Here is a 60,948-nt window from a genome sequence, read left to right as displayed (position 1 = left end):
AAAGTATCATGCCTGCATGATAAAGTCCAAATGCCAGAGCAAGGCATTCAAGGCCCTTCTGGATCTGGGCCCTGATCACTATCCAGCCTCAGTTCTCAGCATCCTTGCCCTTTACTTTCTGGCTGTTCTGAACTATTGGAGGTTTTCTTGAAGTTTTCCTGCTCTCTCTCCCAACTTTGAGGCCTTAGCCCAGGCCGTTTCTTTCTGGAATGCCCCTTTCTCTCTCCTGCCTACTTCCAACAGTCCTTCGTGTCACCTCTTCCAGGAAGCCCTTACTGCTTGTCTGGGTGAGGCACCCTCCTCTGTGCTTATAATAGCACCCCTAGCTTGGCTCTTAGCTCACTGTATTGATACTGCCTCTAAATGCACAGCTAATCTTTCTCAGAGCCAGTGTACGTTGGGCCCTGTTCTAAACCCCTTATATGATTTACCTCATTGAATCCCTACAACAGCCTCATGTACTGAATCTTAGTTATATCCTCTTTTTATAAACGGAGAAGTGGAGGCTCAGAGAGGTTCAGGTTACGTAGTGTCTTAGCTTCCTACACGGCATAAGGAATTACTACAAACATGGCTTAAAACAACACATGTATGATCTCAGTGTCCATGGCTCAGACCTGGGTACAGCTCAGCTGGGTCCTGTGCTCAGGCTCTCACCAGGTGGCAGTCCAGGTGTTGGCTGGGCTGGGGTCTCATCTGGAGCTGAGGCCCTCTTCCAGGCTGTTCAGGTTGTTGGCAGAATCCGATGCCTTGCCACCATACCATGAGGCCTTCAGCGCCTAGAGGCCACCCTCTCCATGTGGTTCACAACAATATGGCTGTTTGCTTCTTCAAGGCCAGCAGGAGACTATCTCTTCAGGAAGGGCTCAGTCCCTCTTTTAATGGCTCTCACCTGATTAGGTCAGGCCCCCCACCCAGGATAACCTCCTTTTTAATTAACTCAGAATCAACTGATTTGGGACCTTACTTACACCTGCAAAATCCCTTTACTTTTTCCATGAAAGGTCACCTAATTCCGGGAGTGACATCCCCTCACATTCACAGGTCCCCTCCAGACCTTAGGGGAAGGGATGAAACAGGGTGTGTATGCCAGGGGGCAGCAACCTTGGAGTCATACTGGAATTCTGCCCACCGCACATAGCTAGCAAGTGGCAGCTCCAGTAGCCAAACACAGCTGTTCTTACTCTGAAGTCTGTGCTTTTAATCCAGCTGAAGCAAAGGATACAAGAACCAAGAAGTTGGCAGGTCTTAGGAGGACCAACCTGAGTACGGTGTGTACAGTGCCTGGTACAGTGCCTGGCCACCCTAGGTGTTCGTTATCGCAGTTACCACTCCCTAAAGGCCATCTTGGTGGCTTATATGCCTTTCTGCTTCCATACTCAGCAATCGTAGGTACTTGGAAGAGCCTTGGGGTGGGGGAATTGCTGCAGAATTCTTTGACCATCTAGTTTGAACTCTTGCCTGGCTGGAAGAGGGAACTCAACGCAAATGCTTTCTTAAACCCCTCACCCCCAATCACCTCCGGTCAGAATATAAAATAAACTTACCCTTCTTACTCCTTCATCCTTCAGTCCCACCCCCCTGCCCCCAGCCCAACGATGAAGAAAGGCACAAAGTCAGGAATTGATGCTGCATCTTTTTTTTTTTTTACTTATGCCTTCTTAAAGCATGTGCTGAGCTGTTGGGTGAAGCAGTTTGGCAATTAAAAAGGCCCAGTGCTTGGGCAGCGGCAGGAGGAGGCCAGGTGAGGGGTGGGGGGAACCCTCTTTCCTGGGCCAGGGAGCAGCAAAGCCCGCACTAACTTCATAAAATATAAAACAAGGGAGGGGTGCAGGTCGGAGGGAGACTTGTAAAATACAATATCTTAGGGATTGGCAATAATAAAAAATAAGGTTCATTATTTACAAACAATTTCTGTTCTTGGTCTCTGTACAGTGGGGGGAAGGGTGGGGGTGTGTGTCGGTCTGTTGACGTGTGTGTGTGTGTGTGTGTGTGGCTGTGTGTGTGTGTGTGTGTGTGTGTGTGTGGCGGGGCTGGGGCAGGGAGGCAGTGGTCCTGTTGGTCGTTATGAGAAAGGTAACCCAGTGAGTGGTTTATCTGAGAAGGACGGATGGCTGTGGAGAGGTGGTGAGAACAGAGCGGTTGGCCTAAGGGGACAGTCCAAATGTGTGGGGAGAGGAGAGGCCCCAGTCAACATCTGGGGCAAAGGTGGGCTGGGGGAAAGACGGACCCCAGGGGGCAGGGGTACTAGCCGGATCCGGGTTAGTGAGTAAGACAACCCCTCTTCTGAGTGCCAGAGGGTACGTCCTGTGTCCTTGGTCTTGGCACGGCCTAGGAGAGTTTGATGGTGGTGTTGGGGCCCAGATCCCTAGAGAGAGAAGAGAAGTCAGGGGTGACTCTGTCCAGGGACGACCCTCTCACCCCTCTGCAAGCTGGATCTGGACACGGGAGGGACGGGGCCTTGGGAAGGTGTGGCTGAGGACATGGGGACCACGGGCAGGCAGAGGGCGGGGGGAGCCTGGGACCCCAGGAAGGGAAGGGGTCACCCACCCACCTCTCGTGGAACCACTCCTTAGGGTGGGAGAAGTCAGAACTGGTGCTGTTTCCACCGACGTCCTTGGGCCAGGCCTCACTCAGGTACTTGCTGGTCTCGTGGGTGCTGTCCAGGTGGTCATGCTGCAGGTGGTCCTGGGGTTGCTGCTCCGCCGGACCCCCGGGCTTGATCTCCCAGCCATCTGGGGGCTCCACGGGCAGCAGGGCGCTGTGGCCATCCTCCCATGAGCCTGGCCCCTCATCATAGAACAGGAGGCTTCGAGAGGGCACTGGAGAAGGAGCTCAGGGTGAGCCACGGTGCCAAGAGGCTCCCTCCCCATCCAGGCCACATTCAGGGCCTGGCGTTTAAGGACCTGGGCCCTGGAATCTTACGGGCCTGGATCTGAATCCCAGCTCTAGCAATTCTGAGCTGTGTGACTATAGGCAAGTCATGCCTTTGTTTTCACCTTTCTGAGCCTCAGTTTGCTCATCTGTAAAATAGGAATACGGGGGCTAACCTCCTGTTGATGTGAGGTTTAAATGAGATAATAGAGTGATTGAAACTGCACTCAGAGAAAGTTAGATCTTCCTAAGCAGAGGGTACTGGACTGGGGCATCTGAGACCTGGGTTCTGATCCTACTGTACCACTCACTTTCTGTGAAACCTTGAATTAATCCTTTTCCTGTTCTAGGCCCTAAGTCTGCCCTTCAGGGACATGAAAAAAGAAAAAGAAAACACATTTTTTGGATATCTATCACGTGCCAGGCATTGTAGGCATCCTTTAACCTATATCAAATCATTAACAGAAACTCTTGGAATGAGATATTTTTAGCTCCATTCCACAGAACAGGAAATTGAGGCTCCAGGTTGCCAGGCACGCTGTCCCAGGCTAGTCTGCAGTGAAGGTGAGATGTAAACCCAGGTGTGCTTGACTCCAGGACCCACCACCGCCCTTCTCACTCTCAGGGCCCGGATCTCACAGTCTATGTGAGCGGAGCCCCTGGAGCTGTGCGGTGCACTAGCTCTGTAAGCCAGCCTGCTCCAGAGGTCATCTCCTCTTCGCCCTGCGGACACTGGGCCTGAAACTCACTGCGCTCACTCAGAGGGGCTCATTCATTCCCTCGCTCCTCTGGCTCCTCTGACTCTGGTTTTGTCCATCAACACTCCCTCCCTCTCCCCCTAACCCCAGCCCTCCCCCCCCCCCCCCCCCCCCCCCCCCCGCCTCATTTCCATTCCTTCCTCTCCAAGGTTCCCTGTATCTCCCAACACACATAGGCCCCTCAGGCCTTGGGAAAATGGACACGTGGCTCTCAAGACCTTACATCCCTGCCACCCACCTCCCTTAGTAACTGTCCTGTTCTCTCCTTCTCAGGCTGCTCTGGTCCAGGGAGTGGTTTTCACTCCCCACCTCTGCTTCCTCTTCCCCTAACCCTCCCCACGCCGCTTCCTCCCCTCAAGGCCCTGCAGGCTTAGCTCATTCTCCCTGAAGTATCCCTCCTTCTTGAAACTCACCCCTCCCCAGCTTCTCTCTCTCTGACCTCCCATCTGTTTCCTCTTCCTCCTCCTGCCCTGCTGGATAACTCGCTCCTGGTGAATGATGAGGGACTGTCTGGAAGTGCCTCCGCAGGTCTATCTGGAGTATCCTCTGCTTCTGGGAGCCCATACTATTCTTTGCTGCACCCTATGCCAGTTCTCCCCTTGCCACTGTGTGTCGTATCTTTTCTCTCCTCTTGTGAGCTCATCAGAAAGGAAGCGATTGTGTTCATTTAGTAGGTGCCTGCTGTGTCCCAGGCACCGTGCTAATGGCCTTTGTGCACCATGTCATTTAGTCTTCACAACAAATGTGCTCAGGAAGTGTGGAACTTGTAACTCCCGTTTTCAAGATAAAGAAATTGAAATTTAGCGTGAACACACATGCCTGAGGTCACGCAGTTAGTGAGTGGCAGATATGACTGACTCTGAAGCTCTACGCTCTTAACAATCCTCACAGTCCCCTGTGGGATGGTAGCTATCTGAGCTCACACTACCACTACCCCGCCTCTGCCCATGACAGACATTACCAGTGGATCCTGGCACTCCTTCCTGTTGATCCTGAGTGGCGCCTCAGAGTCCTTCTTAACACAATGCTTCAGGCAGCCACCGCCATCTTACGGAAAATGTCCCTGGAGCTGAAACTGATTTCCTATCCCAGTTGTAAAATACTGATGGTGCTTAGCAGATGTCCCTACCAACTGGCACCATAATACATGGGGGCTAGGGTGGAAACATTCCCGTTATTCCCTAAACCTACCCCGCAAGCCACTCCTGGGTGGGCTGGGAATCCGGGGCTCTTCATTGTAGTCCTAATTCTATAACTAACATTGAACACATCATAGACCCTTTGGGGGCCTCAGTTTCCCCAACTGCAAAATGAGGAGGTAGAATGAGACGGCGCCAGCCCCAAACCTGGCTCCTCTCTTGTGTCTGGCTTCTGCTCAGAAGTTGGGGCTGGCGTGGGGGGAAGGCAGCCTGGCTCAGGGCACTCACTCTGACTGGCAGTGTAGACGCTGTCAGTGGCCATGGGGTCTTCCTTCACAGTCTGGGAGCCGGAGGAGAACTCAGGGAGGCAGGGCACGAGGGAGCCCAGCACCAGGACGAAGCACAGGGCTGCCACCTGGTAGTGGAGAGAGAGCGGAGGGGCTGCAACCCTGGCCACCCCTATCCTCCCCACGCCCCCGAGCCAATGGGGACAAAAGGCTCAATATTTTTCCAGGAAAGCTGCTCCCAGAGGAGAAGGTAGAGGCTGTCGGGACATCTCAGCCCATTGTAGGGGGCCGCCCCAGGCAGTGCTAGAAAAGAGGGGGAATTGGCCAATGTGGTTATCACCTATGGGGTGGAGGAATCAGGAAGGGAAGGAAGGGGTAGGTGTGGGAGGAGGCTGAGATTGGGGCAAGGGAGGGGGACGTATCTTCACACCAGATTCCCAGCAGGATTCCCAGGAAGGTGGGCCAGCAGGAGGAGGTTAAGAGTCACAGAGCCCAAACTAACCCCTGCCTCTACTGGGGCTTTGCCACCTGAGAGCTTGAGGATCTCGGAGGGCCTGGGGAGTGATTAGCCAGGAGGCGACAGGCTGTACAGCTCCAGGAAATGTGGAAGAGGGGCTAGCAGAGGCCTGAGCCACAGCCTAGGCACTCACCCTCCATTCCAGAAAGAACCAGGTCCATACTTCCCCTCATCCCCCCAGCCCGTCACTCCACTCCCCTGGGCCTGAAGAAGCTGCCTCCTCACGGGACTTGCCCTGCCATCCTCTAGCTGAGTTCACGTGAGTCACTACACATCCACACTGTGTTAGAACTGGTCAGGGAAGGTCATGTTCTAGAAGGTTCCATGGACTTGGGGAAAAAGGCTGGGGTCTGCTGGACCCACTGCACCAGGTACTAGGATGGTTTACTCTGGTGACACCGCCCACAACATGGCCAGGTCCTTGAAGCTCTGCCCGCCCCCCACCCGTAGAAAGCCAGCCTGGGGAAGACCTGTCTTCCTGTGGCCCTGCGGTGAGGGAACAGCACCTACCATGAGGCAGGTCCCAGTCTGGGTGGCAGCCATCTTGTAAGGTCTGGAGATCTTGTTGGTGACCAGAGTCTGGAGTTTCTGCAGCTGCTGGAGCAGGGTCCTGAGGAGGGCACAGCGGTCACCCGGCAGGTTCTGACCCAGCAGGCATCTCTGCCTCAGGGAGCTCTCCCGGGGAGGAGCTGGGCAGCCTCCAGACATGGCTTCCACGCCAGGTGCCCGTTTCAGTCAAGACAGAAAAGGTCACCTCCCACGTGGCTCCTCTGTGGTGTGGCTGGGTCACCCTATGGAGGCTCAGGGGTGCCCCACGACGCGCTCCTGGCCAAAGGGGGGGGTTGGAGGAGAGCCTGGACCACCTCAGCTGAGGCCACTTTCTTTTTCTTACCCTGCACCAGCCACAGCTAAATTGACCCTCCCTCCTTTGTATCCACGGCACCTTGAGCTGATATGAAGGACACATCTGGCAGCTGCCTGGTATATGGTGAGGAGCAAGTGTCCAGGAAATGGTAGCTACCAGTTTTGTTAATTTTGTTGCTGTTTTTGCTTTTATCACAGCACCTGTAACACTTCGTTTATTTATGAATGTCTATGTCAGTCTCCTTCACTAACTATGGGCTCCCTGAGGGCAAGGACTGGGTCCCTCCCGGCGAGGAATCCTCTGGGTACCCACAGAGGGTGCCCAGCCCACCCTTGGTGAACAAATGTTTAATTCTCTCTTTCCTCCACCCAGCCGGTCGGTGGGGTTGCAGTTCCCAGAATGTACAGCAGGTGGCGAAACAGCTCCAAGGGCCTCGGCCTATTTGGGACTAGGGAGGAATCTGGGCCAGAGGAAGGGGGTGAGGGGTGAGGGCTCCCGCCCCCCATCCCTGAGTCAGGGGGGCATTCTCCAGGTCATTCAGGGGAGTGGCTGGATCCCGCTGGAGAAGCTGGGGGAGAAGGAAGGAAAGAAGGAAAAAGCCTTCTGTTGAGCACCTGCTACATACTAGCTGTTGTCTGTTATTTTAATTACTCCCAGCAAACAATTATTACTCTCACAAACCTACTGTGGGCTCATGGCTGGTCACTATCAAGAATTCAGAATAATAACAAGAAAAAACGAAGAAGAAAAGCTAACATGAATGGAACATTCTCAAATGCCAAGGACAGTGCTGGCCCTTTACTTGCTAGGTCTCATTGCATCGTCACATGAATCCTGGGAGATACTGCTTCTATCATCTCCATTTAGACAGAGAAACTGGGGCCCAGAGAGGTGTACGTAACAGTTTTTCCAGGGTCACAAAAATGGCACCCAGAGTTGTGACTTTACGTGGCTACTGCCTGCCAGGCCCTGTGCGGGTTCCATACTAATGTTTCTCAAGCTTCATTGTGCGTGTGAACCACCCAGGGGTATCGTTGAAATGCAGATTCTGATTCGGTAAGTCTGGGGAGAGTCCTGAGATTCTGCATTTCTTTCTTTTTTTTTTTTAAAGATTTTTTTGATGTGGACCATTTTTAAAGTCTTTATTGAATTTGTTACAATATTGCTTCTGTTTTATGTTTTGGTTTTTTGGCCGCGAGGCATGTGGGATCTTAGCTCCTCGAACAGAGATCGAACCCACACCCCCTACATTGGGAGGTGAAATCTTAACCACTGGACCGCCAGGGATGTCCCCTGAAATTCTGCATTTCTAACAAGCCCCCACGTGATGTTAATGCTGCTGGTCTGAGAAACTCGCTTTGGGTGGCAAGCATGTACACCGGTAGGTTCTAACCTTAAGGTGCATCAGAATTACCTGGAGGGTTTATTAAAACACAGATCATTGAACCCTCCCCCTGGAGTTCCTATTCAATAGGCCTGGCATGAGGCCTGAGAATAAGCATTTCTAACAAGTTCCCAGGGGCTGCTGCTGTGCTGGTCTGTATCACCACATTTAAGCACCTTACCAGCCTTGTCTGGTATCTAGATGGGAAACTGAGGGTCCCAGGCTGCAGAGTCCCTGTTTCTGGGGTTCTGAACTCAGTGACCTCTCCTCTCTCCTGCCTCCCAGAGCTATGCCATAGCCAGGCACTGGCTGCAGGGGCCGGGGGGACGCAGGTGGCACTACCCACCTGTTGGCATTCTCCAGGGTCTCCACCTTCTTCCACAGTTCGTTGTTCTCGGACGTAAAGGTCTCCACCCTGTGGGGGCCAAGCAGGCACAGGCTGGGGGGCAGCCCCCAGACTCACTGCTGCCCCCTTAGCCCTGCCCACCAGCATCCTAGTCCCCGTGCCCCCCCACCCCTGTGAGAGAGGGCTGAGGCGAGCAGGCCAGGCTGGGGAGTAGGGCCCAGGCCACCCAAGCCGCCCACCTGCCCAAGACCTCTTACTTCTTTTCTAGACACTCCACGTACTCCTTCTTCTTACGGCGGCTCTCCTGGGCCGAGATCTAGAGGGGGAAGCCCCCGAGCAGGAGTTACCACAGCACATATCTGCTTCCTGGGGCTCCCCAACTTAAGGGCTGGCATCACCAGGGGAGCAGAGCCCTCCCCCCGAACCAGGGAAGCCCCAGGGCAGGAGCAGGGCCTGGCTCACGCTTTACCTTGTTCTTGATTTTCCTCCGGACCCTCTTTAAGGCCTTCTCCTCAGCTTTGGTGAGGGGGAGTTTCGTGGGGATGGGGTAGCCCTCAGCAATCAGGGTGCGCTTTTCCTCCTCCGTCAGGAGCAGTGGCCCCGACGTCCCCTGTAATTTCTGTGGGAAGGGTGACACGATAGTTAGGAACCAGACAGCCCTGCATTCAAATTCCAGCTCTGCCATTTACTCTTCGCGTGACCTGGGCAAGGCACTCAACTCACTGAGCCTTGGTCTCCTCATCTGAAAAAGGGGCAGATCTGAATTAAATCCAATAACATGTATCAGGTGCTCAGGACGTTGCTGGGAGCCTGGCATGTTTGGCCCTCTGTATATTGCTGGGGGGGGGGGGTGGTCCGGAGATCCCATCCTGGAACCCACAGCCTCAAAGCTTATTTGTCCAGGGCCCCCTAAACAGCACCCACCTCAGACACCCACCACCTCTTGGGAGGTTCCATACCCATCTCAGTGGATTCTGGGCCTCCTGAACATTGTTCTCCAAACAGTGCCCTTTGGGGGCAGCCTGGGCCATCGCCCTGAAGGTGAGGAATGTCAAGTTCTAGTCCTGGCTCTGCAATAGTGTGGGTTCGGCAGGCCTCTTGGACTCTCTACCTGTTTCCTATTTACCCCAAGGCACGATTAAAAGATTGTCACTCCCATCTGCTGGGCAGGCACCTCTCTGAATTCTGATGGGGGTGGGGATCAGGCACTCAATTCCTTGACTCTAGGGTCAATCCACCCCCAGCTGCTTACGTGAGGGGCAGTGAGGAGCGGGGAGGTGGAGATGGCTGTGGAGGAGCGGGCCATGGGCCGGATGGGGCTGGAGGGGGGCAGAGAGCGGGGACTCTGGGAGCCGTCACTGTCGCTGCCATGGCTGCTGGGGGGCGTCGGAGGCATCTGCACCAGGTCCTCTGGGGAGAGCAGGAGAAGCCAGGTTAGCAGGGTGGTGCCCCAGCTCTGGTCGCACAATCGGAGTTCAGCATAGCACGGACCTAAGCCAGCCCGGAATGGCTGTGGGACTGGCTGCTGGGGCCTTGACCACTATAACATCGGAAGCCCCTCTGCCATGTCAGAAAGACGAGCTGATGTCCCAGAAGACAATTCCTGAGTGCCACCCCATCTCTGACTCCACAGAAGCCTGGCTCCTTTAAGCCTGGTTCTTGGTGGGGATATCACAGAGGCTGGATTCTTGGGGTCCCTCCCCTACCCCTGACTTCACAGCGCTCAGGATCTTTGAGCCTCCAACTTGGCAACCCCAGGAGGTGACTGGAATCTGCCCATAGCAAGACCCATGGGGATCAGGCTGGGCAAGCCGCAGCCTCTGTCCCTTTCTTTCCACTGCGAAACCCCAGGGTGTCCATTTTCAACCTCAGCGTAACAGGACAGCAGGCACTGGGCTTTCAGCAGACCCACCAGGAGCGCTACTCTCCCCAGCATGCCTTCTGTGCTGCCTCTCTGAGGCCACAGCATCAGGAAGATCGATGTTCTGCAGGTGGTCAGGAAGAGGCCTGGGCAGAGCCAAGAGGACCAAGAGCCTTGCTGCAGGGAGAGCTCCCAGGCCAGCACAGAATGCCCAGATTTAAGTCCAGGTGCGGGAACCTGGAGCTGACTGCACCGCAGAGCCGGGCTGAGGCTGGCAGGAGGAAGCACGGCATCCTTCCGGGCTCGGCCCATGACTGCCTCCTGCAGGAGTCCCCTCTCCCTTCTTTGGCTCTCATTTGCCTATTATGGATGCCAGACTGTAAAGACCACTGAACTTGGACTCAGAGAGACCTGAGTTCAAGTCTTGACTGTTGCACCCCACAACTGTGTGACCTATAGTTATGTTTACTTAACCTCTCCCAGCCTCGCTTCCCTGCTGAATGGGGGTGAAAGGACTCCTTGCATGGAGCCAGGAGGATGCAGTGGGCTAACGTATGGGAACACGCTTTACGAATTGAAGGGCACTCTACAATGTAAGGTGTTTTCACACTGGTCCCTTTCTACCTCCTGTTAATTCTGTATCTTCCCTCAGAGGCTGGGACCAACTTCAGGGTGAAACTTGGGCGTTATTCATCTTTCTAAACCTTGCGGTACTTAGTCCAGGGCCTGAATAAGCACAGTAGATGCTTAATCAATGTTTGATGAATTAATGAGGTGGGATTGGAAAGATTCAGTTAGCCCTTTCTCTTTCTGGTCAATCCAAGCAGCTTCCTCTGTTCTCTTCTCCCCTGTCAGGTCTGGGGATGTGCTTTCAAGGCTTCCTGGGGGTCTGCCATCTTTAATCCATAAACTGCTGTATAATTGGTGGTTTGTCTGTGGCTCACACTACTCTGTGATCTACTTGGGTACAGGGACTGTCTTCTCTCTCTGCTTCCCCAGCTCCTGGGACTAGGAGATGTCCAGTGAACTCTAGTTGGATGGATGGATAAATGGATAGATGGATGGATGGACAGATAGATGGATAAATAAGTAGATGGATGGGTTGACTGATGGCTATAGAGTGGACTTCAAGTAAAGAATGATGGGAGGGGTGAGAAGGTGTTGATAATAGTGATGACAGCTGTAGATTGTGTAAGAAGGGGACCAGAGGGATGGAGAATGGGCAGGGTGGGGAGGAGAGAATATTCTGGGGAGAGGTGGGAGGTGTCGAGGGAGATGGGTGGGCCGGACCAAGGGAGTAAAGAATGCGGTCTGTCCAAGACTGGAGAGGAAGAGTCCCTCTCTGGACACACTTACCTGGTGTCACTTTGAGGAACTGGTTTACCTCCTGAGGCTCTGCTTTGATCACTGGCAGCTGAGTCATCTCTCCTGGGGCCTGAGGAAGAGACAGGCCCAGCTCCGTCAGCTGCCCCGGGGGGCCCGTCCCCACCATGCCATCCAACCTCCCTCTCTCCCTGGGCCTGGGGGTCTGCCCTGCAGCATTAAGGAAGTATCTGGGACTTCCCTGGTGGTACAGTGGTTGGGAATCTGCCTGCCAATGCAGGGGACACGGGTTCGATCCCTGGTCCGGGAAGATCCCATATGCCATGGAGCAACAAGCCATGGACCACGACTGCTGAAGCCGGCACGCCTAGAGCCCGTGCTCCTCAACAAGAGAAGCCACTGCAACGAGAAGCCCGCGCACCGCATGGAAGAGTAGCCCCCACTCGCCGCAACTGGAGAAAGCCTGCGCGCAGAAACGAAGCCCCAACGCAGCCAAAAAATAAAAAATAAGTGGATAAATTAAAAAAAAAAAAAAGGAAGTATCTGGGCCCAGGGTTCCAGGCACATTCCAGAGGAGCAGAGGTAAGTTCTCGTGCTTAGAGAAGTCAAGTAGACCTAAGAAAAGAGAATGGTGGCCAAGTAGCATCGTTTAGCCTCTAAGCTCAGAGAAAGGAGGGCCTCCTGTGGCCTCTGAGGCCAGGGCCATCTTTTTGGTGGAGGCTGACCCTACACTGACTGTGAGCCCATGTGGGTTGCCATGAGGACGGGAGGTAATGTCTGGCAGGTTGTAGTTGTTCAATGAGCGGTAACAACAGCACAGACGAAGGAGGCATTAACTGGCTGGGGGCGCAGGGAAAGCTCCCTGAGCAGCTGAAGTTTGAGTCCTGATGTATAAATAGGAGTATTCCAGATAAAGGATGGGGCAGTACGTAGATGAGGGGAGAGGCATTCCAAGAAGAGGGAAAAGCATCTGCAAAGGCACAGAGGCCAGACAGAGCACAGCTTAGATCTGGAAACTGCAAGTATTAAGGGTGTCCAGAGTGTAGGGGTGTGTGCCAGAGGTGGAGTGGTGAGAAACAAGACCAGAAGATCTGGGGGGAGGGCGTGGGGAGGAGGTGAGTAGAATCCAGACAAAGAAGTTTGAAACAATGAGGAGCCCCTAATGGGTTTTTAAGCAAGGGACTGATAGAATTAGATTAATGCTTTAAATAAACACGCATTCCTATTTCTTTATGCCATCCCAACTTGCTGTTCCAGAAAGGACATCAACAGGCATGGCTTCCTACACATGAGGACCAACACACATACAAGGGGTGTTCTCTTTGAGAAGGCGCTGTGTTGGGTGTTGGATTTCAGGGCCATCTCTCCCCTACAGGTCTGCAGCCAGCAGAGAGGTCATGATATCGTGGGTGGGACCCAGAATCCCGAATTTAGGCAGGTGAGTAAGAATCCCAGGAGGTTAAGGCTGGCAGGGACCTTGGAGATTCCCTGGTCTACATCCCAGCTCAGGCCTCAAGTGACAGAGGAAGGGACTGCGATGCAGTAGGGCGACAGCTCTCATGTGGGTCCCACGCTCATCATTGTCATACCAACTCCTGGTTCCTGTGCCTTCCACTAGGGGGTCTCGGCCTCACTAGAGCGGAAAGTGTGGGCTCTGGGGTCTGGCGGCTGAGTTTGGAATGCAGTTCCATTGCTTCTGACTGTGCCGTGTGGGGCAAGTTGCTTAACCCCTTCCACCTCAGTTTCCTTCTCTGAGGCATGCGCACAGCTTCCAAGACCCTGGCTGCCGCTGCCGTCATGCCTTCCCTTCCTGCTATGGCGAGGGCTGAGGAGTCGCAGAGCCAGTCCTAGAGGTGGTCCCCAAAGATCCTCCCCATTTGCAGCCAACCCTGAATCCTCAGGTCCCTTGTGGAGTAGGAGGGGCTGACCTTTCTCACTTTTGGTCCCGTACATTTTGATCAGGTGAGCTGCGTGGCCAGCAGGGGGCAGTGCCAGCCAAACCTTGACTCTAGGGATTTCAAGGTAACCCTCATGCTGTAGACTCAGGGGTAGGACCCCCTTAGCAGTAGTTCATGCTCCCATTTTACAGAGAAGGAAGCTGAGGAAAAAACAGGGAAGGCAGCACGCCCAGAGCACAAATGAGAGCAGAGCTGGGACCCAGGCAGGGCGTCTCCCAGGAGCCAGGGGTCTGGGATGTCAACTTTGGATTTACAGCCAACTGCTCTTATCTATACATTCACGGGGGTGAGGGCTGGCATGAGGGTGTGGGTTAAAAATACTCATCTCATGAATATAAACAATTGAAATATGGCATCATTTTTATATTTCCATTTAGGTGTTTCTTCCTTTTTAAAAATCCAGACACTTTGAGAAAATTAAGTGGCCTGGGATGTCTCCTTCCCTGAGACCCTGGACTGGGCCCCTGATACCCAGTCCTGCCTGGGTCCCTGTCATTTTTCTTCTGCACAGTGAGGGCCCCCGCTTATTCCGAGGGTGCTGTGGTTTGAGCCCGTTCTAGGATGGTGAAGGGATGGCTCAAGGGATGGGCAGGGGTCTGGTCTGGGAGTTCCGACTCTCAGTCCTGAGGGTCACATTGCTCCCTGTTCACAGAGACCCTGTGTGCACAGGGCTTTGGATTGCTCTTCCCACAGAGACCCATCATCCCTCCTCCCTCCCTCAGCCCCTACTAACAGTCCCCAGGCTCACCTGGTGGGGGATGGGCAGCCTGGTCAGGGGGCTGAGGCCCAGCAGCGGGGTGGTGGCCATGGCGGCAGCGGCAGCCATGGCTGAGGAGGCAGCCAGAGGGTCCATGGGCAGCTCCGGGCTCTGCTCCTGCTTCACCATGACGGAGCACAGTTTGTGTCCCAGCACCCACGCTCCGTGTTCCATATCTAGGGAAGGGGGCAGGACCCAGGCTCAGGGGACTCCTAGAGCAGAGGGCTCAGCCCCTCTCCTGGCCCCTTGGAGCTGCTCTGGACAGGACTGTGGAGAGATGCTAGGGTATATCGGGAGGCAGGCGGAAAAGGGCAGGGGCCGGCGCTTGTGAGGTAGGAGGGCGAAGTGGGCTGGGGTCAGAAGAGGTGGGGGCATCTTCTTCATTCAGCAGTTTACAGAGTGGGCTTGGACAACAGACCCCTCCTGACTGGCTGTGTGACTTTAGGTAAGTTGCTTAACGTCTCTGAGCCTTAGCTTCCTCATCTGTAAATGTACCTGACAAGAAGTAAATGTTCAATAAATGGCAGCTATTGTGAATACAATTATTGTTATTCAGTAAACATCTGCTGAGCACCGTGCTGGGTGCTGGGGATCTGGTGAGAGTCACGAGCAGTTTAGTGCAGTTAGAACGCAAAGGGAAGGAGATGGGGTCAGAGAGGCCAGCAGGGATGGCATGGCCTTGGAGCTGCGACTTTGTCCTAAAAGTAACGGGGAGGCACTGAAGAGTTTTAAGCATGCTCAGATTTGTAATGTTAAAAAAGATCATTCTGCCTGTGTGTGCAGACTGGCCCGGCAGAGGGAGGCAGGGAGACCCGCAGGAGGCTGTTGAAATTGTCCAGCGAGAGAAGGTGATGCACATGCTAAGGCAGTGGCAGTGGGGATGGAGAGGAAGGAACATACTGGAGACAAATTTAGAAGGAAGAATCCACAGGACCTGGTGCCTGGGGGGACATGTGGGGAGTGAGGGCTGATGCTCAGGTTTCCCAGGGCAGTTTCCACCTCGTGGGCCTCCTGGCCTCACCTGGGTCACAGGGCTGCTGGGCATCCCCCCTTTTCCTGATGGGTGCCACTTGGAGTCAGCCCTGCCCCTGTTGGCCCCAGCACCTGGCTCTGGTGAGGCAGAGGTCTGAGGAGCCAGCATGGGTGGGCTAGAGGGGACTCTAGCCTTTGGAACCCACTGTGGGTGGGGAGAGGGGTCAGCAGCTGCCTGATCCCACCTCAGAGGCTAGGCCCCACCCTGCTGGGAGGCTGAGGGCCTCAGTTCTGGGCTGCAGGCTGCCCCTGGGCTCCAAGAACACCCACAATCTTCCCAAATTACAGGGCCAGCCTGCCGGCCTCCGGGAAGCTCCCCCCTGCAAAGGACCCACAGACAAACTGCTCTAAAAATAGACTTGGGGTGGTGAAGAATTGCCAGGCTGGGAGGCTGTCCACCCCACATGCTACCCTTCCCCAGGCTGGGGCCTGACACCCCATCGAGGTGACCTCCAGAGGCTGGGCTGAGGCCAGGGCACACAGGGAAGTTGAGACCTCCACAGCCACGAGCCCTGGAGCCGCTTAAAGCCCCAGAAGGTGTCCCTGCCCTCAAGCGGCTGGATGGGGGCTGGGTACGAAGTCCCGTCTCTGCCCCTGGGGAATCTCAAAGACCCTCAGAAGCAGCTCACACTTCTTGCACTGAGTCTAATTCTAAGCTCTTGCTGCGTATGAATTTGTGTATTCCTCCCACCAACCCTGGCAGCGGGCACTGCTCGTCTGTCCATTTAATAGTTGAGAAGATTAAAATACTCACTCAAGACCATTGTCCTCCAAAGGGAAAGAGGAATAAGAGCCCTGTTCATGGTTCTAGACACGATAGTTTTAATAGGACTTTTATACACATAAGGAAATAGTCACTAATTATATTTATATATATATATATATATATATATACATACACACACACACACACACACACACACATATATGAAATGTGCTGGGCACTGACTGAGCTGGGTACTTTTCATATATATATTTTTAATCCTGGCCAGAATTCTCAAGATACCTAGTGTCTTCATTTTGTAATTGAGGAAACCGAGGTCCAGAGAGGTTAAGCAACTTGTTAAAGATCACACAGCAGCCGGTTGAGGCGCCGGGATGCACACCAAAGCCAGTACCCTTTAGCGCCCCTTAATGCCGGCAAGTGTGGTGGGTGGCATGGGTGTGAGGTTTAGAATCAGGGGGTCTGCTTGCTCCCAAGTCCCTGCTCTGCATTTACTGTGTGCGTAACCCAAATAACTCAGCTTTCCCGAAGTCTCACTTTCCTTATCAGACAAATGGGGAGTATGATAAAAGTGATTCTGACCTCACCTGTGAGTTGTGAGAGACAAATGAGATAATAACATGAAGGTACTTTGTGAACTGGAGAGTGCTATAGAAATGTTTATTGTTATTCCCATTTGTAGATGAAGAAACTGAGGCTTATCAAGGCTAAGACATATGTCCAAATATGATGGAGCCATATGAGGAAATGCCCAAAGAGACCATTTCTAGGTGGGGCACAGTCTGGAGTTCTCAAATGTTGATCACCTGAGAGGAAAAACTCAAAGGGCCCTTTGCTTAAAAGGGAGGGAGGTGGGGGAGAGGAGAGCTTTAGAGAACCCTACCTTTGGCAATAAAAGTAGGGTGCAGGGGAGTTCCCTGGTGGCCTAGTGGTTAGGATTCCGGGCTTTCACTGCTGGGGCCCGGGTTCGATCCCTGGTCGGGGAACTGAGATCCTGAGATCCGTGTGATGTGGCAAAAAAAAAAAAAAAAAAAAATAGGGTGCAGGTGTTTCGCCCAGGTAACATCTCAGAGGACATCACAGTGTGAGGAGGTGGTAAGGTTCTAGAGTCTTGGTGACTTGTCCACATTTATTGTTTAATCCTCCCCTCCCCGCCAGCTGTTCCATCTAAGGCTGGTTCCCAGACCTAAGCATGCATCAGAATCACCTGGAAGGCTGGATCCTCCCCACAGGGTTTCTGATCCAGCAGGTCTGGGTGGGACCTGAGAATCTGCATTTCTAACAAGTTCCCAGGTGTTGCCCCTGGTCTGGGACCCACCCTTTGCACATCACTGACCTAAGTCAGCCAAAGACCCTCTTGAGAAATGCCCTTCTGGGTCTGACTTGCGGAAGAACAAAAAGGCGAGGGGCTGCTCTGAGAGGCTTTTGTGGGAGCCCCCTCGGGTCTGGTGTCCTTCCTCTGGGTCTGGTGTCCCTCCTCTGGGTCTGGTGTCCCTCCTCGGGTCTGGTACCCTGGGCCCTGCCACCCCTTCTTACCTTGGGTGGTATCCTCCATCTTGATGGGCACAATGGGGCTCTGGGGTGCCGAGTCACCGCTCAGGGAGTAGCTGTGCTCGGCCTGGATGCCCGGTGTGGGGGAGTCCAGTTCCATGTCCAGTAGAGGGCTCTTCTCGTCCAGCACGGGGTCATCAAAGAAACTGCTGAACAGGTCGTTGGAGAAGTCCTCCATGTTCTCTGCAAAGTGGTCCAGGTGCTCAGGGAAGTGCTAGCAAAGGGGGAGGGGAGAGGAGGGAGTCAGCTCACCCTGGAAAGGGGGCGCAGATGCTGCTCTGGTGGTGCCACCAGTCCTGCCACCACCACCACTGTCCCCACAACCTCCGCATTACTCTTCCCTCTATCATTAATACCACCACCACCAACACCAACTTCTCCCCAGCCCACATCATCATACCAACTATTATCATTTCTATCACTACTGTCACCCCATCATCACATTACTGCCACCACCACCTCCACCACCGTCTCTAGCCTCTCCGTCAGTATCCTCAAGGGTGAGTCCTGGATGGTGTGAAAGAATCCAGGTGATAGGACACAGGGCTTTAGTGCTGGCTCTGTGACCTTGGTCAAATCACTTAGATTGCCCAAGTCTGTTTCTCAGTCCACCCTACTTCCTTCATGGGAGGACTAAGTACTAAAGAATAAGTGTATCTATGCCAGCAAGTTTGCATTCCAAAGGCAATATCAGTGACTTTTGTAGTCTCTTTTGCTGGACTGCGAGGTGGTGAGATTATTGAGGACTCTGCCCCCCTCATTAATACAGTCCCCATTTGTCCACATGCCTCCAGTGTCTCCCTTTTCCCAGCCATTCTTTATACCAAGAGATTAGGCTCCAGAGCCATATCATTTGGATTTGAATCCTGGCCCTGATGCTCCTAGCTATGACTCAGTGCTGTTCAAACTGTGGGTGGTGACTCATTAATGGGTTGTGAAATCAATTTAGTAGGTCACGACCAGAATTTAAGAAAAAAGAAAACAGAACAAAATAGAGTAGGAAAATATCAGAGTGCACATAGGGAAGTTAAATACTTGGTAGATTTTTTTAATCTCAGTTGTGTGTGTGTGTGTGTGTGTGTGTGTGTGTGTGTGTGTGTTCTTGGGAAGGATGTCAAATATATTTCTTAGAAACAAAATAGTCTGAAAAATATTGGTCTCCACGATCCTGGGAAAGTTGATTAATGTCTCTATGTTTCATTTCCTCCTTTGTACAGTGGGGATGATAATAGTTCCTATCTGCTAGGGTTATTGTGAAGATTAGACAAGTTAATGCATGTCAAGCATTATAGTCCCTGGTACATAGTAGCTACTCAACAAACCTCTTATTAGTAAAGCATCCAGTGGCTGGCACATAGGAGGCGTTTGTTTTTTCTCTCTAAAGAATTATAAATATGTAAGGAAATGTTGTTCATTCTTTTTTTTTCTGGCCACGCCACACAGCATGTGGGATCTTAGTTCTCTGACCAGGGATTGAACCTGAGCTCCCTGCAGTGGAAGCACAGAGTCTTAACCACTGAACCGCCAGGGGAGCTCCCTGTTCATTCATTTTTTACTGACTGAATGAATTTGCTGGGGCTTTGCTTCTGGCCCTGGGGTCCCACCTGGAGAGTGGGTAAGGACTGACTTCTGGAGTCCGGAGTTGTTGGCTTTCTGGCCTGGAATACTTGGAGGCTGTCCTAGTCTGGAAGGGATGAGCAGAAAAGCCCTCTGTCTGAGAATAAGATTCATAGCTGCATGAGCATCTGTGTGTGGGGGGCAGGGGATGAGCCCAAGCTCTGCAGATAAGCTTGCTTTTGACTCCTAGCTCACTCCTTGCTAAGTTTACTTCACTTCTCTGGGTCTCAGTTTCCTCATCTGTAAGGGGGAAATAATAGTTCCTACCTCACAGTGTTGTAATGAGGATCAAATATGTGTTAGGTGCTTAATGCTACCCTCATAGGATTATGAGGATAAAATGAGGAAATACATATAACACATGTATACAAATAACATACGTATATATCTGTACAGCAAACACAGGTAACACTGAGAACAGGGCCTGGAACGCAATGAGTGCTCAACAACTGTTAGCCATTGTTATTATCAAAAGCCTAACTCTGGGCCTGAGGTGAACGGAGCCTGGAGCCAATGCAGGGAGGTGGCTTGGTCCTCCCCCCAAACCAAGCATGGATCAGAGAATCCATGATAAAATGAGTTCAGAAACCCATCGTCTTAAGTACTCTCTCCTCTCCCCAGCTTGTCAGAACTTACCATCCCTATCCTACACTTTTCTTGTGGTTTTAACTTTCTGAAGTGCTTTCATACACATTGTCTTATCTAATCCTTACAATTACCCAAGGAGACAAGGAAGTTGCATATCTATATTTGACAGGTAGGGAAACCGAGGCTCAGGGAGCCAAGGAAAGCAGGGAAGCATCCACAACCACAGTCACACCCCCAGTCCTCCCCCAATGGCAGCAGACGTTCCCCTCATCAGGAATTGCCTGCCTGTCAGACTGTGAACTCCCTGAGGTAGTAGGGTCTGGACTTGTTTACCTGCTGGGTCCCATCCCCTGGCCCAGGATAGACACTCAACAGCTATTGGTGGAGGGACAGTGCCTTGTACCCCAGAGGGCAACGCCATCAGTATGTCATTCGTCCCATCAGTGCCTGGGGTGAGGCAGTACCAGGAAGTCAGAGGCTGAACAAGTCTCCAAGACTGTGATCTCAGCCAAAGGCCATTTACAGTGTGCAATGCCCCCCAGCCACCTAGCCAGCCACAGTCTGGACTGTGCTAGCTACGCCCTCAGCACAGTCTGGGTCAGCCCACCTGGGGGCGCCCTCTCTCTCCCTCTGTCTCTGTCTCTCAGGGTCTCTGAAAGGCCTGGCGTGAGGCCCAGTGGGAGGGGGTTGTGAAGAGCCTAATGAGTCAGCTGCTAAAGCATTTCTGCAGCAGCTGCTTCTCAGGCGATAAGGGTTTGCCAAGCCCTTTCCCCGGGCCTGGGAGAGGAGAGAAGCTTCCTCCAGTCTGGGCCGGGGTCCCTAAAGGATTCCAGGCAGATGAGCCAGGTCCTCCTCAGAGACCCCTTTTGGGGTGCCCGCAGGCACCTGCTGAGGGAGGTCAGTTGGTCCCTGCTTTGTGAGCAGTCCCACCCCACCTGCTGGAGACAGCAGCAAAGGCCCAGCAGGACAGAGCTTCCAGAGGGTGGGAGCCAAGTGGAAGGGGAGGGCGGCCAAGGGGCAGGCGGATTGCGGGTGGGGGACAGAGAACCCAGTCCTCCTTGCTCAGGGCTTCCCTGTGTGCTGGGTGGACCTCTGGGGGCAACGGTGGGATGTCCCATCATCCCCAGGCCCACCTCCTGCTCATGCGAGAGTGCCAGAGGGCCTCCCTTTAGAGAGCTTTGAGCCCTACTTCTATCTGGTGTCTGGCCTCTCAGAGCAGCCCATTTATGGCTGGTTGATACCATCAATTTAGAGGCAGAAGGGACCTGAGAAAGCCCATGGTCCACGCCCCCTCTCCTCACTTGCTAATGAGGAAACAAGTCCAGAGAGGGGCCTACCAGGGTCACACAGTGAATTGGTGATGCTGAGGGAGAGGTTATCCGCAGCTCTGGGGCTGCAAAGGAATGTGGAGCAACTTCTCCTTCCTGTCCTCTCTTCTTCCTCTGTACCCACCCTCCTCCCAGCCCTGGAAAGCCCCCTCTGGAGATCTCAGGCCTCCTCAGCTTGAGCAAGGCCCCTTGTCCCTTCTCCCACGCCCCCAAAACCACAGCGAGCTCTTTCTCCAGTTCACACACAAAAAGTTCAGGTTTCAGACTACCTGATGGAAAACGATTGGGGCAGCGAGTCAACGTTCTGAGGGGGATAGGGTTCTACTGGGGGTGAGCGTCCTACTGGGGGTGCCTTTCCAAGCAACTGGGGTGGGAAGCCAGAGAAGGAAATATTATGATTTGTTTCCCTCCTTGTTGAAGACTTTTTCCAACAGTCTTGCCAATGTAAGCTCCTTCCCGGCTGCCACGCGCAGCCGGCGCCGGCTCCACTCTCTTGGAGGACAGGTCCCGAGCTCTCGGGCTCTCAGCCCCGCGCACCCCTCCCCCTCCGCAGCATCTCCTCCCGGAGCCGGGTCTCAGCTGCCGACCCTTTAAGTTTAAAGGAGAGTGTCCAGTCGGCCCCGCGTGCCCAAGAGAGGTTAACGCCTGCGCGCGGGAGGCCGCCCCGCGCCGGAATCCAGCATGCTCATTGGTCGGATCTGCGGAGGTCGTGGCCAATGGGAGGAGGCTGCGAGACACCCGCCGCTGGAGCCGCGGGGAGGGGGAGGGAGGAGGGCACTGCTCGCGCCGGGGAGGGCTCGCGGCTTCCGCCGAAGGCGCGAGGTGCGCAAGGTTAGAGTGTGTTTGTCTTGTGTCCCTTTCTGCACCTGAGGCAGAGGCAGAAATGGCCCCTTTGAGCTTTCAGGGGCGCCTGGCAGTTCTGTGGTTCCCTAAGACCCTTATCAGCTGCGTGGCCTCGACCCTGCACCGGGAGCCCGAGGAAGTGAAGACAGAGGCCAGGCCCCAATTCTTAAATTCCTTCGCGGCTCTTCCAGCTCAGCGACTTCCTTCCCTCCTCGAATAATCCTACCTTGGGCGCATTGATGGGGCAACGGGAGTCTCTGTCCCAGGTAGGGGGAGGTGGGACACTCCAGGGCGGTAATAGCGCCGTCTGAGGCTCCTCTCAGTTCCCCTCCCCTAATTCCTCCCTGGGGGTCGATGCAGAGAGAAGGAAAAGCTCTGGGGGCGCTGCTGTCACCTGAGGGTGTGTGTGGGAAAGAGGTTCCCCCACCTGCCGCAGCCTGAGAGCGCCCCCTTCTCTCTGGTCCCTACCCCTCGGCGCCTGCACCCCCATCCCGGGCCCCTCCCCCTCCCCCGGTCCAGGCTGATTCAGTCTGTGTTTGGGGGAAGGAGGGAGGAGGCCGGAGTGGGTCCAGGCTGAGCTGTGGGATAAGGAGTGGGGGGAATGCCGAGCCCGGACATTCCTTCCGAGAGAGTGAGCTCTGGGGAGCGATGGGAGGAGAGTCCTCTCACATTTCCCCTTCCCCTCCCCCGCAGGTTAGCCCCCCCCCCCCCCACCTCCTCCACTGACCCATACATTCCGGGACGGTTACTTGCCTCGTGGTCACTAGAAAATTGCCCCCATTTCTAGCTGAAGGGCAACCAGCCTGAGTCACTGTTGTGCCCTGTGTGTGGCGGTGAGGGGTGGGGGGTAGGGTCAAGAGAGAGCAGGGAGGGGCTTGGGGAAGGGAGGCGGGCCCCTGGGTACCCAGTGGTCCTCCTAGTCCTGAAGCATCACCATCCAGTCATTTGGGGATAGGGGGAGATCCAGGTATCTTCCCAGAGCTAGACTGGAAGGCTGTCCTATGAAGGAAAAAAGGCCCTAGACTCAGACTCAGGAGGCCCCCGTTCAAGATCCATCTGTGCTGTGAGACCTGGGCAGGGGCAAGTGGTGTCTCCTCTCTAGGCCTGTTTCCCCATCCATTCCCCAACATAGTCTGTGTTCCTACTGAGGCAGGGGTGGCAGGCATAGGGTGAAGTGGACTAGTCGTCAGAAAGTGGCCTCTTTTCCTCTGCTCTGGCATCTCTGGGGGCTGTGAAGGGACAGAGCCAGTTTTCCTCATCCCTGGAGGCAGCCCCTCCCTGAGCCTTCCTGGCAGGGCACAGGGGTGAAGGGAAGCACATTGTTCCAGCCTCCAACCTCACTCTCATCCCCCATTCCCCACAGGCCTGGGGAAGGCGGCTGCTGAGGTTTCATATTTTCCCCCTACCGAACTCTTCACCACAGAGCCCAAGTCCAAATAAGCAGAAATGCTTCCCTGTGTGTGTGTGTGTGTGTGTGTGTGCACATGCTACACAGACGTGGGCTGTGAGGTTCTTACACAGGGAAACACCATCTTCCTGACACCACACAACATAAGATCCCCACATTTAGACACATTCAGACTGTTCCCTATACAGCCTGGCACAGATACTAATGTACATACACACTCTCTGGGCTCACATAGGCTGACACTGGCAGGCACTGACACAGACCCAACAAGGAAACACTCCTCAGATGTGATCAGACAGACACAGACTCCCATGTGCGCACATACACACACATACGTGCAGTTACCCGAGACAGTCACGGTCACAGACGTGGGCATGCACACTCTCACACAAACACACACAACATCTCACAACACCACAGCGCTGAATGCTGACTGTGCCAAGCCACATGCCTGAGTCATGTGACCCCCAGCGAGGGAGCGTTGGGAGTCCCGGGCTTGCCTGGGACTGGGATGGTGAGGGCTGGGACTGGAGGAAGAGGTACCATGGGGTCTGAGCTTTCCCGTGCCTGTGTGCTGGAGAAGAGAAGTGGGAGAGGAAAGGGCAGGCTGGTGCCCACCACAGGCTGCCGCTGTGCAGAGCAGGGTCCATGGTCTCTGCAGCCCCCAGCCCTGTTAGTCTGGCTCTCCAGTTCCCCCTCCTGACACTGTGGTAGCCCTTCCCTGGCCAGACCACAGGTCCCTCAGGAAAGTGAAGAGCTGGCCTACAAGTTCCCAGCCAGCCCCTGGCATCTTCTGACCGGGCGGCCCATGTGCTGTGGCGCAGCCTTGGGGTGGGTGCCAGGTACTGTCTGGGCAGAAGGAAGCGATGGCCGCTAGTGCCGCCGCCCAGGGCTGGGATTAGCTGTGACTGGCACCACTGAGGGCACAGCAGCCCAGGGTCTGGCTGCTGGAGATGTTGGTCCCTAGGCAGCAGCCGGAGGATCCCTGTGGGACAGCTCAGGACACTGGAGACTAAGTGCCAGGGCTGGCGCTGGGGGCCTCTGGAGAATAAGGGCATCTAGTCCCATCCACTTATTCATCACTCGTGCGTTTGTTCAGTGTTTACTGAGGACCTACTGTGTGCCCAACCCTGTGGATACAGAGATGAATAAAGCCCAGTTCCTGCTCCCAAAGGGCTTCCTGACTAGTGGTGTGACCACCCATTTATGAAGGTAGGTGCAAGGCTTGAACTCTGATCTGTCTCCAGAACATTCTCCACCTTGGGATCTTCTAACATAAATATGACCATGTGACACCCCTGCTCACTATCCACTAATGACTTCCGCTGTCCTTAGGCTAGTTTCCAACTTCCTTAGTATAGCTTGAAATGATCCAGCCATGTTACCTCTGTGTCTCGTTGTGTCCAATTCTCATCTGTGTCTCCAAAGCCTAGCACTGGTCCCAGCACATGGTAGGTGCTCAGCTCTTTGCTGAGTGACTGAGTGACTGAGTGGGCGAATGAAGGAATGTGCCAGTGAGCAAATGGACTGAGGCCTTTCCTTCTGCAGCTGAGCCTCCAGGAGTGACTGCCCTGAGTTCTGCTCTGCTGCCAGCCTGCTTCTGCCCCAGGCAGTTTCCATGCGCCTGGACGCCTTCCCTCGGCTCCTCCCTGGTGGGGCCCCTTGCACCCATTCTCTGGGTTGTTCTTTCCCAAGGCCTTTTTGCTCTTAAGCCCCAGCCAGACCAGGTACCTGGGGACCACAGTCCCCAACTCAGCTCTGGAGGAACTGTCCCCAGGGTTAGGCCAGGTCCCAGAGGATAAACGGAGCCCAGTGGCCAACCGGCCGAGCTGCTCTTCCGGCCCCTGGCCAGCTGGAAGGCCCTCTTGGGCTGGAGCCTGCCACCAGGCTCTGGCTGGAATTCCCTTGGCCTCTTCCCTCTCCTCTGTGCACTCAGCATTCGGCCTCTGGCTTCCTCAGCGGTCCCGGGCCTGTCTGAGTTGTCCTCAGGTTTTATTTTTGGAAGAAGTTGCATTCTCTCTCCTTATTTACTCCCTTCCTTCAGGGAAGGTGTGGGACCCCTGGGCTCGGCTGGGGATCAGGCTGTGACTCCAGCCCCTGGGGTTTGGACTTCCCTGGGGCTCCAAGGAGGGGACCTCCAAAGATTCCTGACCGATCTGATGCTTCAAAGCCATCTGACTCTGCCCTCCTGCCCCCACCCAGTGTGTGACTAATGCCTGCCCCTGCCCTTCTTGAAGAGCCCCACGATAGCCAAAAGAAATCATTACAATTTTAGAGCTGAAAGGAATTCTGGCATCATTAGGTCCATCCCCATTTACTTGTAGAAGCAATGTAGTTCAATGGTTATAAGCAAGAGAGGCAGACAGATCCAGTTCTAATCCTGGCTCTGCTGCCTACTGTGTAGCCTTGGGCAAGTTACTTAACCTTTCTGAGCCTCTGTCTCAGCTATGAAATAGGGGTACTTATATCTACGCCACCTGTGAAGTTGCTGTGAGGGTTAAATGAGACAACATTTGTAAAGTGCTTTGTACAATGCAAGACACATAGAAGGCTCTTTTCAAATGTAGCTATTATTATTATTATTATCATTATTATTACAGAGAGGAAAACTGAGAGCCAAGGGAAGGAATGGACTTGCCCAGGATCACACAGCTCAAGGTAAGCAGCCATTCCCAGAGTCTTTCCTCTGTCTCCATCTCCCTTCCAAGGAGAAGGGAGGGGGCAGGCACCAGCCCAAAGGAGGAATCGCCTTGAGTCAGTCGCATGGGCAAACCCCTGGGTCTCTCATGGCTGCCTCCTGCATCAGGCCTGGGCCCTCCTCTGACTCAGGCATTTCCTCCACTGCCCTAGGGGCTTCTTGCTTACTGGGGGTGAGAGGTCCAGGGAGGAGACCCCAGGCTGAGGGTCCACCTCAGCCCCAAGGTGGACCCCAGGCCAGCGGGACTATGAGAGGAGGGGGAAATGCTGGGTCCTGACATCACAGAGCAGAGAAGCTGGAGCCACAGCCATGCAGGCCAGCTGGGGCCCTTCCAGCACGTCCAGATGTCTCAGGAATGTGCTGAGCTGGGAACCACCTCACTCCTTCCCTCACCACCCCCAAGCCCTCATCCCCTCATATGCTTGCTCAAGTTCTGCCTCTGCCCCGCCTCCTACCCTTCCTCTTTCATCTCTCCCTGGGAGAGCCTCATGTCCACTGTCCCTCTGGTTCCTTGTCACAGTCCAGCTGCCTCTCAGACCTCTGAAGGGGTCACCAGAGGCAAGAGCCCTTCCCCTTCTGCAGACCCCCTGGTCTGACTATGAAGGATGCGGGGGCGGGGAGATGGAAGCCTGAGCTAACTGGGAGGGGAAAGTTCGGAGCAGATAGTGCCTGCCAGATCGCAAATGTGGAACTGGTTTGCAGCCCTGGGAGAGAAAGGGGTGAAGGCTTTGGGGTGGTAGAGGGCAGGGTTGGGCCTCTTCTCCGGGAGGATGATGAAAGGGGCTTTGGGTATCTTGTCCCAGTTGATGGGTGGGAGGGCCAAGGAGAGGAGGTGCCAAGCTGGGCTGGGCTCAGAAGGAGGGCTCAGATCCTTCTAGGCCGCTGGGATCAATGGGGATGTGCTTTGCCTGATAGTGGAGGGTCCTGAGAGGGAGCCCCATTAGGGTCTTGGGGTTGGGCCAGGAGGCACGACATGGTTCAGACTGGAGCTCTCAGCCCCAAAGAGGGACAGCTTGTGTCTCCACAAGGGTGGAGTTGCCTTGGGCCTCCCCAGGCCAGCCTGGCCCCAAGTGCTGGGGATGAGAGAGCCAGAAGGGAACTGGTGCTCCTGGCCAGTGTGAGAGTGACATCACGGCAGGGGGTAGAAATCAGAGGAGAGAAGGGACCTGGGGTCAGTTGCTGCCTCGGCCTGCTCTGGGCACAGAGAGGAGCCCACAACGCTGTCTTGGGGGAGAGGCCCTGATCATCCAGACAGGCTGACAGCTGGGATGCCCTAATGGACTCTAGACCTCCTAGCACTGACACGGTTCAGGGGAGCTGGGACCACTGCCCTGTCCAGCTCAGAACTATCATTGAGAACTATCACTGGCTCCCTTCTGCCTGCTGAAAAAACTCTCAGCTCCGAAGCACAGCATTCAAGGTTTGTCACAAATTGATCTCAACTTTCCACTATAGTTGGAACCCCTCATCTTTCCTTTCCCTCCAGCCTCATTGGATGACTGCTCCCAGTTCCTTAAACCTGCTGTAAGCTCCATGGCTGCAGGGCCTTTGCTGGTACCATTCCCTGTGCCTGGAAGGCCTTTGCCTTTTATCTCCTCATTCTAACTCCTATCAGCCTTTAAGGCCCAACTCAGTGCTGCTTCCGCCAGGAAGCCTTCCTTGATCACCCAGCTGGAGGAGTCCTCTCCATCTTATACCACTGTAGCATTCATCGGCCACTGGTTAATATCATGCCTTGGACTCTAATTATCCACAATGGGACCCATCTCTCCTTCTAAACTTTAACCACCGTGAGGGTAGGATATAGGATGGATTTCATCCTCGAACCCTCTGCAGGGCTTCACACAGGGACTGGCATACAGTATACCTAATAACAATAATAGCTAATATTTATATGCCAGGCACTGTTCTAGTTCCTTCCATGCAGTACCTGATTTAAGTTTCAGAAGATCAGGTAGGTACTATTAGTACTGCCATTGAATGGTTAAGGAAACTGAGGCACAGAGAAGTTAAGTAGCTTACCCAGTTTATTCAGTTAGCAAGTGGCTGAGCCAGGATTTGAACCCAAGCTCTGATTGCAGAGCTTGTGCTCTTAAGCACACATGACAACACTGGATGTTGAAGGAATAATGATCGATTTCCTGCTGTCCCATCCCAGCACCTAGGGCCAGATACAAAATATGGGCCCCCATTCCAGGCACTGGGTCCTCACATGGGGCCCCAGATTTGCTTATCCCTGGCCATCCCTCTCCTGATGCCCAGAAAGACATAGCCCTGAGAAGAGGCCTGGGGTCTTTTGCCTTTACCCAAAGAAAATAGCCTTAAAGCTCCAGAGAGGTCCAACAGGTAGGCAAATAAAATCCCTATGGTTAGGGGTCAACAAAGGCATGAAGATGGGACATTCCTCCAAGGGCAGTCCAATGCTGAGGACCGTCCTTTTGGGCAGGGACAGCAACAATCAGAATGAAAACAGCAGCAACAACTACTGTTTATACAGGGCTTGCCGTGTGCCATGCACTGTGCTAGGCTCTTTGCAAGAGTTGTCTAACTGAGTCCTTGTAAGAACCCTGTGTGCTACAGTCATCCTTACTTAATGGATGAGGAAAATAAGCTCAGAGAGGTTAAGGCACCTGTCCAAGCTCACACAGATGACAAATGGTGAGAGCCAGAATTTGCTCCCAGGTCTGGGCAGGGCTAAAACCAACCACTAATGGTCACCCCATGCCACCTCAGGTATGGCTTGGCTCCCCAGCGCTTGTCGGGGTATCTGCCTTCTGACCTGTGGACTTGCTGTCTGGTCAGGTGGTGTCTGGGAATAGACACCAGGTCTCAGGAGAATGTCTGTTCAGAATCTGCCCAGAATGGAATGGATTTAGAGTCTACAGCTCAACTTTTCCCCAAGCTCATGCAACTTTGAGAGCCCAGGATATTGAGAGCTGGGTCGATTTCTTTAGCTGGGTAGTGAGTACCCAGGTATCCATTTTATTACACTTTGTAATTCATATACATGCATTATATATATTCTCTTATGTGCATGATATATTTCATAATAGAAAAGGCCACCATAATTAGGAGATTGGGATTAACATATACACACTACTATATATAAAACAGATAACTAACAAGGACATACTGTATAGCACAGGGAACTCTACTCAATATTCTGTAATAACCTATATGGGAAAAGAATCTGAAAAAGAATGGGGAGATATATATATATATATAACTGATTCACTTTGTTGTACACCTGAAACTAGCACAACATTGTAAATCAACTGTACTCCAATAAAAAAAAGAAAAAAGAAAAGGCCATCATGATAGAGTGAAAGGTAGATGTAGGATTTAGGTTAAGATTCACTACTTGATAAATAAAATCCATCTAAAAAAAGAAAAGTACCATCAAAGCTGAAGTGTGGGAGTGTCCTTTCTCCCATTACCCATCCACCCACTCGTTCATCCATCCATCACCGCTTCTCACTCCTTCCTTCCATCTATTCAATAAATAAACATTTCCTGAGCACCCAGTCACTACAGCTATAACTAGTGAATAGATAAAAACAATTGCCTGACACTCCCTGCCCTCAAAGAACTCTCAGTCTAGTTCAGCAATGAGGAAACCAAGGGGAAGTGATTTGCCCAAGGTCACACAGAGAGTTAGGGAGATGAGGTGAGGAGAGGTGAGAACATTCTAGGCAGCAGGGAACACATGGGAAAAGGCTTGGGCCTGTCTGCCTCCACAGCAAGTCCCCTCAATTGCTGCTTTCAAACTGCCTCCTGGCTCTCCGTGAGGGCCTGAAGAGCCTGCCTTACTCCACTGCTGCTTTCATTTTTGTTATTCTTTTGGAAGAAGAAGACGGGGACAGCTGCTGCTGTCCAGCTGTTCTGTCAGACCACACAGCCCAGCCCAGATGTGTCAGCCTCTTTGTGATGGGTGAAATGGCTCCTGGGCCAAGGGCCAAGGAAGCTGCAGTGAGGGCTCTGTCCCGGGAGAGTTGGGAGAAGAGGCACCTTCAGCCCGGCAGCAGAGAAGCCCAATATTCCTCCAGCTGTCAAGTTGGCCTCGCTCATGGTGTGGTATGTCCAGTTCATAAGGATCAGGATTTTGACATTCCAAGGAAATCACCCTTGATCTATTTTCTCTGATGGTCAGAGTTCTGGGCTGTTTCTTGCCCCTCCCAGCTTCCCCAGAACCAGACATCCTCATGCCTACCTTCTGCCCAGTCCTGCTCCCCAGTTCTACCATTTGCTCTGCCTGCTGAAGCGGGTTACTTCGTGTTCCAGCCAGAGCAATGCTCATGGTCTTGACTTAACTCCACCCAAATCTTCTTCCTCCATCCTGCCCCCTGGAGCGCTGAGACTTCCAGAAGAACAGCCTGTTCTCCAGCATCTGGAGCTGGTTTCTTGAGGGAGGTTCAAGAGCAAGCCAGGTCCCACAGTGGGATGCTCTGAGAGGGCTTTGGTACCAGGACTTGCAGGAGGCGCATCGTATGGGGAAGGGAAGACACAAAGCGGGGCTGGCCTTCGTCCTCCCCTGTCCTGGCACAGTGGCCAGACAAGACGTAAACAGACCCTCCTGGGGAGTCCTGGAAACTGCAGAGAGCAAAGGTCCAAGTTCCCAGGTGGGCCGGGGAGTGGCATCCTAGAGTGAGGATGAGGAGAGGGCAGGGGATGGGATGTGCGGTCTCTCCTCTGACAGGCCAGGCAACGTGCTGGCTCTGCCCTTAAAGCTCTAGGCATCCATGGTGCCCTAAGGATGGGAGTGAGTGAGCGTCATGGCGGAGCCCCTCTGCTATCTGAGATCCCAAACATTCCTGCACTGGAGGGCAAAGTCCAAACCAGAACAAGAGCGGGAGAGAAGATGATGATTTCTCTTCCTTGACTCCATGGGACCCTGTCCCGAGAACAGCATTTAGATGTCCCCTCCTCTGTAAGTGTCAGTTTTCTCATCTGCACAGGGGCCAATGATGCTTATATAACAGGCTCAGGAAAAGGGACACGGCCCCAGTCCTCCCTGCTGAAATACCTTCCAGTAACTCCTTTGCCTATAGGGATGGGGATATTGGAGAGGGAGGGTGGGGAGGTCACCTCCTCTGAGAACCTTTCATGACCTCCAGCCTGGCTGGAGGCTCCTCTTTGGGCTCCCATCATGCTCTGCTGCATCATGGCGCCCCGCGGTGCTGCTCTGTCTGCTTCCCTCTCTGTCTCTCTCATTTGGCTGTGAGTGGCTGGAGGTCATTCTGCACAGTGACCAACACTGGCGCTCCTTTAGTTCCCAGTTGTTAAAGGACGGATGTATGTATTGAAAAATAACCAAGCGAATTCCCAGCTGGTCCAGGGAAGCCGGAGGGACTTCACAGCAGATGGGGACACAGGCAGCATTTTTGTGGGCTGGCTAGGCCAGAACCTGAGAATCCAGGGCCCCTTCTGGAATTATCAGTACACTTCTTGAACACTCAGGCCTGTCTTTTTAAAAACAGTCTCCTCTTCCCTTATAGGGACTGCCTATAAGGGAGTCTGAAGTCATTTTCTCTACAAATACAGTAGACCCTTGGAATAGAGCAAAGTACACTACAATGTGACCAAAACTTGGCTTCTGTCCTATGTCTGGGACCCATCTCAAATAAAGGTGGGAAAAGCTCTTATCTTTGTGGGGCTCGTGCTCCTCTGGAGCTTCCTCAGTTTGGTTTGCTGCATATGCACTAAGGTTTCACAATCTTTACTTTTGTGCTTTTTCTGATAGTACAGACCAACTGAAAAATACCAACATAACTCCACATTTTGGATGATTGAAAATTTTGGACTCAGCTTATTGTTTTATGGTTGAGTTTTACTATACTAAACGCCTATTTTGTGCCACGGTACTGTGCTAGCTTTATGGCAATGAACACAACTGACATGGCCTCTGTTCTTAGGGAACTTGCTTTCTCACAGAGGAAGTGGATAATAAGCTGATAAAGTAACAGCAAATTGAGATACGAGCTACGAAGAAATCAAAGGACTGAAACAGGGACTTCCCTGGCGGTCCAGTGGTTAAGGCTCCGTGCTTCCACTGCAGAGGGCATAGGGTTTGATCCCTGGTCAGGGAACTGAGATCCCACATGCTGTGCGGCAAGGCCAAAACAACAACAATTACAACAACAACGGACTGAAACAAAACAATAAGGGGTCCCACTTGAGGTGGTTGGGGAGGCTTCGCTAACGAGGCTTCCTTTGAACTGAGTAAGATGAGGTGGAGAGAACTGGAAAGCATTCTAGATGTCAGGGATAGCATGTGCAAAGGCCCCGCGGCAGGACTAGAAAAGACTTAGTTTTAAGCTGGGTGAGTGTGGATCCAGGAGTCCCAGCAAACTGGACAAGGGGAAACTGGGGAAGATGGAAGCCCTAGAGCCAACTGGTGCTCAGGGTGAAGCCTAAACCACAAGTTCAAATCTGCTGTGCATCTGTCAGCTGTAGACTATCCTACACCAGGGGTTGTGGGGGTCTGTGCCAAGGGTAGGGATGACTCAAGGCAATGATAACTCATTGGAAACCTTCCTGAATTTCAGAGACAGTGTGGGCCGCAGGACCCTGATGGCTGGGAGTAGAGAGCATCCTTTTTCCTCTTCCTTAAAAAATGTGGGGCCTGGCCTGAGGGTTAGGGAAAAAGGATTCATTCAGCAACGGTTGGTTGAAACCCCCTCTGTGCCAAGCACTGTGCTGGGCACTGGGGATACAGCAGTGAACAAGACAGTTAAACGCCTGCTCTCAAGGAGCTCACATCCTAGTGGGGGGGGCAAAAACAAAATTAAAAGCTGCCCAAAACAAACTTAGTGTTTTAGAGAAGGAGGTGTCTGGGGCGATCTCCCTTCCTGAAGGGGAGCGCTGAGATTTGGGTTCCTCCATTAGTTTTTCTCTATTAGCTCTTTTGTAGTGGATTCTACTTGGAGACCAGAGTGCCTCGGCCCTTGGGTCCTCTTTCCTGTTGGTGAGAATTTAGAGAAACACAGGCACATGCGCTGGCACCCCTCCCCTTTTAAGGGCTGTTAAAGGCCCACACACAGACATAGGAACACCCAAATGCACATACTTCTCTAATCTCCCTAAATCCCCCAAAGGCTGGGGTGGTAGAAATAGTAATGGTAGTGGTTCTCTGCTTCCCTACTCAGCTCACAGGAGAAGCCAAGCTGGGGGCCTGGGGAGCAGTGATCAGGTTTAGCCCTCACCACCCCCCTTCCCCTGGGCTGGTCCCCGGTCCTTGTCATTCCCACACCTGGCCTCACCAGCTGCTGGGAGGTGAATGAGTGTGCTGGGCAAACATCCTTGCAGCTTCCTGCTGTGCCCCTCTGAGACAACAGAACTCCTCTTCCTCCTCCTCCTCCTCCCCACACCCTCCCAGCTGGGGCTTCTCTGGGATCCAAAGCCATTGCCCTCTAAAGAAACCAGAGTCATCCTTTCCCCTGAGCCGGAGGATGGACCTAGTGTCTCTCTCTGGAGATATGACCTGTTCTCCCTCTGGTCCTTTATCCCAGTTCTCTGAGCACCAGGCCCTCTCTCATACCTGCCCAGGGGCTGAGGGGTCACAGGGTCCAAGGGAAGACGGCTCTAGGGAGGCCCCATCAGGAACTGTGGGAGAGTGGGGAGGGGATGGGAGGAGAAGCCCCCTCATCTGGCAGGAAGGGCAGCTCCTTCCGAGGGATGTCTCTGAGAACCACATAGACAAGATTGCAACAGGATGAAGGTATTCTCACAGAAGGAAAAATACAGCACCCCTGGCCACCTCTAAGCACACATGGCTTATGCAAAGTATGCAACTCATTCTCCTGTCTCTGTCCAAGCGATGGCATATTTCTTACACAGCTGTGTTCAGGGTAAGCATCCTTTTTGATTTTTGCCTTTTGTACAGAGTAACAGAGCACACACGGTTTCCACCGTGACTTTATGGCTTTTATCTGGATTTTTAAGAAGCATAGTGAATAACCTACCCTCCATCTTCCAGACTGAGAAGCACACAAACTTCACCCCTTTCCATCTTTAACCCTGGAAACACTTTCCTGTCCTCATGCAGGATGAAGAGGGAGTTGGGGATGGGGTTGGTATGGGGTCCCAGCTGGGAGGGACCTTAGACATCTAAACAATGGAGGCACCAGAGAAGGAAGGTGACCTGCTCAGGGTCACAAAGCAACTCCTACCAGAGTATTCTTTACCACTACCCCATCTAGTCTCCAGAGCATGTTAACTATGGAAACTTACCTGGCAGGCATCGTCCTGCATTAATCTTTAATTAATATTCTCAGTAAATCTCTATAATAACACTATGGGGAAGCTTCTGTATCTCCATTTTTCAGATGAGGAATCCAAGGCCCACAGGAATAAAAGTCACTTGTTTGAACTGCCCAGCTGGCTGGTGGCAGAAGCACAGCTAGAACCAAATTTCCTGATTCCCAGCCCAGGAGTTTTCTTTCCTCTTAGAAAGTCTTTCCTCTCCCCCTGCCTCACCTGGCCTTGCTTAGGCCTGAGATAAGGAGCTTTCCCAGCAGGGCTTTCCCTCCCCAGTCCCAGTACTGGATACCACTGTCTGATCATGATCATGCCTCCTTTCCTGTGCTGGACCAAGGCCCAGATGAGCAGCTGGGGATGCAAGGCTGAATGGAGCAGCAGGAAGAGGCTGTAGGCGGCAGAGTTCATTCAGAAGAAAGTCCAACTCAGAGCTGCTGAGGGCTGAGGGAACCTCACCGGGGGGCTCTGCCCATAAAGGTACACGCTGCAGCAAACTCCCTCCCTCTGACCAGTACCTGTTACCAACTCCAGGAGGGGCGTATGGAACCCAAGATCCCTGCTACTTCATTCCTAGGATCTGTGCCAGACCATCCTTAGAAAGAATGATCCAACCTCTTCCCATTTTATAGACACGGAAACAGGACCAGGGAGGAAAGCTGGTTGCATGGCCCAGGCTCACAGGGAGAGGCAGAAGCAGAGGCAGGACTAGAACCCAGGTCTCCCCACTGCTGGTTCAAGCCCTCTCCCCTCTTCCCCTCGGCTTGTCTGCAGAAGTGTGCTCTCTCTGACTGGAACCAGGGGCCTTCCTAGAGAGCAGGGTGACCTGGGTCTACTGCCTAATGGAGGACCGGGAGACCTCTCACCCCATGCCTCCTTGACTCAGGTTTCTGTCCCTGGACTTGTTCCCCACCAGCAGCCTGGAACAGTTTAGGTGGAAGTCCAAGATGCCCAGTCCTTTAAGTCTCAGTGCACTTGGCCCTTGTCTGCCAGGTTTATCTTAGTCCCAGGAGTTAGAGGCCAGCAAATAGAGACCCTTGAGATGATCACTGGGTGTGTGTGTGTGTGTGTGTGTGTGTGCTGGGGGGGAAGGGGAAGAGGGAGAGACTGGCAGGTCACTGCATGGGGTGGGGGAATCCCCCCAGATCCCCCAAGCAGCCCACATTTCATCCCGGCAGGCCCTTCTGAACCCAAAGATTCTCTCCCATTACCGAGCCCATCCCCCCGCCCCCCAGGGCCTTAGGGCTGAGCCTGAGAGAGGGAGGGAGCGAAGAAGAAAGAAGCCACGTTTCCTTAGGGAGGGAGGGGAAGAGAAAGAGAAGGACAAGCCCGGAGACAGAGACAGCCACGAAGCCACAGGGAGAGAGAGACAGTCAGGGAGACATAAGGGACAGAGAAACAGACCTAGAGAAAGACCTCCCTCCTTCTGAGCGACCACCCTGTGCTGCGCTGACCAGTTGAGGTCCCTCCCTCGGGGGTCTCCGGCCTGACTTCCTGGGGAGGCCAGGGCAGCACCCCTATATTTCCGGGTCTGGCTCAAAACCCGGGTCTGCCTCTGGCCCCCCAAGGGGCATCTGGTCTCTGGCCCTCGAACACTCCCCTGTGCGCCCCCCAGCGGAGAACCAGACGCAGAGCCACCGAGGTCTTAAAGGGGGCGCAGGAAAGGGCGCCGCCAATTTGCGCCCAGTCTGGTCCCGGAACCCCAGGGTGGGTGGAGGACGATTAGAAGACTTGGGAGGCGGGGCAGAATTGGTGTTTCTTGAGGTCGTATCAGATGGCCCCGACGCCTCGACGTTCCCTTCCCCTAGAAGGCCGAGGCCAAGGTATCCATGGACGGAGCCTCCAGGAGGACCGTGCACGGGCGCAAGCTCAGAGGCGCCAGGTTCGGGGTCTAGGGAGGTGTCGAGGGATCTAGTCACCAAATCTCAGAGCTCTAAGCATGTGTCTCTCAAGGGGACCCTGCACCGAGCCCCCTCCCCCACTTCTGCCCAGTGCTGTGTAGTCCAGTCCTTCAGGGGGCCCCAGGTGCACCGCGAAGAGGAGTAAGGAGTGGTGGAAGGAAAACACAGACTGTTCATCTTACCGCATTGTTGAGGAAATCAGACTCGTTCAGATCCCCCAAGTCCAGGAAGCTGGATCCGGGGAACAGCCTGTCGGCCGGGAAGGGCTCCAAGACGGCGTCCATCGCGGCAGGCTCCGGAGACCCCCTTCGGCTGGGCTTCCCTCACTCCAGGGCGGCGGCGCGCCCTGCCCAGAGCTCCGGCCCGAGCGCTGGCAAGCGGGCGGGGGGCAGGTCCCGGGCAGAGCCCCGGGGGAGGGGCAGGCAGAGGCTGCGCGGCCCCGGGTAGGGGGCGCGGGGGCCGCGGAGGCCTTAGGGCAGCGGCGCAGAGCTGGCTGGGCTCAGGGGCCCCGGGCGCACCGCGGGCATTTAGCCGACTCCTCCTCCTCCCGCTCCTCCGGGGGCACAGCTGGCTTCCATGGGGAGCCCAGGAGTGGGGCTGAGGGCTTGAGGAGCCCCCCGGACTGGGTGGGAGCCGGGGGCGGGGGAGCTGAGCGCTCCCCCGAGACTGGGTGACTGCCGGGCGCTCCGCTCTCTCTGCGTCTCCCTCTGCACAGCTTCTGTCACTTTTCCTCTCTGTGAAACCGGGAACCCCTTGGCTGGTTAGCCCAGCTGGCTGAGGCGCCACTCCTCCACATCAATATTCACGATAATTTCATATTAATGAGGAGAAGGAGCGGCCTGAGGAATCGTCCCTCCTCTTTTAAAGAGACAGCTGCGAGCTAGTCTTGCCAATCTTTTTTCTCTGAGAAGATAGGGGCTTGAAGCAAAATTGCCCTAGAGCCAATAACTGTGTTCCTTGAACCTCAGCATCTTAAGGCTTTGCCAACCACACTCCCATAAGCTCACGAGGGAGCTGAGTTATTTCTATTCTTCCGGGCTTATGCTAGGGCCTGAACCAAATCCAAAGTCAGGGAATTCCATCTCTTGGGCCCCTCAACAAATCTCCTTTCAATGGGGAGATTTTCAGGTCTCCTCCTCCAGGAAGCCTTCCCTGACCCCCAGGCTGAAGCAGTTACCATCACTACACACCCACAGGGCATGGTGTGCTTACCTCCATGTGGTGAGTCTAATACAGTATTGTCATTGTTTGCTCATGTGTCTATAAACCCACTGGACTCTGAGATCCCTCAGGGCAAGGACTGTATCCAGCTTTCCTGTGTGTGAAAATGCTGGGGGGGACAGGAGAGATGAGGTAAGGACCCCTCTTCTCATCAATCATCGAGTACCCCTAGTGTTTCTGAAGAGCAAGAAGTTGGAGAACAGTAGTCATGGGCTCTGCGTGAGCCAAAATGTAGGTTGGCTGCATGCTCCATGGTCACAGGACACTCCCAGGCCCCCTGGATCCATTACCTAAGTGGCCCGCTCCAGAGTACAGCTTAATCTCTTGAAAGGGCTGATAAACAATCACCAGGCACCTGAACAAATGCAAGTGGTCAGAAAGTCACTCCCTCTGAGGGCTGGGCACACTGTTCCTGCCCAGAAGTCATTAATAGGATTAAGTGTCTGGAGCTTTTAATTAGCTCAGGAACCAAAAGCCTTTAAGAAGCAGAGATGTCATCGCAGTTAAGCCAGGGATGTCACCCAAATTGCTCTCTCAGTGCCAAGGTGGGGAAAGGGCACACAGCTAGGCTGAGATAGCAGCTGTTTGCCTGGGGCGGGCGGGCAGGCCTGTGGCTTTCCCCCATCTCCTGATCCGGTTGACATAGTTCTGGAGAATGACGTTCTGACCCTCCACATTGTCATATGACTATTAGCTCCTGGGCCTCCCGGAGAGTTTGCTCTTGAGAAGCTGGGAATACAGCCCATGCTCTGGGGACCAGTTCACCAGCAATGTAACTCTGAGAAGTTAGGCAGGGCCAAAAAGAAACCAGTTCACTCTCTAAACAGTGACAGGTAGAATTAGGGTGCTGAGACCATGGGAGTTTTCCCCAGGTGTGTCACCTCTGGCCAACTGGGGAGCAGTCAGATACTGAGAATGTAGCTGATCCTTTGTGGGCGTGGGGGGTTGCCATCTCTGGCTGGGCAGACAAGTCAGTCCATGGTGGGTGAGCTTGCGACTGCAAGTGTCTGGAGTCCTGGCTCCCGAGCTGGAGTCCCTGCAGGTCCCCAGAAGGAACAAAAGTGCCCCTCTGCCTGAGGTTGGCAGGAAATTGTGCCTGTGTTCCTCCCAGCCTGCTCTGTAATTAGAGACATAGGCACCACTTAAGTGATTGGGGAAGATTATACAGTTTTAGATAAATAAGATTAGAGTGTCCTCTCTTTCCTGATTCTTACCCAGGTGAACACCCCAGGAAACCACTGAAAATAATCCTGGGGAGACACTCTGGTTCCAGCACCTCCTGTGGAGTCTGAGAGGCAGGGGGTCCCAAGAGAAATCCTGGGGGGAAGGGACGGGGAGAGGAGAGGAGAGGAATGGGCAGTGTGGAGCCTGGCACGTACAGTAGAGAAGGATGGCAGGGGGGTTGTTCACACATTCTACAAGTATTATTGAGCACCTGTGAACAGTCCCTAGACCAGGCCCTGGGGATACAGTTGTGATTAAGTACTTAAGTTCTAGAGTGAATGAGGAAAGAATGGGCAAAAAAAAAAAGAAAAAAAGTTACGAAGATAATTTCAAATAGTAATAGGACTATGAAGGAAATAAAATAGTGTGATATGATTGAGTAGGTAAGGAAGCCCTCTCTAAAGAGGTGATGTGTGATCTGAGAACTGGAGTCATTTATGGGGCAAAAATGGAGGGAAAAGCATTCCAGATAGAGGGAACAGCAAGTAGAGGAGAAAGCAAGAGAAAGACTGGGAGGGGCAGGCAGTGACATGGGAGAGAGAGGATGAATGTGAAACCCCAAGGCCCTATACACACTCGCTATGGTCTCACTGATTCTATTCAAGTAGTGAAAAGAATTGTGCCTGTTCAGATTAGAGGGCCCACCTGAAGCCTTCTGTAGCAGTCATCCCTTCGGTATCTATATCTCTTAAAGATTTTCCAGCAGAGGAAAGTAGACAGCTCACTGGGTCTGCAGTCTGGGTTCTGACCCAACAGGGAGGGTCTACTTCCTCCAGGCCAGTCCTGAGCTTGAGGCCCAGATGCCTCAGGCCCCTTCTCTACATCTGAAGAGGCGGGGGAAGGAGGCCCAGATTGGTGCTGCAAACACCCCGAAATACTCCAGGTCAAGAAAAGCTCACAGACCGTAGCCCCTCCAGTTGTGGCCTCAGGAAAATCTGGTTGGTGCTCTCAGCAGTGGCTCCAGCTGTGAAGCATAATGCATAAAGATGCTCCAACCCACACAGTGACGCACAGGAGAGAAGGGACAGAGGTTAGCTTCCTGCCTGTCCCAGACACTGAAGGTCAGGTGGAGAGAGAGGCGCAGGGAATGGGGGGAGGTAGGGTGAAGGACCTGCCTCTTTAGGAAGCCTGGAGCTCCGATTTTCCAGGCTTCCATCCTGGAGCCTCCAGGAGGGTGCAAGGCTGGGTGTTTACACTTGGCAGGCAGGCTCTGGGTGGTGGTGAGAAGGTCGCCCAAAGTAAACCTGCCTTGTTTGCCTGGATTGTAAAGGAAAAAACGCTTTGGCACACTCTAACAGGAACTTCTGAGAAATGAAAACATATTCATCCTGGAGATTAGGCTGACTTCCGGGGCACAGAAGGGGGCCCTTTGTTCTCTTGTGGCTCCCTAAAATGGGCCTCATGGCTGCTCTCCCTGTAACCCCCACAGGGCTAGAAGTGGAGTCCCTGGGGTTGCACCCTGCCAAGAGGGCGGGGGTGGGCCTCAGACCCCAAGCTCTCACTCTTCTCCATCCCCTTGGCCTGTGGTTCCTTCCCCGCTCCCCCCGGAACCATAAAAATACCTGACATTTATTGAGAACTTGCTTTGTGCCAGGCACTAAATACTTGACTTATATTACCTCGTTTAACGCTTGGAACAAGCTTGTGAGATAAATATCATATTCACTGATTCTGAGATGCACATTTACACCTCTGAAATCAGAATGTGTCTTATAATCGGTAGTATGTTATACTTGAATGGACAGTGTTTTTTCCTTCTTGGCGTACAGTACAAAAAAAATGGTGTATTGTACAATTGATGACATCTTAGAGTCGATGAAACATGATATTATTATCATCCCCGGTCTGCAGAGGAGAAAACGGAGACTCAGAGAGTTTATATGGCTTACCACTCCTTTATTTTGCAGGGAACCGAGGCCTCGAGCCATAAGAGGCTTTCCTCAGGTCAGCCAGCTTCAATGAGACAGAGATAGGACTGAAATCCAGGCCTCCAGGCTCCTCACCCAGGGCCCTCTCCACTCACCCCAGATGAACTGGGTTTGCTCACCAGGGAGAGGCAGGCGCTGAGGGGAGGGCCTTCCAGGGCCTTCCTCAGCAGCGAGGAAATCACCAGTCACTCTGTCTTGGAGAAGGGCCTTAAAGATAGATTTTTTTCCCTCTCCAAATTCTCTGAAGACTGAAGTTCCTTAAGGACTAAAAAAACACTTGTTTCCCTTCCAGCTCCTTTTCCTGGTAATTATTTTAGCTTCTCTTTCCCTGAATTTCTGTTCTACTGTCCCATCTTTGGACTGGAGGCAGGCCCGCCCCTTGGCCCTCGGTCTGCCTGCTGCCTGGGGAACAGCTCCACCCGCTTCCTGCTTTGCTCTCGGCCCTGCTCTGATCTCACCCTTCTTTCTTCCACCTCGAATCACCTGCACCAACTCTGCTTCTAGATGCCTCTATAACCCAGGCTGCTGGCTCCAACCCCGAAGACGTACACTCAGGCATACTATGTCCTCCATCTCCCTCGCTCTCTGAGTCTACAGTCAAGGGAGGAAAGTCAATAAGGCTAGTCTTTCCTCTTGCCTCAGTGAGCCCCCATGTTGTCGGGGACACGCCCCTGCCAATCCTGCTTCACTTAGGGCTGCAGAGCTGGAACTGTGGGAAGGGCAGGGGCATGGAAAGTCAGAGGCTTGACTCTGCCTGTGATCTACTGCACTGTAGATCTACCCCCACCCTACCCCGTAGCCTAGGTTTCCCCAACCTCCAAGGCTGGTGAGGCTGAACGGCCCGTCACCAGGAAGCGGAGAGGCAGCATCGGGCGTTTAAATCAAAGGCTTTGCTAAAATGCAACCAGGCACGGTTCACTTCAGCGGGGACTGATGGCCACCCGGGTTAAGCCAGGGCCTCAGATTCTTCCCAGTCAAAGGAGGGTTTTGGATAGGATAGTCTCTGAAATTCCATCCTACCAGCTCTGAACCGCTATGATTCTGTCTCCCTCTGCCCAGAAAGCAAATATAGGCCTTGTGTGTGAGGAGCCCATGTGTTCTCTGGGCATCGATTTGGCCAGGAACTGAGTGTGCTGCCTGTGGTGGTGTGACTGTGCGCACACATGCCGCTGGGTGGATGATCCCGTGTCTGGAGGTGTGGACCTACATGTGGGGCTCCTGCCATCCGTGCACATGTACAGTCCTCTGGAGGAGAGAGTGCCGGTTCACACCGAAGAGCAGGCCCACCCCCCGTGCACATCCATGCCAGAGCGTGCGGCTGCAAATCTGGTTTCCATCTTCTTCCAATAGGCAGCTGGGCTGGGGGAGACTGAGTGGAATATTAATTGTGCTTTTGCACGTGGCTGAGCTCCATGAATGTGGTGGTCGGAGGGAACAGCCTGAAGCTATGTGGGGAATGAGGGGGAAGCCACAGGAGCGGGGTGCCCTGGGGTTTACGGGCACACTTGGGAGGAGGCAGAGCCCTGAGACCCAAAAGGGTGGGTGGCAGGGGGAGGGAGAGGGCTTCTGAGACTAAGGATCTGGGGACAGCGGGGAAGATACTAGCTAGGTTTAGGGTGATTCGGATGTTTGCCTGATCCAGAGCCCGGCACATAGTAGGTGTTCAGTAAGTGTTTGCTGAATGATTAAATAGCTGACTGCTCGAGTGCATGAGAGATCTCACAGATACTCTTACCTGGGAGAAGATGGAGGACTGAGTAGGTAGAAGGAAGTGGGCACATTTGAAGCACCTACCATAGCAGCCCACTCTGAGGGTCACCGTCAGGCGTTTTATTTTATTTCAAACACAGAAAGGCCTAGGAGATAGTATCACCTTTGCTGCACACACCCTCCCCTCCCCACTTGCCCTTTTTTGGAAGGTCCAGGTGAGAACTTTTTCTTTGACTTCAGGGCCCAGAAACGCTGGCTGCTTCCGAGAGGTGGGTCTGTTTTTTTTTTGCCTGTGCCGGGCAGCATGCAGGATCTTAGTTCCCCCACCAGGGATCGAACCTGTTCCCCCTGCAGTGGAAGCATGGAGGCTTAACCACTGGACTGCCAGGGAATTCCCAGAGGTGGGTCTATTTTCTATCTAATGGACACTCTGGATTTTATAGCTCACTGCCTTTCCTTCTTTACTTGGGCTGTCAGGAAGCGCAGAGATGAGTTTGCTGGAGCCCACCTCTTGCAACAGGGTCTCATGGGGGTGCATTTCACAAACTAACTGCATCCCTGGCTTCATCTTAGCTTTTTAATCCCCCTCCTCCATATCCTTTTCCCTCTATTAATAGCCATTTAATTCCATTGTCTGTAGGGTTTCTCAAGAAACTTTAATACACCCTGAAGTGAGACAGGTATAAATACAAAAATATTTTTACTTTTATAGGTGAAGAAGGTGAGGGGACTTCCCTGGTGGTCCAGTGCCTCAGACTCCACGCTCCCAATGCAGGGGGCCCAGGTTCCATCCTCGGTCAGGGAACTAGATCCCTCATGCCGCAGCTACGACCCGGCACAGCCAAATAAATAAATAAACATTAAAAAAAATAAAAACAATTAACCATAAAAAGAAAGAAGGTGAGGCTCAGAGAGGTTATGTTATTTGTCCAAGGTCACACAGGTATTAAGCAAGAGAGTTGGGAATTTGAGCTTGGATCAGTTTGACAATATTTTCACTGTGCCAGACTCTAGGAGTGGACAAGATGTACAGCAATCAGGAGGCTTTCAGGGAGTTGGGAGGAGCCTTTAACTCTCACTGGCCCTCATCCAGTCTCTGCTTCTTTTTTTAAATAAATTTATTTATTTTATTTATTTTTATTTTTGGCTGCATTGAGTCTTCGTCGCCGCATGCGGGCTTTCTCTAGTTGCGGTGAGGGGGACTACTCTTCATTGCTGTGCGCGGGCTTCTCATTGTCGTGGCTTCTCTTGTTGCAGAGCACGGGCTTTAGGTGCGTGGGCTTCAATAGATGTGGCACGTGCGCTCAGTAGTCATGGCTTGTGGGCTCTAGAGCACAGGCTCAGCAGTTGTGGTGCACGGGCTTAGTTGCTCCATGGCATGTGGGATATTCCCGGACCAGGGCTCGAACCCGCGTCCCCTGCATTGGCAGGTGGATTCTTAACCACTGCACCACCAAGGAAGCCCCAGTCTCCGCTTCTTGAAGAGCAGGTCCAGGTGGGGATTCCCATCCCAGGTCATGCACAAAGAGGGGGCGCTGGGGGTCCTGGGCATCCCCTGTCTTCAAGGACCAGTCCTAGGCCCCATAGCTAAGCAGAACAAACAGAAAACCAGCAGAGCTGGTCTTGGCAATCACCGGTTAAAGCGAATATATATTCCAGATGCTCTGAGGAACGTTTCTGGAGCCTCCAGAATTGAAGGGCGGACCAATTCCCTGGAGGAAAGGAATGGATTTGGGCCCAGGGGAGCCACATTTTTTCTCAGCTCTATGGCAAGCAAGCACCAAGGGTCCAAGGATCAGGGCAAGGAGCTCCAATGCTGCATATTCCACACCTCTATTCCTCGCTATAGCCCTTCAGACCTGCCCACCTAGAGTCTGTCTCCCGTGGGGAGCCCCTGGATGATGACTTTGGGATTCCCCAGGGAGGCCTTATACTTACCTGTTAGTGAATTCATTCCTTACAGGGGATCACGCATGTGCTCCCCAAACTTGGGGACCCCTGGGGAAGGCACAAAGGATGAGCCTAATCTAGGGGAAAGGGGTGTTGTTATTCTGAAAGCCGTAGTGGAGAATGACAATGTCGGTCAACCCAGGGGACACCATCACACTGACAGTGACACAGAGCCAATGAGTAAAGACTCATTTCCAGATAAGCCCTGAGGTCTCCTGTGTGGGATGCCTTCAGACACAGCCTGCATGGCCTGGAGGAGAAATAATCATAGAAATAATGATTTTCACAAACTGCCGTTTGTTGTGGACCCGTTGCCCTTCAGTGCTCTGCCAGTTTGCAGTGCGCATCTCAATCTTCTGAATCTATAAAGAGCTCCTATAAATCAATAAGACAAAGGCCAACAATCCAATAAAAATATTGGCAAAGAATATGAACAGTGAGTCTGGTACATTTATACAGTACTATTTATCATGTCCCAGGATCTATCTAAGCACTTCCTCTGCATTTTCTCATTTAAGCCTTACCACAAGGCTTGGAGATAGATAACATGATTACTCTGTTTTCCTGAGGCTCAGAGAGGTGAAGACACTTGCCCAACGTCACACAGTGACTTGGTCTGACTTCATAGTCTGTGATCTTAAGGTACGAGTTGGGATGAGAGTCACCATTTACGGGGACCCAAGGCCTCAGGAAAACCTGACAGGCGCTGGGGAGGGACAGTGACAGAGGGTCAGCCAGCTGAAGTGAAATCCTGTCTACTCAGCAACTTGGGAAGAAACCTGGAGCCCCCAATACCTAGGGAGAGGGGTTTTTTGGGTTTTGTTTTGTCTTTTTAAATTTGTTGAATAGATAATGCATCACATGACTCAAAAAATATATATATATAATGGGGCTTCCCTGGTGGCGCAGTGGTTGGGAGTCTGCATGCCGATGCAGGGGACATGGGTTCGTGCCCTGGTCCGGGAGGATCCCACATGCCGCGGAGCGGCTGGGCCCGTGAGCCATGGCCGCTGGGCCTGCGTGTCCGGAGCCTGTGCTCCGCAACGGGAGAGGTCACAACAGTGAGAGGCCTGCGTACTGCAAAAAAAAAATACATACATATATATATATATATATATATATATATATATATATATAATAATAATGAAAATTAATCCTCTCATCCCTACATCCTATGTCCTAACCACTAAGTTCCCACCCTTCAACCAGCATATGATTAATTTTATTACTTTCTTGGGCATCCTTCAGTGGGGTATGTGTGTGTGTGTGTGTGTGTGTGTGTGTGTATGTGTATTCATATGTATATACATCTTTTCTCTCTTTTTTATTTAACCAAAAAGGAGCATATTAAATACACTGTTCTAGGGATTTCCCTGATGGTGCAGTGGTTGAGAATCCACCTGCCAGTGCAGGAGACACGGGTTTGAGCCCTGGTCCCGGAAGATCCCACATGCCGAGGAGCAATTAAGCCCGTGCACCACAACTACTGAGTCTGCGCTCTAGAGCCCGCGAGCCACAACTACTGAAGCCCACGCGCCTAGAGCCCGTGCTCCGCAACAAGAGAAGCCACCGCAATGAGAAGCCCACACACCACAATGAAAAGTAGCCCTGCTCACCACAACTAGAGAAAACCTGTGCACAGCAACGAAGACCCAACACAGCCAAAAATAAAATAAATAAATTTACATTAAATACACTGTTCTACACCTCCCCCCCTCCATTTTATCTGTTTTGGAAATCTTCCACATTAGTACATAGAAAACTTACTCATCCTTTTTTTTTTTTTTAAGTAGGTGCATAGCTACCAATTGTGTGACTGTACCATAATTTATTTACCTGTCCCCAACTGATGAACATTTAGATTGTTTCCAGTTTTTTACTGTTAACAAATAATGCTATAATGATAGCCTTGTTCAGGCACTGTATATATGTAGGATAAAATCTCGGAAGTGGTATTGCTGGGTCAAAGAGAATGTGCATATGTAATGTTGACAGATATTGTCAAATATTTCATTTCGACTTACCCCCTCACCAGCAGTATATGAAGCTGTTGGTTTCTCTACAGTCTCTCAAACAGTGGATATTATCAAACTTCTGAGTGGCTTCGTTTGCATTTCTCTTATCATTAGCGAGGTTGAGAGTCTTTTTAGATGTCCTCGAACAATTTATGTTTCCTTTTCTGTAGACGCTTTTCATTCTCTGACTTTTAAAAAATTGGTGGTTGGTCTTGTCTTATTGATTTCTAGAAGCTCTTTATATGTTAGGGAGATTGTGATATGATTTGCAGCAGCAGTGGGGCCACAATTGGCATCCCCTCTGGGAAAGGCTGTGGAGATGGATTCTTCCCCACATCTCCACCCTCTCATCCAAGCCCAGCCATTGATTCAAGGAGCATTCATTGAGTATCTCTTGAGTGCCAGGCTCAGTGCTTAGGCACCTGAAACCAGAGGTGAATAGACAAAGTTCTCAGGTTGCTGGAAGTTCGGTGGGGTAATCAGACAGGTGGTGGTCCAGTGTGAGATGAACTGTAGTTCAGGGGTTCAGAGTGAGTGCTTCAGGAGCCTGTGGGAAGAAGCAATAGCCTCTGCCTATCCCAGTAGACTCTGACACCTGTCACCTGTGTCCACCTGGGGCTACCGAGGCTCTGCCTGCCTCCCCTCTCCCTGTGGGTTCAGCCCTCAGACTCTGACTGCAGAAATGCTCTGCTCCAGGAAGATGGCTCCCTCAGTACATATTTACAGAGTGCTTACCACACACCGGTCTTCCCTGAGCTCATCCTGTCGGCTCTGCCTCCACGTGGCCTCCTTCCCTGGCCTGCGCTGATCCTCACCGCCTGATTCTAACCTGTCACGCATTTCTTTTTACTTTTTCTTCTTTTTTAAAAGTATTTATTTATTTGCACGCCCTGGGTCTTAGTTGTGGCACGTGGGATCTTAGTTGCGGCATGCGAACTCTTAGTTGCGGCATGTGGGATCTAGTTCCCTGACCAGGGATCGAACCCAGGCCCCCTGCATTGGGAGTGCAGAATCTTAGCCACTGGACCACCAGGGAAGTCTCTGTCGTGCATTTCTTGCCACCTGTTTGGGGGTGTCCGTGCCTCCACTGCTCAAAGGATTGTAATCTCTTTGATGGTATGATGGGAGACTTTCCTCTGGGTCCCCTCCCCTTGGTGCTTAGTATCCGGTGACGCTCAGTGAAGGCTTGTTGGATGATTGATCGTCAGGTGGCTTGGATGTTAGGGAAGTTGGAAACCATGGCTCACCTGAATTGGGGTGTGTATGTCGGGGAGGTGGGGATGGCCCATTAAGCACGGGAAAGGATGGTAAGCCAGCCCCAGCATCAGAGGTCAGCCAAGAAAGGGTTAAGCTTGCCAGAATTTTGTGTATGAAATGGCACCAGGGGGGAAAAAATACAGACTAGCAATTGAGCCCTGTCTCATCCTGGTTCAAATGACATTGTCTGAGCTTCCCCAGCCTCGCCTCCTGCACTAATTACAGACCTTCCCTAGGGAGGGAGACCAGGGCCCGGAGGTCCTCATTACAGGCTTGCTCGCTGGAGGGAGCAAACCCCAATGACTGAACTCAATGACCAAACAAACTCTTTTGAAGAGAGACCCAGGGGGTTCCTCTGTATATCGCTGCTGCTGCCTGGCTGGGAAAGGGTTAAGAAGTAGGCATGCATTGGAGGGACAGGCCAAAGGGAAATAGTGGGGGGCCAGGCTCGGGCTAAGGTACCCCTCCCCAACTCTACTTGCCCAGGCCTGGGCTCCCTTCTTGCCTTTGCCCCCCACGATGGCTGCCACCAGGGCTGTGTCAGGGCCTCCTCTCTGTGGTCGGCTGCCGGCCGCCTCTCCCTGTGGCCTGTGGAGACCTCGCCTTCTTTAATCTTCCATTTATCTCGAGGGCTCGCCCCTGTGAGATCGGCTTTGATGTGGGGCCTGCTCCCAGGGGAGAAATCAAGGGTTTCTGAGGCCCAGTCTGGACTCTGCCCACTGCCCCCAGCCCAGGCGGGGCCCAGAGGTCTCCCAGCCATCAGGGCCAGACAGACCCCCGGGGTGACCTCAGCAGCCAGGGCGAGAGCTCTGGGCCTTAACCTTCAGGCAGATGGAGGGGCTGCTGCCCCAAAGTGGAGGAGAGGGCTCCGAAGTAAGAGTTTTGTTAGCACATTGTGTAATTTATTTTTATACCTGTCTCCCCCATGAGGCTGTGAGCACAATAACGAAAGCAGCAGCAGCGTCCTTGCGTGCCAACCTAGCACCAGGCACGAGGCTGAGCATCTTCCGTTTATAACACCATTTAGTCCTTATAACTGTGTGCCATGGGTATCATTTCAAAGGGGAGGAAACTGTGGGTTATTGATTCATTCATGTTCGTAAAGATTTATTGAGCTCCGACTATGTGCCAGGCACTGCTCTAGGCGCTGAGAAAGTAGCAGTGAACAAAGTGGGCACTTTCCTACCCATCTGTACTGAAGGGGAGACAGGCCATTAACAAATGGTCAAATACACATAGTATCATGTTCTATAGTATAAAGATACGGCCTTGAATAAAAGTATCCTCTCGAGTCAGGGCCCTCATTTTGGACTCAGTGGTGTCCTCTTCTGTGAGGAAACAGAGACCTGAGGGGAGGGAAGGAGTTAGTCATGTGACTAAGGAAGAGAAGGGGCAAAGGTCAGAGGTTGGAGGGATCTTGTTTTGCTCCAGGCACAGCCAGGAGGCCCGTAGGATGAGGGGTGGACAGTGAGAGGAAGCGAGCTGGGTAAGAGGGCAGGAGCTGGTCTTGTGGGGTCTGCTGAGGAGTTTGGAGCTTATTCTGCGTGTGATGGGAGCGATTGGAGGGGTTGAGCATGAGACGGACTCAGAACGTAAGTGGCAGAGGCTGACAACCAGCTCCGCTCACATGGCTAGAAATGGAGATTTAAACACAGGTGCGGTCTGACTTGAGGATGGCAGCTATGCTGCTGTCTTCCGCAAGGGACAGGGACTGTGTCTCACTGGCCTCTGTGTCCCCTTGCCCAGCAGAGGGCCTGGCACAGACTGAAGGTCCAGCAAAGGCTTGGGGATCGCTTCTGGCACTTCCACTGGCCAGGCAGTGAGGTCGGGCAAGTCATTGAGATCTCTCTGAGTCTCAGTTTATCCATCTGGAAATGGGGGAGGAAACAACATCTGCCTTGCCTGTAGGACCCCACCTGGAGGGGGGCCTGTGAGACCTGCTATCCGGAAGGACTTTGTACGGTGGAAAGTGTCAGGAAACGCTCTGCTGTCTGATTTCATCTTTCCTCACTCCCAGGACAGCTCTTGACATCACTGCTTAGGGGCACAAATGTGTCCTCGTGGCTGTCCTGCCCCATGGGGCAAGGCATGCCCATGTCACCTGCCTTCGGTATGTGTGAGCCTGTGTGTATGTCTGTTTACCTGTGGTGACAGCACCTAGAGGGTTGCTGCCTTGGCCTGGTGGTCTATGGGAACTTGACCTCCAGACTTTGGGGAGAGGGAGTGGAAGACATAGAAACAGGGGCTTCTCTCCCCCTCATCCATATTGGGGCCCCTGGAATTCCCATAGCTCCTTCTATAGCCTCTGTCCCAACTCACAGTGGAAGGTGTGGGGATTGTCTGTACACCTGTCATTCTATCCCACCTGCCTGTGGGCTCCTGACGGCCAGGACTGCACCTTGTTCTTTGTACCCTAGGAAGCAACACAGTGTCTGGTGTATGATGGATGCTTCATAAGTGATGGATGGATGAATGAATGGTCCATAGTCCTTGCCATCAGAAGGGCCTGGAGTTACAGGGCTTCTGGACTCTACTTTAGCCAGGTCACTGCTCCTAGGTGGGCCTCAGTTTCCTCTTCTACAAACAGGGTTTTTGTCTTCATTCAGTCCGTCATCTCTTGTGACTGTTACGGTACCATGGTATGTTCTAGGGAAACAGACACTAATTAGAATCAGTGCTGCCCTCAGGAAGCTGAAAGGTGTCACAGGCAGAAACTGCAACGATTGCAATGTAAAGTGATAAATGTCTTTATGGGGAGAACCAGAGCGGCTCAGAGGAGGGAGTGGTCCGCTCTGCATTGAGGGGAGGACAGGAACATTTCACACTATAAGGGGTTCTTAATGTGGGTCTTGAAGGATGAGTAGGTGTTTGTTAGATAAACAAAAAGAGAAAAGGGCATTCTGGGCAAAGGGAATAGCATGGCAAAATCCTGAAGGTACGGCAGAGCCTGGCGCCTTTGGGGCACTGCTCACAGTTGGAAATGGCTAAGACTTTTCAAGGCAGCGAAGGCGTGGTGAGGGGGTAGGATTGGAGAGGGCAGCCCAGTGCTATTTCCTGCAGGGCCTTGTAGGCCCCCTAAGGGATGCTAAGAGCCGTTCTGAAGGCAAATGGGAGCCACCAGCAGATTTTACAGAGGAAAATGGCATGACCAGGATTGCATTTTCCATAAACCACTCTGCTGTGGTGTGGACAACAGACTGGAGGCCAGCAAGACTAGGTAGGATCAGCAAGTGGAATTATGAGGCTGCTGCTGTTATCCAGGCGGATGTGATAAGGTCCCGAGCAAAGTCAACAATGGCTAACGGTTCTCCAGTGTTTACAGTGTGCCAGCCATGCTCTGTGATAAACATTTGCAAATATTATTGCATTTCATCCTCATAGCTACCCTGGGATTACATGTTATTATGATTATCACCTGTGTATTATAGATGGCGGCACAGAGGCTCAGTCACAAGGCTAATAAGGGGCAGAAGAAGACTTAAATCCATCCACCCTGACTTCAGCCCCCAACATTCTGCTCACTGATGAGGGCAGTGGGTGGAGACAAGGGCTTGGAGTCCAGAGCTGGGTAGCAGGTGGGACCACCAGGACATCGGTCAATGGGATCAGCAGTGAACACAAACAAACGAGCAGGTTTGAAGAACCCTGCCGCTATAGGTCTGGGATTCTGGGACAGTGTCCAAGCTCAGGAAAATTCCAGTGTGTCTCTGGTGCTCTTACCATGGACCTCCCCATGGCATGCTGACACGAGGCCGGGCGCTCCACCAGGCATCTCTGTTGCAGCTGGAGTCATCACTGCCTTTACCTCTTTTCCTGCAGGAGTTCTGGGAAAAGGAGCCCCACCTCCCAGTTCAGGCCGTGGGAGGAAATTTTTGCGGCCTCCCCTGTCCTTCCAGGACCCTGCCCCTCACAGAGGGCACTACTAGTGTGTGCACACTGGTGGGTGGGTGAGCTAACACTGGTCGTCTCTGGACCAGGTCCTGGTTTTCACTTGGAGACCCATTTCCTTGGGCCCTGTGGACTCCCATACCAGAGTCGGGCGGAGTCCCCTGAAAGAGTCTGGCTTTTTGTTCAGAGCTGGGAAGATGGCATCTGCTCCCTAGTAAGAGGTTTCCAAGTGGCAGTGTTGGTTCTGTTTGTGCTTCCCCTCCTGGGCCACAGTTTGAGATGCTGGCCTCCCCACTTACCTCTGTGGCCTTTTCCAGGCCTTGCAGCCAGCTGGGTCAGCTGATGTCTGGAGGCTGGTGGACCCTGAGCAGGGCTGCCGATTCACCCCCAGTGGGGAACCCTTTGGCCTCCGTGTAGAGCTTTGATTTGTCCTTCACAGGTCAGGGTGCTGCTTTTCCTTTTTAATAAATAAAGCTGAACCTGACTCACAACTCAAGAGAGGCTCTGGTGCTCAGTCACCAGCATCACCATGGTAACCACGTCATCCATGAGCACTTGAAAAGGAAGTTATCAATAGCAACCTGCCTCTTCCTTCTTACCTCACAGCAGCCCTGGGCTTCCACAGTCCTGACCCTTGGGGCTGGGTGAATGGCCCAGCTCTAGGCCTGGGCTTCCCCAAAAGCAGGCAGTTGAAAGTAGGGACCCGAGGTTCCCACTCATGCTTACCTATCTGCCTCTTGGACATCCTTCCAGAAGGACCTGAAAAAGTCTCTTTCATGCTGGGGCACTAGGGGCAGACATGAAGTCCACATTTTAAAGCCATGAATCCATGGCTTTGTCCATGATTTCTGTTGGGAGGACAAAATTGTGTGGTGGGTACAGCTGCAGAGATGATAAAACCTAGAATTAAAATGAATGTGAGGATGTTAATAATAATAATAACCGTTTATTGAGTGCCTACCACCATGAGTCAGGCAGCGTATAAGAAGCTTGATATACCTTGTCTCCCTTGCTGTAATTACTTTTCTAGAGGCAATTTTAATTAATAAGTTAATTTAAATTAGTTAAATAATAATATCTAGAATTTGTTGAGTGTCAGACAGTCTGCTAAGCACTAATGTTTATTTTCCCATGGGAGGCACTATGATTATCCCCATTTTACAGATGGGAAAACTGAAGCTTAGAGAAGTTAAAGAATTTGTCTGAGGTCACTCAGCTACCAAAGGATAGAACTAGGGTTTGGGTTCAGTTGTGTCTGGCAGTCACCCTCATTATTTTATTATCTCCTGAGGCTCAGTCAAGACACAAACTACATACTGAGCAGAGAGAGGCTCCAGGTTCGCCTGGTATAAGAGATTTTCTCCAAGAGCCTTGATTGACATTTTTCCCCCAAAATGGTTCCTGGTCACCCTCATCAGGGTCAACTGGGGAGACTGAAAGAAATGCAGATTCTAGGCCCACCAACATCTATTGCATCAGATTTTTGGGTGTGGGCCCTAGGATTCTGTTTTAGGCAACTCTCCATGTTGAACTCTAACACTGGAGAATTTAAAGTTGACTAAGTTCCACGGCCCTGAGTAGAAGCTCGGAAAGCATTTGTTGGGTTTGAATGAAAAATGAAACAGGCCCCATTGAGACCCCCCAAGCCTCGTCAGGGCCAGGTCCTCCCTTGGCTCTGAGAGTCCACTGGTTTCCTCCTACTCACTCCCTACTCCCACCCATCCCCCATGCCCGCACCCCGACCCTGAGCAGAGCTGCCCACTTGGCTCTGCCCACTCCTGTGACTTCCCTTGCAGTGGGAACAGCGGGATACAGCTGTTGCCAAAAAGCTCCATTTTTGGGGGTAGAAACAAACTCAGGCCCATAAGTCAGCTTTTAAGGCAGATACTACCCTGACGCCCCAGCCAAATGTCTTGGGTGGGTACCCACAGGGTACAGAGGAAAGCTTGGGAGCTCTTCCTCCGACAAGTTTTAACCATAGAAGAGGCTTATTTATCAGAGCAAAGCACCCAAGTATCAAGTAACAAGGCACTGGATCTGTAAGCAATGCTATATGCATATTATGGACTATTAAGCAACCATTAAAAATGAAGAATTTTGAAGAATATTTAATGATGTGGTAAAGTGTTCACCAAAAAAATAAGAGAATAATACAGAATACAAAGCTATATGCACTGGAAAGATGTTCGTGAAATGTGGCAGAGAGGCCAGTGCTCCCCCAGCATCCACCCTCCCCTTCTGCTGTAGTAATAGAACCCCTACTTAGAAAAGATCCTATTTCCCAGGGGCCACGGGGCTGAGTTCTGGTGGGTGGGGTATAAGCAGAAGTGATGCATGTGAATTCCAGGGAGTGTCCTTTGAGGAGAGGCAACTCCTTCTTTGCTTCTTCCTCCTGGTGCAGCCGTCTTGGGTCCCGAGTGGGGGGCACGTGTTGAGGATGGGGACCCCCAGTTAGAAGAAGCCTACCTAGGTCCCTAATGGTCACAGAGCTTCTGTACCAGCCTGGGCTCCTTCCCTTTGGATGTCATTTACTAGAGAGAGAAATGAACATGTTTAAGCCGCTGTAACTTTGGGTTTTCTGTCATTTGTAGCTGAAACAATTACAATCAATATAAGATATGTTGTTAAGTAAACAAAATATGCAGGTTCAAAATAATATGAATTGTATGATTCCAACTTTATTTTCAAATGTGTGTTTACATATATTTACATATGTACTTAGAAAAGTGGGCAGGAAGGTTAAAAACTAAAATGTCAGCAGAGGTTATTTCAGGATGGTGAAGCTACAAGTATTTCACATGTACTTTTGTTTGCTTATCTGTATTTTGTACTGATCTACAACAGAAGTAGTACTTTTAGGATAAGGAAAAATAATAAAAGGTATAAATGACCCAATGTATGATCCATATGGGTCCAAATCCTAAAAAATATACATTATTCATGATTACATGGAAAAAAGACTGAAAAGAAGTATACTAATATTAAGTAAATATTAATATTCGAGGGCATGGGAAACTGTTCAAAATATATTGTTGGGGGAAAAGCGTTATTAAACAGTATAATTCTAGAGTTTTGTTTTGGTTTTGTTTTTTGGTAAAAAGAAGAAAGTGAACCTAAAATGAATACAATGTTACATGCCAATTATATCTCAGTTTAAAAAAAAAGATATAAATACATGCTAGAAAAAAGACCAGGAGAAGATAAGCCAATATATAATGGTCTGATTCCAAAGTAGAGATTTTGGTGATTCTTATTTTTCTCTTTATACTGTTTGGCATTTTTGAATTTTTTTCCAATAAACCTGTATGAATCTTATTTATTTAGAGAAATTTAAACAATCCAGAAAAGAATGTTACAAAGAGCAATAACACACGTACATCCTCACTGCCCAGAGTTAAAATGATTAATATTTTGTTATACTTAATTCCTGTCTTTATTTTTAAGAAACAAAAAGGAACAGTAAAGTCCTCTTTATGTATGTCTGTCATGATCATTAAAAACACTTAAATTAGAGAGGACTTGCCCTGTCTGGGACGGCCAGGGTGGGGCTGAGGGAGGGCAGGAGGGAAGCACTCAGGCCTGTTAACTTCCTTCCACCTTCAACCAAGGGTTTGGCTCCAAATGCCTATTTCCAGGACAGAGGCAGCCTGGGTACAAGGGTGCCAGATTGGCCTGGCGCTTCCCCTGGAACATACAGTGGCAGGCAGGGCTGAAGGAGGAGGGTCCCAGCCGAGCACTTCCCTCCTGAGGTCAGTTGGTGCCCAGCTAGTGTTTACAAAGAGGGTGCGGCCCCAGTCGCCCAGCTCTGAGGCCTTTGCTCTCAGGGGGAGCTGGCCCACAGCAGGCCACAAAGCAAAGGGTGGCAAAACCGCTGTCTCCTGAGAAGCTCAGAGGCTGGGAGGATGCTGGGAAATGAGGGCCTGCAGCTAGGTGCTCACGTGGTCAGTGGAGGTAAGGAGGTCCAGGAGGAGGAGGAATGAAGGGAGGAGGCAGGGGCACTCCCATTTACTAGACCTTCTGTGGGTATAGTTATTACCTCCATGTTACAGAAGAGGAAACTGAGGCTCAGAAGTGTTGGGTCACTTGCCCCAGCTCTCATAGCTCCTATCAGTCTGGACTGAGACTCAGATGACCCCAAGGCTCATGCTCCTGCAGCCACACCAGGCTACGGCCTGGGGCTGTTAGGAGGGAGCCATTCTGCATGACTCAGAGCCTGGAGCAAGGCTTGGGGTCATTGGGAGGTTGATTTCCAGGAGGTGGTGGGCTCTGGAGATGAGGTTTCTGAGGCAGCTGTCCTTACTCAGTGTGAGTCCACAAGGGCATCAGCCACCGTCTGGCTCGGAGGCTGAGAGAGGCTGGTCGAGTCTGAACGGATTTTGGAGAAGGAGTTTCCCAGTGTCCTTTCTTCTTGACTTTATAGAGAGCAAGAGCCTCCAGGCCCATAGCCAGCTCTTCAGGAAAACATCAGAGCATCTCCCCAGAACTGGGAGGGGGATGAGAGTGGAGCCACCCAGCCCTTCCCACTCACCTGCCAAACGACAATCCCTTCACTGTCCTCTCCTGGGCCAAGGTGGGGGCCAGGCCGGTGTGTCCACACGTGTCTGTGTGTATGGGGTCACCCCCCGCCAGGCAGCACTAGCCACCTCCGGGTGGACCACCATTTTCAAGCCTGCAACATCTGGCAAACATCACGAAGGTGCAACAGGCCTGGAGGCCCAGGCTGAGTCATGGATGAGCTCTGTGAGCGATCCATTTCCCAGTGGGCCGCCTACTTCCTTGACTCAAATGCCAGGACCAGTGCCCTCTTGATGCCAGGGCCATGGGCCGAGAGAGACACATTAACTCCTCCTTGGGAGGCTGAAGTCTTCTATCAGGTGGAGTTGGTCGAAATTTTGGCTCTGCTGAATTCTGGCTATGGGATCTTGGCAGTTCCTTAACCTCTCTGAGGCTCAACGCCTTTATCAAATGGGGATGGTTTTGTTGATGATGATGATGACAACAGACACATACCTCCTCTTCTAGTGGCTGGAGGATTAAACCCGAGAGTACACAGGAAGTGTCTGTGTGTTTCACACAGAGCCTGGCATATAGCAAACACCCAGTGGAGGCACCTGACGCTTGCATCGTCCTCCGCCTCTGCCACCCCCAGCCCTTTGTTGGCATCCGGCCTTTACCTGGAAGCGGCAGGGGAGGGACAAAACCTCCATCCCCTTCTCAGGCATTGAATGTTCCCCTGCTAGGACCGTGGCAGCTAGAGTGTCCGAGGACCAGCTGGAGGAAGAATTGTGACTGAGTCTGAGGTGTCAGGAAAATGGGTGCCCGTCCTCCAAGGGGGGAGACCAGCAGGCAGCCCCTGGATGCAGAACCCCAGATCCTGCTGCTTTCCGGCTTGACTGCTCCAAACAGGGCCCCACCTTATCTCTTCTGCCCCTGCTCTCTGAAGACCCTCACAGACAGGTCACCAATTCCTCTATTGCTGCCCAGGTTATTATTATTATTAACAACAGTTATGACTGCTACTCCCAGTCACTGACCACTGGCTCTGTGCCAGGCATGGCACTAGGCGTTATTTCGTTGTCATGACAACCCAAGAGGGGGTACTCTATTTCCCCCCAAATATGGAGGAGGACACTGAGGTCCAGAGGGATTAGGTGACTTGGCCACACGGGGAGGAAGTGGCCCAGCTGAGATTGTATTGAGGCTGGGAGAACATGAGGGGCAGAATGGATCTCGCTGGGCAGGAAGACATCCTGTAGACTCAGACTTGCCAGTTGCCAGGGCTCTTGGTCTGGGGTCCGTGAGGTCCTGCTGGAGGCTGCTCCATTCTGTTCATGGTCACCTTACCTGGCACCCAAGGGGCACCCTAGAGGCCTGGCTGTAGGATGGAGCTTCTGCCCACCCTCATGCTTGGGAGTTTCCTGTCTGCTATGGTCTGAATGTTTGTGTCTCCTCCCAAGTTCATATGTCGAAATCCTATGCCCGCTGTGATGGTTTTAGGAGTGGGGCTTTTGGGAGTTGCTCATGAGGATGGAGCCTCATGAATGGGATTAGCGTTCTTAGAAGAGACCCCACAGAGCTCCCTGGCCCCTTCTGGAAGAGGGCTCTCACCTGAATCCGACCATGCTGGCACCCTGATCTGGGATGTCTGGCTTCCAGAACTGAAAGAAATAAACTCCTGTTTTTTATTAGCCACCCAGTTTACGGTATTTTGTGATAGCGGCTCGAACAGACTAAGACATCACCGCTCTGCCCAGGGAGATCCTGACCACCCTGGTTGGGTCCAGTAGACCCTAACTGACGGAGCTGGCCACACTCTTTGTACTTGACTCTGACTGCCTGCTGGTCTTTGCCAGTCTTCTCCTTCACTCCAGTGACTGTGTTTCTCTCTGGTCTTAACTTCTTCCCCATCGGCACTGACCTCACAGGTCTGGGGTCTCACCATGCCTTTCTCCCAGGCCCGCCTAAGTTATAAAACCAGAGAAGATGCTGTCAAATTACAAAGGTCTCCCAGCGAGCATCTGGTGGAGAACCTGAGGTCAAATCCCGCTCTGTCACTCCAAGCAAGCCATTTCACCTCTCTAAGCCTTAATTCACTTATCTATAAAATGGGGCTAGCAATGATGCATCCTACAGAGCCCTTGTGAAGAGAAAATGAGCTCATATATGTGCTCAGCACATGGTGAGTGTCCTATAGATGGTGGCGTGGGAAGAAAGGATTGGAGTTGCTGCTGAAGCACTTCTGGACCTTCAAGGTCCTGGCTGACCAGGGTCCATTCACTGGTCATTTTCCTGGAGGTCTAATTTTCCCACATTCCAGTTGGCTGAGTAATGAGGCTGCCCTTTCCCCAGTCTGTACGAGTGGAGTCCTCATGGCCGAAAGAAGAAAGTGTGTTGCCTGGAACTGGCACGTGCCCTGTTTTGGGCACCACTGATGGCAGTCTGGATGGTTGAGCGATGGGCACAAGGAACTCGAGTGTCCTTGCTGCAGGATCTACTGTATGTATGTCTGAGCATACATGTATGTATGTATGTGTGAGGCCCCTACCTGCCTGCTTCTCAGCAGAGTCAGCCTCTGATTTCTTCTGGAAGGACAAGGCTGTGACAGTCCAGGCCCTCCTCTGGGCTTTCTCTACTGTGCTGCAGGGCAAGAGGTCTAGTAGCCACTCAAAAACTTCCTTGTGTTCAGCGTAGTGTTACAGAATCTTGGGACTCCAGAGCTCGAGAAGGCATCAAACAGAACCCTAGACCGTAAGGGAGTGGGGGCAGGAGCCCAGAGGGCCCTCTTGGTAGACTGTACATTGTTAGTGCTAGAAAGTTCCTCAGTGTGGACACAGAATGACACAGAGAGCCTCAGGCAGGGCCATGGGACATTAGAGCTGGAGGGGACTTGGGATGTTTCTGCTGGAAGGTAGGCTAGAGTGTGTTTAATTCAACTTTCTGATTTTATAGCTGGGTCTGTGAAGAATTTTCTAGAGATGAGGTCCATGCTACTGCTTTAGGTGTTTAGGCTGCGGCAGAGAGAAAGACAAATGTTTATAGTTTATCTGTGATGTTGTCATTTCAGGTAAGAGAAGAAAAATAGTGACTGGGCATTTATTCCACCAATATTTATTGACCTCTTCTGTGCTAGGCCCAAGAGGAGTGAAACAATGTAAGGTTAGAAGTGGCAGAAAAGTAATGTGAGCTGGTTTCAACAAAAGGACATTTATTGGCTCACAGAACTGGAAGACCAGAGGTAGAGTGGGTGTTATGGACTGAATTGTGACCTCCTCCCAAACTCATATGTCGAAGCCTTAACCTCAATGGGACTATATTTGGGGACAGGGATAATTAAGGTTAAAAGAGGTCATAGGATGGAACCCTAATCCGATGGGACTGTTGGCTTTATAAGAAGAGGAAGAGACAACAGACTGCTCTCTCTCTCTGCAAGCACACAGGGAGGAGGCCATGTGAGGACACAATGACAAGGTGGCTGTCTGCAAGCCACGAACAGAGGCCTCACCAGAAACCAACCCTGGACTTTTAGCCCTCTAGAATGATGAGAAAGTAAATTTCTATTGTTTAAGCCCACCTGTCTGTAGTGTTTTGTTATGACGACCCAAGCAGACAAGACAGTGGACCTCAGAGTTGTTTAGTCCAGAAACTCTGACTCCATTTCCCTGCGGTTCTCTCAGCTCTGCCCTCCTTGTTTGTAGCCCATGTATTAGGCTGGTAGCAAGAGCACTGCGATAGTTCCGGGCCCAGCAATGTGCAGAGGAAGAGAAAGAGAGAAGGTTGCTCCACGATGTTCCCTCATAAAAACAAGAGAGATCTTTCCCAGAAACCCCTATTAAACCTTTCCTTGTATCTCACTGGCCCTTAGGTCACAGGCCTAAAAGCCTCCAAACAGAAGTGTAAGCAAAACAGAAGTTTATGTCTCTTTCATATCATAGAAGAGTTAGGAAAAAAAGCCATCCAAGACTGATGGGTGGGCTCCACCATCCTCCAAATGTGGCTTCCCTCTCTAGGTCCAGGGAGACTGTTCCAATTTCTATTACCTCTCAGAAAGGGGGAAGGGCAGGGGAAGGACAAGGGAGCACATGCACATTCTTTGCGAAGGCATAGCTTAGAAGTGGTACAATCGTGTCTGCTCACAGTCCTTTGGTGAGAACTTAGACTTGTGGCTACATCAAGCTGCAAGGGAGGCTGGGAAATGTAGTCCTTACCAGGCAGCTATCCGCTTGGCCCCAAACTGGGAGTAATGTTATTAAAGAAGGGGAGAGTGGATATTAGGGAACCAGAGAAGTCTCTACCACACACTGATTAGTTCAGGCCCAGGTTCCCGAACCAATTCTTGAGAAGGGTGGTGGGCCCACCCCTGGAGCTGGGCAAGGGGTCAGCTTCCCTTGAGGCATATGGGCTTGCTTCAGCCTCTGTACTCTGGGTCTGTTTGTTACGGCAACTTAGCTTGTCTGCTAAATAATGCACTGTGCCTTGTATACTCCTTAGGAAGCTGGAAGTGGGGTGAATGGGTCTTGGGTAATCAACCAGCAGGGTCCACTGCATTGCCTGCCTTTGAGGCCCTCTGACTCTAGGAAAGGGACAGATTTAAATACGTCACTGTGGGTCAACATAACAAATGGTAAACTAGCAGCAATATATAAATCCCAGTGAAAACAGAGGGAAGAATTAAGAGAAGGCTTCTAAGAAGGGGTAAAGGATATCATGAGTTCATTTTGTCTGGGTCTTAAAGGATATGTGGGAATTCCCCCAAATGATTTTGGTTGGGAAAGAGCCTTTCAGATAAAGAGAACAGCAAAATCACAGAGGCATGAAGGCCTACAGGGTGTGGCTAGTGGTCTGGTGTGGCTAGGGAGTGGGAGGGCGGGAGTGATCTTGGGAGCAGTTAACAAAGGGCACCTGAGAGCCAGGGGCGGGAGGCAGAAGCCCGTCTGGCAAGCCTCTGGAAGCCATGCAGGGTTTCTAAGCCAGCAGAGACATGGGCAGATCTGTGTCTTTCTCTGAGGTAGAGACTGGAGGATGACTCGTTAGGAAGCTATTTCACAAATTCGGCTGAGTAATGAAGAGAGCCTGCATCAGGGCTGTGGTGGTGGGAAAGGAGACAAGGAGATAGTCTGCAGAGAGATTTTGGTGGCAGAACTGACAGAACTTGGTAACCGGGTGACTGAGGGGGGTTGAGCAACGACAGGCAGAGGGGGGAGTTAAATATGATCCTAGGTTTATTTGCTTGTGCTAGAAATCTG

At 52.2% G+C, this 60,948-nt stretch overlaps 1 protein-coding gene across 2 annotated transcripts; it reads right to left on the bottom strand.

Annotated features, from left to right (window-relative positions):
- Positions 1-1,623: 1,623 nt before the first annotated feature.
- CREB3L1 (cAMP responsive element binding protein 3 like 1) lies at positions 1,624-36,766 on the bottom strand. Of its 2 annotated transcripts, none has more exons than XM_032641608.1 (12): positions 36,195-36,766; positions 17,362-17,590; positions 14,061-14,245; positions 11,388-11,466; positions 9,423-9,580; positions 8,640-8,789; positions 8,428-8,486; positions 8,171-8,239; positions 6,086-6,185; positions 5,060-5,186; positions 2,551-2,822; positions 1,624-2,368 (listed from the first exon to the last, which is right to left on the bottom strand). In XM_032641608.1, the coding sequence occupies exons 1-12, from the start codon at positions 36,294-36,296 to the stop codon at positions 2,066-2,068; spliced, it is 1,833 nt and encodes a 610-aa protein (XP_032497499.1). In that variant the 5' UTR covers positions 36,297-36,766; the 3' UTR covers positions 1,624-2,065. The 2 variants fall into 2 exon arrangements, with proteins under 2 accessions (XP_032497499.1, XP_032497500.1); XM_032641609.1 differs by having other exon boundaries at positions 2,555-2,822; positions 36,195-36,764.
- Positions 36,767-60,948: the final 24,182 nt, after the last annotated feature.

This window comes from Phocoena sinus, chromosome 8, assembly GCF_008692025.1.
Source record: "Phocoena sinus isolate mPhoSin1 chromosome 8, mPhoSin1.pri, whole genome shotgun sequence".
NCBI lineage: Eukaryota > Metazoa > Chordata > Mammalia > Artiodactyla > Phocoenidae > Phocoena > Phocoena sinus.
The sequence above is the reverse complement of the archived record's forward strand: the minus strand, read 5'-3'. Positions and strand labels throughout refer to the sequence as shown.

Excerpts from the sequence above, each read along its gene's own strand:
- CREB3L1 (XM_032641608.1), bottom strand. The coding sequence starts at position 36,296 with ATGGACGCCGTCTTGGAGCCCTTCCCGGCCGACAGGCTGTTCCCCGGA. Across the intron at positions 17,591-36,194 it reads CTGATTTCCTCAACAATGCG|CACTTCCCTGAGCACCTGGA; the intron begins GTAAGATGAACA and ends CCCCTTTGCTAG. Across the intron at positions 14,246-17,361 it reads GATGGAGGATACCACCCAAG|ATATGGAACACGGAGCGTGG; the intron begins GTAAGAAGGGGT and ends CCCCTTCCCTAG.